Source organism: Cupressus sempervirens, chromosome 9 (genome assembly GCF_028749045.1).
Source record: "Cupressus sempervirens isolate cs-2001-9-10 chromosome 9, ASM2874904v1, whole genome shotgun sequence".
Taxonomy (NCBI): Eukaryota; Viridiplantae; Streptophyta; class Pinopsida; order Cupressales; family Cupressaceae; genus Cupressus; species Cupressus sempervirens.
Genome location: NC_143126.1, coordinates 789777382 through 789849470, shown reverse-complemented (window position 1 = coordinate 789849470; position 72089 = coordinate 789777382). Strand labels below are relative to the sequence as shown.

The 72089-nt window shown below is 35.0% G+C and overlaps 1 long non-coding RNA gene across 2 annotated transcripts; it reads left to right on the top strand.

The window, feature by feature from the left end:
- The first annotated feature begins 24844 nt into the window (after positions 1 to 24844).
- On the top strand, positions 24845 to 27470 carry LOC149541086 (uncharacterized). 2 transcript variants are annotated; one of them, XR_016356065.1, is made up of 4 exons: positions 24845 to 24928; positions 25070 to 25131; positions 25468 to 25698; positions 26787 to 27470. It is a non-coding gene; the product is annotated as an uncharacterized LOC149541086 (long non-coding RNA). The 2 variants fall into 2 exon arrangements; XR_016356064.1 differs by having other exon boundaries at positions 25468 to 27470.
- Positions 27471 to 72089: the final 44619 nt, after the last annotated feature.

The following is a 72089-nucleotide window of genomic DNA, read 5'->3' as shown; positions in this document are numbered from 1 at the left end:
AGTTCATATGATTTGAAATCACACTTCAAAATATTTGGGCCAAGAGTAAGATAATATTCTATAACAAATTCAAAATACCTAGAACTTCTTTTCATTATTTTTTATGTTGTTCATTGCAACTCCTGCCGATCCTTGTTATAGACATTTACTTGATATTGAATTATTCCTTTGGTGTTGATTGAGAAGAATAATAGAATCTATTACTTAACTTTTGATTCCTTGTTATAGACATTTACTTGATATTGAATTATTCCTTTGGTGTTGATTGAGAAGAATAATAGAATCTATTACCTAACTTTTGATTTATAATTATTGCATGTCTTCTTTCTTATATATCTTATTCTTTTTTCTGCAATACAATATGTTCACAATAATTATAAGCTTCATATTAGAAATATATTGCAATAAATTAAATGGAGCATATATGAATATTTTTATAATAACTAATGACTTAATATATGATTACAAATTTAAATATTCATAAAATTTACAAGCAATAGTTTATCTTACTTTTAGTTTCTAATTGAGTGAAAATTTTTTTAAATTTATTGATATTTAGATTGATAATATTTATGCAAAGATTTAAATAGGTATTCAAGTCCTAGAAGATTTCTTTTAGGTTTAACTTAGTGTGAGAAAAAGATGCATTGAATCATTCCTAAAAATAGATCAATTATAGTGATATTCAAAAACTTATAAAAATTCTTTATGATTTGGGATATAAAATATTAGTAAAAAGAAAAATGATTTCCAAAATTTTGCAGGGTTTGACAAATGGACATTGGGACCAACAAGGATTGTCCAAACCCTTTGCCTCGAGAACTTGCACAACAAGAGAGTCGAGATTATTATGCACGTCATAAAGATGAAATAGCATTTTGTAAGCACACGAGGAAGATAAACCAAGAACAAATCCCCCTAGACAAAGTACAAGCACAATTATTACAATAATGCAAGGCGAACCAAAATTGTCATGCTTGACGTAAGGAATAGGAAAATATGCAAATGAAGATTTCGTGTGGCATACATCATTTCTCATTGTTGAATAATATGGATCTGAGAGAGTAGTATGCAATGTTGCGGAGACTAACTCAGGTGGAAGAGATGCTCATTGCAAAAGTAAATCTAGTAGTACAAGTAACAATTTTTTTTAGGCCAATATAAATATTTGGAAGACATCCATGGTTATGATATTACATCTACAATCTCATGATGTGACATTGAAATCAAAGTCTCGTCATAGTATTCATCAAGAGGAATGTAGAGGATAACATGCCAGTTACTATTGGAAATTTTTGTTTGCACCTTAGAGACGTCCCAGACACACAACTTGTTGAAGAGCTCATGCACTATGGATCTATAATTAGACCTTATTGGAAAAAATGTCCATCACATCCAATAAACATGATCAATCAACTGGGATCTCCCACACTATTCTTCACATTAAGTGCAATAGATACAAAGTGGACAGATTTACAATGCTTATTTGGAAAAGATGTAAATGTTAATATGTAATCAAGCAAACAATGATTAGATAATATTATTAACAACCCCAACATTACAAAATTATATCTAAAATTAGCCATTGGCTTAGTTAACACAAAAATAAACTATTTGAACTAGTTAAACTTACAAAGCTCATGATAATAATAGACAATTAAAAAGAACTAAATTCTAAATAGATGAAGTCTAGACACATGAGGCATACCTTATTGATCAAAATTGAATCAGTATCAAGCCCTTTAACCACTCTTGTAATAGCATGCCATACACTATAGTTAAATTCTGAAAAAGAAAAAGTTTGGATTTTCAGCTGAACAATAAATCAGAACAACCCACAAATGCGATGCAAATGATGCAAAATGTACAAAAAGTGCCAATCAACATTCAAAGAAAGCATAAAAATAGTTTACTTCAAACACTTTTTAATCTAATACTCTGTCAATGATTAGTCTAGCTGGCAAAACCATAAAAACATTTGGATGATATCCAGCAAATTTCTTCACCCTAGGTACATATCTACCTGTGGGTTGTTCACTATTTGATGGACCAATAAGAAGAACAACAAAAAATAATAAATGGTGTGTAAGAGACAAAGACATCAACTATTTTATAGCTGGAAAACCAAATCCATGCCCACTATGTGTGCAATATACCTATTAACCCAAAAAAAACTCAACCTTCCATTACCAAAAAAATGTATAACTATAGGCTTAACAAAGAATTAAAATCAGGGACTAAAGAATTTCTTATCCTACTGCTAGAATTAGAAGCTATATTGTTTTATCAATGGAAACATCATTCCATATCCACTGTTGAGAAATCTTCTTTGTAAGAATGGATTCTGGCTTCTTCAAGTACCTCAACCTTTCTTTAGGAGCCTGGAAAAATTGAGGACACCCCAAAACCAAAACAGTTTGGATAATGTCTAAAAAATCAGTTTATCCATGTACACGTCTACTTGTGCATGAATGTAGGTAATATAGTTGGAACAAAGAAAACATTAAGAGACAAGGTATAGCATATAAACTTATAACTATTACATCTATCAAGGGAATTAAAATTTTACCAGTTATTCCTCTAGCTTCGATGTAATAACATAGGGCAGTTTCATAATAACATAGGACAATTTCATACAACTTTGAGGTAATTTGTATGGATAGAGTATATTAATTGTAAAACCAAAGACACACTTCACAATTCGAACAAAATTCTAGAATTTTTTTAGAAAATCAATGATGCAAACAAAATTGATTTCAAATCATCGAGTTAAGAATTTCTTATCTCCTAGACTCCTTCAATTAGATTTCAAATCATCGTGTTAAGAATTTCTTATCCTCCCTCGATTAGAAGTTGCACTATTTTATAACTGAAAACACCAGATACATAAATCATCGAGTTAAGAATTTCTTATCTTCCTCCCTCAATTAGAAGTTGCACTATTTTATAGCTGGAAACATCAAATGCATGACTATGTCGTGTATCCTCTTTGCCTTGTCAATATAAATATCAACAGAAAAACTCAACTCTCTCATAAGAACCTAGGAGTATCCAGTATTCAAACAGAGCCTCCAAAATGTTTGGATAGTATCTATTGAATAATTGCTTTCTTTCTGTACAAATCTAATTGTGCATTGTTCACTGTAGCGACTTCAACAAGTGCAAAGGTAAACAAAATACCCTTTAATCTACCACAATACCCCACGATAAATGATTTCTGCAAGTTGACCAATATATAGTGGAGAAAATAAGTCATATAAATATTCTAGAGATCAAGTATCATTGAAAATAGGTTACTCAAAGATCAGACATTGCACCACAATATATTTATAGCACGTGAATAAAAATTATACTGCCTATTCCCACAATGCCTATTCACGCCCAGTTTATGTTGCCTACTCAATATTTGTAAATAAAGAGTAGATCGTTTTGCAGAAATATTGATGATTCTCACAAAAATATGATCAAATCAGTTAAATCGGACTTTATTCCTCCGTATACTTCACTCACAAAACTAAGACCATATCAGTAATTTTAAAAACACAACGCTCAATACAAATAAAGGAAATAGAAAGTTGCATCCTCTTTCCTCTTTGAAGGTCAAAAGAAAGATGTCTTGGAATTCTCTTTTGTTTAAATCTATGAGAAATGAAAGTATCTCTTGTGAGCGCGCTTCCTTTGTATGCTCATCTGCTCTGCCTTGTTCCCAAGCTTTTCTCCCTAAATTTGGAAAGAGATAGATGCAGTGAAATCTTGCTTGAATTGGGTATTTGAATGCCATCAACAGTGTCTTTTCTTAGTGATGTGTGTCCAAAGGTTAAGGGATCTTTGGTAGAATATTTCCTGTCATTGGTTGATTTAACAACTCCACTTTTCCCTATCTTGCAGATTTTAATTTTTTTAATATTTGATTATTTATAGTTAAAGGTACATACTAATTAATTTACTTCATTTAAAAAAGTAATAACTATGTGTCAAAGTTAGGGTCAGTGTTACGATTTGCGTTCAAGATTATGAGTATGGTGAAAGTTTATATAATGGATATAATTATGATCATGAGTGGAGATATAGGTAAACCTCATAGCCAGAGTTAGAATTGGATTTAGAGTTTAGGCAAACTAATATCTTGTTGATTACCTTTTACCATTAAACCCCAGGATCATTCTTTTACATAAGAGATCGTGTATCATAAAACTAGATTTCCAGTGCAGTGTATTGTACCATTTAGCATTCTAGATGCCTCTTAATCTAGACCTTGAGCAATTAAAGACCTTTAGTTGCTTATTAGAATTTCTCTATTTTAGATGCCCTTTAATCTAGATCTTGCACAAGTATAGACCTTTAGTAATTACAGTGCTAGCACTACTACCAAACCCTCCAATACTCCTAATCCAATCTTCTCATATTATATCTTAGCATGGCAAGGCTCTATATAGTATATCTCCAATTTCAATTGTAATAAATGTTGATATCTTAGAAGCCACTTCACTAAGAACATGGTATACCACAAAAGCCCTTGACAATGCTCCAAGACCCTTGTCTAGTGTCATCTCAACCACTTTGAACTTTCACCATCTAGTCTGTATCTCATCTTTGTTCCATAAAACAATTTTCCAAGAGGAAGTCACATGTATCAAAGAAACTGTAACATAATTACATCTCGACAACTTCTATTGCCTCTCATACCCGTGCGTTGTGGAGAATAAAAAATGTAAGAGGGTAAAACCACAAACCTATGTCACCCTTTGTAAAGGAAAAGACTAACAAAAGTATAGTTGTTCACCTTCAATGACATAAAATTGGTATCATTATTTAAAATTTGAAAATGAAGTAAACTAATAAAATGTGTATAAATAGATTAAGTTTAATGTTATAATTTTTAATAATAATTTTGAATAAGAATTGATATATTTTCCTAATTTTCATAGATGATTTTTTAGTTGTTGAAAAACACTAAAAATTAAGGGTTTAGTTCCCACCACAAAACTATATGGAAATAAACTTATTTCCATTTCAACTCAGATTATGTTATAGATACCATATATACCTAGAATTTTTTTAATAAAAAAAAAGACTTTAGACCTATATTTTCTCTTTTATAATGGTTCAAATTTCAACTCACCTAAAATTGATAATTTCGAGTGTTAAAATACATGTTTGTAGAATTTTATAATTGCAATATACTATATGTAATTAAAACACTATGAACTTTATATGAGAATATTCTTAACTTTGAGCTCTATAAAATGGTGTTTATATGATACTAAAAAAATATCATAAAAAATAGCAAGAGTTATTGAAACATCAATTTTTTGAAATGATTTTATTTCTTTAGTAATTGGATACAAACTAGTATAAACCATGCATTTAACAGACATTTCCAATTGAAAAAGTGTGAGACCATATATAACATATCTAGAATGAATTTATCTAGATCATATGTTTGCAGAAAAATGATATTTGGATAAAAATACTCAAATTTAGTCATTTTGATAAGTCATCCTGAAAGGTGACACAACTTTGTACTTTTACCCAAGAAAGAGGTTATGCAGACCTCTCCAACTATATTTGAATGTCCAAAGTGTGCTCTGAATGTTCTCAATTATGATTTTAGCTGCATGCTAAAAATGGACTTAAAAGACGCATTAGGCAAGCTTGAAAAGGCCATAGCATTCGACAACCCTACAAATGTCTTGTTGGGTATGTCTATAGAAGACCTCCAACTGCTAGTTGCAGAACCTAATGCTGGTAAGGAAATTTTGACCATAATTGTAAACCAAACGTTTCTATTTCAGGTCAACATTAAAGTAACGACATGTGATGGACATGAAAGACAAAGCATCATTATGATAACCTTTAAGACCATTTTTTCGATCGTATGGGCCCCAAAAAGTTAGTTTTCTACAAATCCATGAAAATGGCCTGCAAAAAGCATGATTCTCGGGTCTGTAGTGATAGGGAATATGTTGGAAAAATCATGTCAGTATTATCGGGTATCCAATATGAAATTGGGTACCCAAAATTGATTCCCAAATTTTGGAGGGAAGTGAACAAATTTTATGGGCAATGTAAACAAATTTGATTATTATATATGATTAATATATATGATTATTATTTATGATTATTATTATATATGATTATTATATTATAGTATAATTAAATACAATATAGTAATATATGTTATTATTATTATTATGACCTATAAATATAATATATTAATATATATATGCTCATTATATTATATTATTATGATTTCTACTATAATTATTAAATATAGTATAGTAATATATATTATTATTGTTATTATTATTATTATTATGACCTATGATCTATTTGGTTAGTTTGACCCCTCTCGACGCATTCAAAACAACTAGATGTGTCACTAGGGGTCCTAAGGCCCCTAGGGACATACATTGTCATGAAATGTGTCAAGAGACCTATGACCCCTCTCGATGCATTTTATGAAAAAGTATGTGGGACATACATTTTGTTGTCATAAAATGCATCAAGAGGGGTCATAGGTTACACCTTTGACCCCTCTCGACACATTTCATGACAATGTATGTCCCTAGGGGCCCTAGGACCCCTAGTGACACATCTAAGGGACATATGTTGTCATCAAATGCGTCAAGAGGACCCCTCTCGATGCATTTAATGACAATGTATGTCCCTAGGGGCCTTAGGACCCCTAGTGACACATCTAGTTGGTTTGAATGTGTCAAGAGGGGTCATATGGCATTTCATGACAACGTATGTCCCTAGGGCCCCTAGGGCCCCTAGGGATGCATTTGGTTAGTTTGAATGCATCAAGATGCATTTCATGACAATGTATGTCCCTAGGAGCCTTAGGACCCCTAGGGACCCATTTAGTTAGTTCAAACATGTCGAAAGGGGTCACAAGTTAACTTATGACTCCTCTTGATGCATTTCATAATAACATATGTCCCTAGGGGCCCTAGGACCCCTAAGGACTCATTTGGTTGGTTTGAATGCGTCAAGAAGGGTCATAGGTTAACCTATGAATCCTCTTGATGCATTTCATGACAACGTATGTCCCTAGGGGCCCTAAGACCCCTAGGGATGCATTTGGTTGGTTTGAATGCATTGAGAGGGGTCATAGATTAACCTATGACCCCTCTTGACGCATTTCATGACAATGTATGTCCCTAGGGGACCTAGGGCCCCTAGGGACACATTTGGTTGGTTCAAATGCATCGAGAGGGGTCATAGGTTGATCTACAACCCCTCTTGACACATTTCATGACAATATATGTCCCTAGGGATCGATTTGGTTGGTTCCAATTATTCAAAAGGGGTCATAGGTTCGATGCATTTCATGACAATGTATGTCATTAGGGGCCCTATGGCCCCTAGGGATCCATTTGGTTGGTTCGAATACATCAAGAACCTATGACCCCTCTTGACACATTTCATAACAAAATATGTCCCTAAGGGCCATGTGGCCCCTAGGGACACATATGGTTGGTTCGAATGCATCAAGAGGGGCCATAGGTTAACCTATGACCCCTCTTGATGCATTTCATGACAACGTATGTCCCTAGGGGTCCTAGGGCCCCTAGGGACATACGTTGTCATGAAATGCATTGAGAGGGGTCATAGGTTACATACGTTGTCATGAAATGCATTGAGAGGGGTCATAGGTTAACCTATGACTCCTCTCAACGCATTTCATGACAACATATGTCCCTAGGGGCCCTAGGACCCCTAGGTACACATTTGGTTAGTTCAAATGCATCAAGAGGAGTCATAGATTAACCTATTACCCCTCTCAATGCATTTCATTACAACGTATGTCCCTAGGGGTCATAGGGACCCATTTAGTTGGTTCCAATGCGTTGAGAGGGGTCATAGGTTAACCTATGACCCCTTTTGATGCATTTCATGACAACATATGTCCCTAGGGGCCCTAGGACCCCTAGGGATGCATTTGGTTAGTTTGAATGCATTGAGAGGGGTCATAAACTATGACCCCTCTTGATGTATTTCATGACAACATGTGTTAACCTATGACCCCTCTCAACACATTTCATGACAAAAAATGTCCCTAGGGACCCTAGAGCCCCTAGGGATGCATTTGATTAGTTCAATGCCTCAAGAGGGGTGATAGGTTAACCTATGACCCTTCTCGATGTATTTCATGACAATGTATGTCCCTATGGGCCCTAAGACTCCTAGGAATGCATTTGGTTGGTTCAAATGTATCGAGAGGGGTCATAGGTTAACCTATGACCCCTCTTGACACATTTTATGACAATGTATGACACATTTGGTTGGTTTGAATGCATTGAGAGGGGTCATAGATTAACCTATAACTCCTCTCGATGCATTTCATGACAACATATGTCCCTAGGGGCCATAGGGACCCATTGGGAATGCATCAAAAGGGGTCACTAGGGGCCCTAGGGACATATGTTGTCATGAAATGTGTCAAGAGGCCTATGACCCCTTTTGATGCATTTTATGACAATATCATATTTAATAATAATAATATAATATTGTATATTTTAATATAATAATAAGATATTACTAGATTATATAACAATAATAATCATATATATTACTAGATATTATATTTAATAATAATAATAACCATATATTATTATATATAATAATAATTATAATCATATATAATAATAATAGTTAGTAATAATAGTCATAATCATATCTAATAACAATAATGCCCACACTTCCCAAATTTTTGTTTCCCTCTAATATGGGTCATTTCCCTCCAAAATTTTCCATGTGGGTGGTTTCTCTCCAAATTTTTGGCAATTGGAAAATTTGGACTTTTTGGGTACCCGACTTCATATCAGGTATCCAATCTGTAATTGGATACTGAATTTGAAATCAGGTACCTGATTAGGCTTGGTATTTACCAAACCTATTTGGTCAATTCAAAAATTGTGTTTGAGAAGGGTTTCACTGACACTCATACTTCAAGTAGCCATTTGACAATATTATTTTCATCAAAATTCAATGAATCGAAAAGAGTTTTTTTATAACACTCTCAAGATTCCATTGATATCATTGCTATCAAATTCTAAGTTCAATAAGTATTTATTAGTTAATTTTCAATGAGGATGATTGTATTTGAGTGTTGATTGACATACTGATTGAAAAATAGCTATAACTTTCAAACGTTATAACATTTTTGAAATTCAAAAGTTGCATCACATTCTATGCTTTGCCAAGTATAAGGGAAAAAATTATAATAATCTGGTAAAGTTTTCAATTAGTTAAGGTGTTTAGACACGAGAGTTTTTTATTCTAAAAAAGTTATAGTAGAAAATTGATATTTAATTATTTATTTGGAATAAAAATACCCAAAAATATGTGTCACATCCAGGCATGAGTCTACTTTTTATATCTATAATTATATTAAAAAATATTATCGTTTGATTTTGATTAAGGTTGTTAGACATACACCTACTTTTTATTTTTTCCTTGAAGTTTTCGTAGTACTGCATTAAAATCCAAACTTTTGATTGATTAAATATTTTTTTCTTCAGATAAAGCCTAGTAGTTTAGAAACTACATTCAATTTCTTACAGATTATTTTCTTACAACTTTTTGATATAAAGTCCAGAACCACTTTAAAATTATATGTCAAGTTGACATAACACTAATTTGTTAGTTTTTCACTACCACTTAAGGCCATAGTTTGGTTGACCATGATCTTGCACATACCCTCTATATTTATATTATAAATTACAAATTGTTTTTAATGATAATCAAATAAATTTTTAAAACTTTTGAATTTTAATCAAATAAAACACAATATCAATAGATAAGATATATCATTATATTTATATTATAAATTATAAATCAATTTTCATGATGAATCATTTTATATTAAGAAATATTTTATTTTTAAAATATTAAATATGAAATTATTTTTAAAAATAGAATGATGATTTTTTAAACTTAGAAATTGAATATTACTATTTTTATATCTACGATTTTATGAAAAAAATTAAAATTAAAATTCAATTACATTACAATAAATATTATCATTAGAATCAAATAAATTGATTCTTTTATAATTGTTAATTATAGTTCTATCTAATTAAATGATTAAACTATTTTAAGTTCAATAAACTAGTCTATTTTATTAAACTATTTTAAGTTTAATATACTATTCTATTTTATTAAACTATTATAGCTTATGGCAAATACAAGCCACTATGTGACACTTGTTAATATTTCATTTCATTCTATGATTTTATAATATAATTAGAGTTATCATTTTTATACTTTGCATCATTATAAATTTTTGTCTTAAACAAACCTACACTTATATTTTTCCTATTTTTTGTTAAATTGTCCACTTTTTATTTGAAGTGAGTAAAGTGCTATATTTAGTTATATAGTTAAATTACAATTTATAAAAAATGATTTAATTTTTTTCTTAAATAATCTCTATTTGATTGTTCAAGATTAGTTGAAATCACAATTGCCAAAGTTGATTATATAGATTTTATTCAAGAAATCATCTCTTTTTGATGACAAAAATCAATTATATGTACAAGTGTCACATAGTGCTAGTATTTGCCTAATAGTTTATTGTAGTTCTAATATAAATTAATTTAGTAAAAAATAATAGAATAAATTTATAAATAATAAGTTAAATTAAAGTAATTAATTTATATATATTTTTTTAAAATATTATATTTTATAAATAATGATTATTTAACATAATATATATAATTATAATGTGAACTTATGAAAGATTGAAATTTAAAATTATATATTTATACATATTATTATATTTATAATATAGTGAGATAATTATTTATTAAACGAATCGATGTCAAAGTAAAATTGATAATTCTAGACTAAGTAAAAGAATTAAAAGAGAAAAATACAATATACGATGTTTTTGAATTAAAAAGTAGCCAAACAAGGGGGTTGGCCCTTACAATAGACAAAACGAACAACTACCATTAGAACACTAGCAGTCAAAAATACCCCCTAATGCTTATAATACCAAAAACATCACCGAAAAGATTAGGAAAAGATTTTTAGTAGGCATCAAACTACTATTACCTATACCATAACAACATAAACTATAAAAGGCACAATTGCCTTAAAACTATCAGAGTTCTTGAACCAATAAACTAAAAGCATAGAAAACAAAGAAGAAACAACTCTAATTGGGCTTCTTCTCATCTTTCTCTTTGAGGAGGACATTAGCCCAATCCTCAGCCAGAAAGTTGAACAACATTTTGGCATCTTCGTTGGTTATATCTCCTTCTTAGTTATCCTTCAATAGGTGCAAGGTAGTAGCTGCAACATGTGCCACTTTAATTGTGAATTTGGCCAAAAGTCTCATTCTTTCCTCCAAGGCATAAAATTTCTTCCTTAGGTCTTTGCTAGCTAGTTTTTGAGCCTCCTTAGGGTCCTCCACTTTACCATGCTGATTACCATCCACCAAATCCTTAGTGACTTCCTGCAAGATTGGAGGGTTAGAGATAACATTGTATATGGTTAAAACCTTAGCAAGTGAGGACATTGTCATGGGGGAGGGTGCTCTTTCCACTATGTTAGGGAACTGGTCCTATGTGAGATCCATGCATCCTACCTCAATGGAAGCTGAAACATGAGTCATCTCTTTCCCTCCTTTAGTCACACCTCCCAAGGTAGACATTGAGGAGTCTAAAACCTCCACCTCCTCCTCCTCCATATTCTCCCTCCATATTTTGAAGTCTTTTCCTATAACCCTTTTTTAGGGTCGGTCATCTTCTTTGAATTAGAATCCTCCTCCTGCAAGACCCTAGACTTCAACTTCCTTTTAGCATTGGACTTAGTGATTCTCCTAGACCTCCTCCTACTTCCTCTCTCCTCGTCCTCCAAATCCTATGGCTCTTTCTCCTTACCTTTCCATAGGGGATCCACTAGGCCCAGTGATTTTGAGCAGGATTTGGTGGGGGTGGGGGTTAGGGTTAGTTGGGATGTCAACCTTCACAATCTTGGGGGGTAATAGAGCTAGGTGAAATTGATATAGGAAAAACATCAACCCTTGATGGAGAATAGTATAATTAACCCCTTCCTCATTTTCTCTTTAACATCAACAATTGTTTCAACCAAATTGTGTAACAAAAAAAATGGAATAGAAATGTGATCATAGTATTGAAAATTGTTAATGATAATAGTAGCAAACACCATACCTCCCTTCTAGCATTAGATACTTCATTAGCACTAGGCAAACCTCATTCCACCACTCCAAAAGCTTCTCCCTCATAAACCCTCCCCTATGTTGAATGGGTTCTTCACCATCCAGGAAAAACTGATTTAGGCTTGCCTCGTCAGCTACCCTTGTCATCTTCTACCACTTCCTCCCCTACATTTCAAGGCCCGTAGCCAAGGAGATAATTTCTTCTAAAATATGGAATGAAATCCCATTAACAGTAACATTTCTATCCTCCCAAGAGTTAATGAATTGTAGAGAACAACTTTTGTCATCTCCATTCAACACCTCCATGAATGGGATAAACCCTCCCTCTTTAAGCATATACCAAACTAGCGGGTTTGCAAGCACTATCCTCAACCATTGAAGGCTTAATGTGCATAAGATCACCACCCATCTCAACAACTTTCACTAGAGAAAACTTTCCTTTATGAAAACTAGAGACAATTACTAACAATGAGATCACACTTAGGCAAAAAAAATGGTGGCTTTAAGTATTCATAAAGGCCTTTATTATTATGAATAGTTGCATGAGATCTTTGCTGAGTTGTCACATGTTGACTGTCGTTGCCCAAACTCCAATCTTTTCCATCATTCCCAATAAACCCAAACCTTTTAAAATTTGAACTTTTACTCAACACAAAGTATGGGGACATGTACAATAAAATTATTAAAAATACACCCATATCATACTTCGATATCCTTTCCCTTTCAAACCATGCAAAATAATTATTACACGTACTCCTTTCTTCATTTCCTACCATCTGTCCATAATGACCCCTCCACTTCAGCCCACTCAGCAATGAGTTGTCATTATTAATAAAAAAAACTCCCCAACTAAACTTAGTCATGATTTAAAGTATTTGTTCACTAAGATTCTTACCAAGTTTGGTAGTATTCTAAATTCTCTCCAACACTATAGGCTCTGCACATTCATTCCTATCACCGCCATCCCATCTAGCACCTTGTTTCCCTCCCTAAAAATATGGCACAACTCAAATCTTTTCAAAATGATCAATAAATGACTGATATCTTCTATGACCCTTTTGATTCCCCAACCTTCATTCATGATGCCTTTAATAGTATCAATTATAATTTTTGAGTCACCTTTAATCTCCGCATTCTCCCATCCAACATTGATAACCATTTTCAAACCCTAGAACAAAGTCATAGCTTCCACAACATTATTCGAGACATTCCCTAGCTGTCCAGCATAGGCCAAAAGCACTCTTCCCTCTCTCTCTCTAACTATACCTCCTCTAGTTGATCCCTCCTTCCTCACAACTCCATCAAAATTAAGTTTAACCCAGTTCTCCATAGGGGGTCTCTATCTTGTCCTTTTTCTAGCAAGTTTCTTGGAATTATCTATCTTGAAGAACCCTTCTTCAATGTTCTAGTTTCTAGCAATCTTTTATTCCATCTAATTGAGGGGCGCCAGTTTCTTCCACTTGTAGCTCTTCATGTTTTCCACTAGAAGCTTGCATATAATATCTATTAGCCAATCATTGCTAAGATAAATGATTTTGATCATTTAATAATTTAAAAAAATGGCATGTTAACTTTACAATATTTTTTTAAAAAAGTAGAAAAGAAAAAAATCTAAATAATAATTGGTGGAAATAAATTTTTTTAATAAGGAGTTAAGAGAAACTCATTACAATAGTATGTAGCCTTTTGGTAGTAGCACCCTAATCTATCACTTCTTATGAGATATAGTAAAATTATATATTACTATTTCAATCTTACAATTCTAATTTGAAGATAATGAGGTCTTTAGACCATCTAAATTTAAAGTTCTCAGAAAAAAATGATAAAATCTAATATTAGAACATCAATTGGATGTTAAAGATGTTAAATCTATTAGCCAATCTATTAGCCAAACATTGCTAAGATAAATGATTTTGATCATTTAATAATTTTTAAAATTGGCATGTTAACTTTAGAATATTTTTCAAAAAAAATAGAAAAGAAAAAATCTGAATAGTAGTTGGTGGAAATAAAGTTTTTTAATAATAAGAGAAACTCATTACAATAGTATGTAGCACCCAAATCTATCACTTCTAATGAGAAATAATAAAATTATATATTACTATTTCAATCTATCTTACAATTTTGATTTGAAGATAATGAGGTCTTTACACCATCTAAATTTAAAGTTGTAAGAAAAAATGATAAAATATAATATTAGAATATCAATTGGAAAAACCATGACTTTATTTTTTCACTACAAATATACAAAAGAATACAAGATGTAGATATGTAGATTGTATTGGACATATTCTCATCAATATTCCATACACCATTTTTATGTATCTATTCCTCTACTTATGCCAGCTAGGTTAACAAATATTTATTTCTTATTACGTCGAAGGTGTCCCTTTACCGAAGTTCACAACTTTAGTTTTTCAATCTATGGTTCATATTGTACTAGAAGAAGGCAAGACAATCAAAGTCATCATGATCGTTGATGTTGAGATTGATGGGGAAGGCTAGGATAGACTAGCTAGTCTATGCTTCTCATCCAACAATAGGATCTTTGTGTTTTCACTACACCTATATGGTCTATAGGATTTCTTGGAACTTAGAACATCCCCTGACCTTCCCTAACCTTCCCACTAGGTGAAATAATCAAATCTTACTCCATGACTCACTTATCCTCCTAGGAGTGCAATTCTTCCAAAATGCATATGTAGGTCTACCAGGGTTCCACGGTAATACCTAGTCCAACTAAGGTTTTTATGAGTTTTAAGGTGCTATTGGAACAATTTTAGTATGCTTGAATAGATGGTAATAATGGGTTCATACCCGATTTCTTGGTTTCTTCACAAAAAAGCTACTGGAAGAGCCCCAAATTAGGCCTCCACCCGGATTTGTAGGGCTAGTAACTTATTACCCTTAAGGATTCATCAGACCTGGCCTTAATAACATTTTTTTCATACATCACATACTCAAATATTTTTGAGGTTTTAAGCCACCAAAAAGCCGTACAACAATAATGGTAAAAATGAGGGTTTTGAAGGGTTTTGAGGGCTGCTTGTTGTCCTTAACTTTCAAACAACTTATTCAACTCATATAAACTTCTCCTCTACAAAAAATAACCTTCTTATATCCCTCTTGAATCCCTCCAAAGGGAAAGTCTTGAATCTTTATGCTTTGCTCTTGAGAACAAATTCTTTGATGCTTGCTCCTAGCCGGGCATTGCCTAGCTCGCCTAGGGCTTTGTCAAACAAATGCTTGCACACATTTTCTGGGCCCTTGCTTGAAATATGTTACACATTAGGGTTTGTAGTCTTGGAATCCAAATGGCCATGGAAATACCATGGTGGAAACAAGAGCTATAGCCCGTTCATTGTTGACAACTCAAAACTGGACAGCAAACTCTTACTTTTAAAGAAATTTAACAAAACCTTCCAAAACATGTTTAGAAATCTAATCTAATGCATGGATAATGGAGAATATACAAGATACTAACTAGAACATGCAAAAAAATGACAGTAAAAATGTGATTTGCTGCCAAACAACACCAAAAACCAGTCAAAACGTATTAAAAACCAATTCCTAAAAATCTAATTTATCCTCATCCTAAGAAGTTCTAGACTCTTCTAGAAAGTCTTCATCCTCATCCTAGGAAATTCTAGACTATTCTAGAAAGTCTTTATCTGATAGAGGGCCACACCACCCTTACCCACTCACAATCAAGAAAGCAACAATATAGAGACCAAGAGAAATAAAAAAAAAATGCTTCACAAGAAATTGTATTATACTTGAAGATCCTTACAACACCCACAAGATGATATCAAGCTTCTCCTTGAGCTTCTCCTTCCACAACTTCTACTTCTCAAGCTTCTACTCCTCGAGCTTCTATTTCTTGAACTTCTAGACTCTTCTAGAAAGTCTTCATCCTCATCCTAGGAAATTCTAGACTATTCTAGAAAGTCTTTATCTGATAGAGGGCCACACCACCCTTACCCACTCACAATCAAGAAAGCAACAATATAGAGACCAAGAGAAATAAAATAAAAAATGCTTCACAAGAAATTGTATTATACTTGAAGATCCTTACAACACCCACAAGATGATATCAAGCTTCTCCTTGAGCTTCTCCTTCCACAACTTCTACTTCTCAAGCTTCTACTCCTCGAGCTTCTATTTCTTGAACTTCTACTCCTCAAGCTCCTCCTTCTCGAGCTTGATTTAGAAACGCTCATATGCCTTGCTTAAATAGGCACTTCTAACCCAAGACATTACAAACACAACCAATGTGGGATACAACTATCTTTAAATAAATATTAAATTCCCACCCAAATACAACTAAGCACCTAACAAATATTAAATACATGATTTATCCAAAACCTTCTAGAATTTCCACCTACACACCTCGATTAATGGAATGACAACTATTTTTCTATTTTATGCCACCTATGCACCTTGAAAATAGAAATTCCTTTTTTTTTTTTTTTTTCTTTTTCTTATTTTAATTTTTATTATTATTTCTCCTCTAATTTTCGTCACTTTCTCTCTTTTCCATTTTTTTTTTTTTTAAAAAATTTTTTAAATTTTTTTTTTTCAATAATTTTCCAATGCAAGATGCTCCTGCATCAGACTCCCTCGGTAGATAGAAAAGTGTGTCCCACACTTGGACGCCGAAAAAAAAATCTACAACCATCTTCATCTTCACCAAAGGTTTCCACCTCAATAGGGACAACAAAACCACCATGCAAATCTTCCACACCAACATCTCAACCATCCAATCAACAAGCTCATGCACAAGAACAAATTGAACATAATGCTTCATTAGCAAACTCCCATTCACATCAACAACTAGTGAATCCACACTAGCAGCAACAAACCCTGCGTCAGCAACAACAAACTTCATATCAGCACCAACATGTAGATCTCCATCAATACATGCTAAACTCTCAACACCAACAACCTCATTGCTCACAACAAGATGCTCTGCAATACATAACTCACCCCCAACAAATGGATCATCCACCTCCAAGTGCTCCATAATCTCCATGTCAGATTCAACCAATTGATCATGAAAACCAACCTCCATCCCAACATTAGCAAGGTTAGGAATATCCTCAGCAACAACCTCTATTTGCTCTACAGGTTCTACATCAGACTCCACAGACTGATCAGCAAAACCAACCTCTTCCACCTCAACCTTGTGATGCCATCTTCTCTCATGAACCTCCTTAACTTGATCAGCCAATCTATCATCCAACCGAGAAATCATCTTAGAAAAATTCCTCTCCACTATATCATGGATTTTCGCAATCATCTTAGGGTCCAATCCTCTTGGAGCCATCTCCCAAGATCTTTGTAAACCCTCTGCAACAAATCCTTCCCACGCTCCTTGTGACAACCAAATTGTTTGCAAGTCAAATCGCAACCTGCCACCTCGCACAAACAATCAGGAACCACATCACAAGTCTAGGACAACAGATTTGCAGTCCACCAACTCTGATAAACTTTGCCCAACCAAGGTCCTGGTACAAATTGCCTCACACTTTGGCGATCTGTTTGTACACTCAAGATCTCCCGCTCTGATACCACTTGATAGAGGGCCACACCACCCTTACCCACTCACAATCAAGAAAGCAACAATATAGAGACCAAGAGAAATAAAATAAAAAATGCTTCACAAGAAATTGTATTATACTTGAAGATCCTTACAACACCCACAAGATGATATCAAGCTTCTCCTTGAGCTTCTCCTTCCACAACTTCTACTTCTCAAGCTTCTACTCCTCGAGCTTCTATTTCTTGAACTTCTACTCCTCAAGCTCCTCCTTCTCGAGCTTGATTTAGAAACGCTCATATGCCTTGCTTAAATAGGCACTTCTAACCCAAGACATTACAAACACAACCAATGTGGGATACAACTATCTTTAAATAAATATTAAATTCCCACCCAAATACAACTAAGCACCTAACAAATATTAAATACATGATTTATCCAAAACCTTCTAGAATTTCCACCTACACACCTCGATTAATGGAATGACAACTATTTTTCTATTTTATGCCACCTATGCACCTCGAAAATAGAAATTCCTTTTTTTTTTCTTTTTTTCTTTTTCTCATTTTAATTTTTATTATTATTTCTCCTCTAATTTTCGTCACTTTCTCTCTTTTCCATTTTTTTTTTTTTAAAAAAAATTTTTTAATTTTTTTTTTTTCAATAATTTTCCAATGCAAGATGCTCCTGCATCATTATCCTCATCCAAAGTCTAGACTCTTCTAGAAGATGTCTTTAAACCTAATCCTAATCCCCTCCTAACCTTGTCACATTCTCTAAACATGGGTTAAGACTTACTAACCCAAGCCAAAGTTAACAAATATCTCCTTCTTCACCCACCCTCATTAAATTCCATCCACTTGCCTATCCCTAAGCTAATCCTAAACCATCCTAATCCATCCTCTAATCATTTGCACAAGCTAAGAAAGCTTAAAACCTTCCTAATCGAGCCCAAGTCAAAATTTCTCTCATCTCCCTCAAAATATCCCAACCATAAAACTTTATGAAGCCCACTAGGCCATAAATGACTCTTCCAAGCCCTTTTATTGCTCTTACAAGCCATTATGAGGGTCTTTATGAAGATTTTATCCCTTGAGCCTCCTTTGTTGACTCATCCTTCCCCTTTCCTCCATCCTCTCACCCTGTGACATGTGTCACTCCTTGATTGGCTGTAAGGAAGCACAATCCATGTGCTCTCCTCTCATGCAATCTGAGCCCTCCATGAGCTTTTCCCCATCCTTGCATCTTAGCCTTCAAACCCTCAAGCCTCTTGCCTATAAATTGGATCCTTCCCCTTTGCAAAATAACACAATCCATGAAGTAAAGTCATAATGCCATTTTAAGAAGCCATTTTACATCAAAACCATACACTCACACCCAAATTCCAATTCCATTTGAAGCCCTTTTTGAAGCATAAGCTTGAGCATACATCCTATCTATTTAGACAAAACCACTCAACAAGAGAGCTTCTTATTGAGAGAGCCCATTAATGGCTCATATTCTCAATTGAGAGCTCATCTTAGTCTATCTTGAAGTTTATGAATTTTGTTTAGTTTGTAGAAGCTTTATTTAAATTTGGGTTTCTATTAGCATACTAACATTGCTCATATACATTCTCAAGGAACTCTTGGGCTTCAAACTTCCCCAAATACACCATTCCAATGTTTTAGGAACACCCTATGCACTAGAAATCAAGACATCACAACATGACAATACATTGTCAATCACTTAGACCAAGAGCCTAAACTAGAGCAAAACACACCAAATGAGATAGAAACTCTTATTCTATCTACATACTTCTTAGAAGAAGTTCATCACACCAAAATTTGATATGGTGGGAGCCTTGAAAGGGTGCTCCTACACCAGAGATTCACTGGTATCCTAGTCATAACAGCCCATCACTAGTTGGCTTGCTTCAATGAGGATCTCTTAACAAAAGCAACACCTCATGTGAGTACGTATTGAGCACGTGGACACTAGATCCATCCATATCTTGGACGTAGTCATAGATCAATTCATATTAGGAGTGCTTTGCCGTCGTCAATCCACAACAGAGTCGCAATTCAATTCATATTGTGAGTGCTTTGTCACTGTCAGTCAATAAAATGTTACTCACCTTTCCTTCTTTTAACATTTGTTCTATCTTTTAGCGTGGCTATGTGACGTTTGTACTTCCACATATTTTCAGTAGCATGTCTGCTTCCCAACATATTCTCCATCCGTATGTGACCTAAGGTCTCTTGATTACCACTTCTATTGCATGGTGTAGTTGATTCCTACTTGCATATGCTTTTATGGTGGACTCTATAATTATCTTTGTAAACAATTGCAAAGAAGGGAAGACTAAAACCTACTCCTTCCATTTTTTGAGAGTCTACAATGCACTTTTGCTTCAAGGTACCATTCATGTAAATATTGGTAGTTTTGGAAGATGTCTTCAACTATTTTTTACTTACTTCCTTTTTTGTATTGTTTGCATATCTATTCTCTATCATAGAGGTATACATTCAAGTGTTAATCTTGCATAAAGATGCACACATGTGTTTATAGAATTGACAAATATGATGTGCGTGTAATTTATACCAAGACGCTTAGTGTATGGTTAGATTGCAATTCCTCAATTGTTATCTATTGATGGACTATATGCTCTTGTCCAATTTGATCTATTAGTACTCAATGGTATGCTAATAGTTCAAATGCTTTGGCAATGATAAATGTTTAAAGGTTGTTATTTGTTGATCCAACATGTATATTTCTATAGATTCTATATGATGCTTATATCTTCTGAAGATGTTTTTGCTAATTGCTTCTGATGATACAAATATCTGAAAATATATTAGATTCATTGCTGATGATTGAGATTGATATCTGAAAATGTGTTTTTATGAATGCTTCTACATTATGATCAGTGACCTTTATGTCTTACTACTACTAACACTTCCTGGTCTTACCTGTAGATAATATTAAATCTACAGTACGTGAAATTCAGAAATTGTTATTTAATTATTTGGAAGACACAAATAATTAGTTATTTAGTTTAATGTGTTAATTTCTTCTTCTATTAATATTGCTTTTAAGTTGATAATTATTTCCATTGAATTTTGTTCTAATTTCATCTCTCATATTGAAAAGAAACTTATACTAATTTCCCTTGTGAGGGTTTCTATCACTATTAAAATATCTCACAAAAAAAAAAAAAAAGGTTTCCTAGGTCTAATCCAGAGCTTAGTATTTCTATGATTATTTATTTGTAATAGTTGTGACCATGCATTTTAAATACCATTCAAGACAATAATAATTGTTATACCCTTTGATATTATTTCCAAATGAACGTTCTTGAAGCAATAAATCCTTTCATTATTATCATTATTTACCTCTCCTTTAAAAACTTGAACATTCCTCCCAACAATATTAGTAAAACCATTGCAACCACGTACAATAATAAACCATTATTTATCATATTAAACTTATAGCTGTAATATAAATAATGATAATATTTGGCAATTTTCTTTTCAAAATAGAAAGATGATTTAGTATTAAAATTATTTAAAAATATTAAGAACAGAATAAATTTTACTAGTTAAAATTATATATATAGATAGATTGATTAGTATAATTTTTTTTTATAATCTTAGTGCACATACCCTTTAATAGTCAAATGTTAATCGTTGAATAATTTTAATCTTAAAATAGAATATCATTAGTAATTTAATTATAAAATCTAATTTATATTTACAAGTTTTAAAATTTATTGATTTATAACTATTTATCATATATATAACAAACTAAATTTCAAGCACTATTTTCTTTCTTTTAATTTGAGAACTAATGCAAGATAATTGAATTCGGATAAGTGATTATATTATGGTTAGTGTTATGGTTTTTATGGTTAGGAGAAATTAATTTAGTTTTATTTCACCATTAGGTTTAGGGTTGTGTTGAGAGACTAAATTAGTTTTAATAATATAATATGAAAGTTACATCTTTTTAATTATAATATTTTATGAAAGCTACATTATAGTCAGTATTATGTTTAAGGTTTGAGATTAAAGATCATTATGCATTTTAGACTAATATATCACATTCGTTTTGTTGTACTTTTTATGGTACTTGTAAGTACTTTGATTGTTTTTTCTTTAAAAAAAATAAATTGTTATCTCAAAATAACCTTACCTATCGCATTTTTAATTGAAAGTTTGTGATTTTCAAACTATTGTACTGAGCAATGATTCTGAGTTTTCTTACTGATTCTTTCCCATGTTGAGCTTATGAATCAAGCTAATATATTTAAATGATATATCCACTTTTACTATTAAAAAACATATTGTTTATTGATTTACAAAAAATAAAATCACCATCTAAGATATCTAATTTAAGAAAAAAATCACCATCTAACATATCTAATTTAAGATCCATAAATTGATTAGTTCTCTTCACAAATGTTAATTGTTTCTTCCTTAATTTAAATTCTTCATTGTCGAATGAGAACTCATCATTTCTATTTAGTAATATGCTAACTTTATGTTGTTTTTCAATTTTGCCCCCTTACTACTACTCCTTTAAAGTTTCTTATGAAAGATGCAATTTACCTAAAACATTTAATTAACCAGGGCCCACATCATGCTCTAAACACCTCCTATTTATGCCATTCTCATATTACATAATGAAGAAATTCTCCATTATTTTTCTAAATATTTGTTACCTTCCCTAAAAGTGCTTCTAACCTACAAAAATATGGCAGATAATACATATGTTCACGTACAAATCACACTTTGTTTCTTTCAAATAATTCTTTAAAAAAAATAAAAAATTCTTCCATATGTTATTACCCTCTTTATCAAGAACTAGGCAATAATGACCATGATTTCAGTGGGCCCATTCAAAGTTATGAATATGCTACATTGACTTTTCTACTAGGCAATACCGATCATAATTTCAGTGGGTCCATTCAAAGCTATCTATATGCTACATAGACTTTTCTACTTATATTAGGTCAAATATATGGACTCAATTTTATTTTTTAAAAGTCATTTCTTACCAAAATTAAAACATTACATATTTATCTTGGGCGTCCTTATTGTAACCTTAGGTGCAATCGCTAGTTTGTATTATATTCTCATTTTGGAAAGTTGTTGTAAAGAGTTCTATATTTAAAGCCAAACCACTTGAAAAGTTGACAATTTTTATTTGTACTTTATATAGATAAAAGCTAGACATATGACCTTTATATTTTGTAACATTTATTTTATTTTTAACCAACTCGTTATTCTATGTTTCCTACAAATAGTTCCCTCTCAACATTAATTAAGCTCATTAAACTAATTAAGTAATGTAAGTAAGGATAAGACATGTACATTCCTTGAATTGAATTTAAAATTTACATTCTTCAGCGTATCGTTCAATTGCTAATAGGATAGAAAACCTATGCTAATAGGATTTTAGGGCTAAGATTGTAACCAGTTGTTCATCATCTACAAACAAACTATTTGGAAAGGTAAATCAAGAATTGTTCATCGTCTACAAACAAACTCCTCTTGCCAAGATTCAAGGTGCTAGTGCTCTACATTTTTTCAAACATGGCATCTAAACTCCTAAGGATCTCTTTTCAAGAGTCACCATGAGTTTCAAGTCATGAGAAGATATGCAAGTTTAGTACTGCCTTGTCAGTACGAATCAATAGACTTTTGACCTTCTACTATCTTCCATCCCTGTGCATCTAGTTCATAAGGTGGGGATTCAGTCTGTTCGCCCTTGGTGGCATGATTGGAAGTGGTATCTTGCCACTCCATTTGCCAATTATAAGCTCAATATGGCGTACAGATGGCTCTCGCTCCATCTTCTAATGGTTGACATGCTTAACCAGCGGTGGCATTTGCAATCTTCACTTTCTCAATGGAGAAAACGTTTTGACACCACTTGGAGTGCTATTACAGAACCTAAGATTGCCCACTTTGCTTGGTGTCTTGCCTTCCAAGGTCTTCTCCTGGGGCCTCGGCTCAAGCAGATTGGGGTTCCTGATCCCAGATGCCCCTTCTGTGGTCAACCTAAGTCCTTTTTGCATATTTTCTGGTTTTGTAAGCATGCTCAAAATTATTGGCACTGGATTCATGATTTTTTCAAGCCTTTTAGGCTCGAACCATTTTCATGGCACATGATCCTGTTGGATGATTCCCCCAAAATTTCGCAGAAATTCACTCAAATCTGGCATACCTTCAGGATGGAAATTTTGTTTTCTCTGTAGAAAGATAGGAATGCAATTCTGTTCACTCACAGTTTTTTGGATGTTAACATTACTATGTACACTAAGGCATGCATTTGTAACAATGTGATTAAGCAAATCCAGGTGCAAACTAATAAAGTTGCTCTAAAAGTTGCTCACTTATAAGAATTGTTAAATCATTAGGGCAATGCTCCTTGAACCATTGCCAGAGTTCCTCCAGATGCCTCGGCTGCTGCCTCTATGCCTCGTGGCCGTCGTTCTCGCTGTCAGTCCTCAAGCCGCTACTCGCACATGTCGCAGTCCCAAGCTTCCCGCCACCGCTCTCCTAGTGGTGGTGATGGCGGATGGAGGCATCACTCTGCTTCCCCACCCCGCAGTGGTTTTGGCTAGTCCCTGGCTCCTCCTCCTGGGCCTCTGCCGGCGCAATCTGGGAAATTTCCTCGCCTGGCTGTGACGATTTCTCCTTTGCGGCCAGAGGTTAAGGATGCGGAGGCTGCCCTTGATCCTACTACTGCTGATGACGGTTGGATTGTTCCCAGTCCGCCCCACAATCCCACTGATACGTGAGGATTTCCTGATAAAGATGATCCTCCTCCCTCGGATAGCACTGCCTTGGCAGTCTGAGGTTGCTTATTCTTTTTTTTTTTGATGAATAGTTGTTGTTTCCGGTCGAGGTCATGTTTTAAGTCCGGCTTCAACTATGTGAACTCTTTCGAGGGATGATCTTTTATCCCCGAGCCCCTTTTTTGTGAATTGTGTTCTTAGCATATTTTATTAATAAAAAAAGACTATTCATAAAAAAAAATCGTTGGAGGTAAATCAAGAATCGTTGGAGAGGTGAATCGTGAAGAGAGTTTCGGCCGCTACCTGTCAGCTCATAAACATTTGGATCTGGGTGGACAAGAAACGAGAATTATAAGTAGCCTTTCCACCTTGCAATTGTTCTTTAGTGTTATCCGTTGGCGGCCCCAAGGTAATGAGTTCGATTCTGGTGCCCTTCCCTGTTAATTTTGTTTTCTTTTCATTTTCACTGCAATTAGGAGGAAGTTTAGGGTAAAGTTTGGGTTTCCTATGTTTGCAATCCAACATGAGAAACTAATGTCTCAATTTGCAGGCAGTTGATTTTGAGCAGACAGGGAAATATGAGGAATTTGTGTTCTTTCCTGCTTCCTCAGGGTAATGATTTCGATTCTCTATCCCTCGGCGCTATTATTCATGTTTACAGCTTATTATTTCTATTTTCGCTGTGAATGTAGGAACAGCTTATAGATTTTGGATTTGGGCGGACAAAGATGAGAAACAACCTCAAATTGGATTCCATTATTTCCTGCTTTCTGAGGAGGGAAGAATGGAAGCCATTCTTAAATTCTTACTTATGGATGTTTCTCATTTCTTTCTTTGTGCAAATCCAAATATACATAAGCTGTTCCTGCATTTGCCCCATTTCAAATCGGCTTCCACTTTTTCTTGCTTTCTGTTCCTCTAAGGCGCCTGTTTCCGCTGCAAATGCAGGATCAGCACCTACGTTGAGAACGGGGTTTAGAATTCAGTGTTTGGGGTTTAGAATTTGTCTTGACGTTTGCTCTGCTCATGTTGATGAAACCTGATGGTTACAACACCCCCACGCCCTATTCATGTCCTGAGGCCGATCATGATTTTTCTTTTCTCAAAACCAGGATTCATGAGACGTCCAGTAATTAGTCAGGCATCGCGCCAGCCATCCTCCGTGACTATTTCGATGAGGTAATAATAACAAAGCTCATCCCTTGCAAGAAAGTATTTCTGGATTCGCCTCTCTGTAAATCTTGTGAAATCCAATGAGTTTAAAAGATGATCATATCTTGTAAATTAAGCTTGGGCATACTAATATGCAGGGATGTGATCCATCTATATGTTGATGGTGTGAAAAATCAATTATTGCAGTCACTGATTATTAATCTCTTATTGTAAACGATTATTAAACTGCTGAAAACAAATTTTCAACTAATATTGAAAAATAACACAACTGCAACTTCACTTATATAATACGGAAGAAATGAACAACACAATGAACACAATATTTTCAGACAAATTGTCCTTGCAAAAACCCGTAGGGAAAACCAGTTTTACAGATAAGGAATTATATTAAACTTCAGCAAATTAAGAGATACAAAATTTTTTGCTTTTCACTGGCAGAACTCCGACAACCTCCTAATTTCTCCCGCTGATATTCCCCACTGCTATCTCCATGCTAACACTGCGCCCTTGCTAACACTGCAAGACAATTTGCTATCACTGCAAAATGCTTCTCCAAAATTTGTATTTTCAAATGACCCAGTGACTCATTTTTATACTACCCTATTGGAAAAATTAATGACCGAAATTAAATCAAACTAACGAATGAGATAAAAACAACTCGACAGCCAATAATAGAATTGGTTGCAATGTGTCCAAAAAAGAATCACTAAAATTAGTAAATAATTATCCTTGCAATAACCACTTACTAATTCTTGGCAAGTGGACAAATAGTTGTCCAAACTACCCATAACTAATGCTGCTATACATAGATAAGGACAAACAGCTGTCCAAGTTACCCGTAAATACTATTGCTATTTTCGAGTCAGAAATAACAGCTGTCCAACTAACAATAATTAACAGATGAATTCGGTCCAAGGCTCTAAATATGATGAAATTGAGCGAAAATTGGAAGTTTTTAGTGCAGACATCATTGCGCTAATTAGTGCAAGACATGGCTTGGTCGTGGTATGTACTATCCTTTGTTGATCTTCGCTTTCCTTCGCTAAATGACCTTCGCTCTCAGAATCTTTACTTCTATTTGATTTGTATGGCAGGGGAAAGGGCCCTTCATTCCTGTGAAAAATCTACCCACGCCCAACGATAACATTTACACCATGATCAACAGATTGAGGACAAAAGGGTTTACAGAAAAGGAAATGGCCAGTCTGCTGGAGACTCACTCCAATATTACAAAGGATAGTACATACCGTGACCACGCCATGTCTTGCACTAATTGGCACAATGATGTCTCCGCTAGAAACTTCTAATCTAGGCTCAATTTCATTAGATCTAGAGCCTTGGACCGAATTCATCAACATAGATGGATCACATCCCTGCATATTAGTATGCCCAAGCTTATGGGGCTTTTCCGATGGAGTGAGTCTGCTGCAGCTTTGTCGAGGAAAGATCCCAAATTTCAACAGCAACGTCTGCAATGCCGTGGCCTTCGAATTTCAAATTTCACTGACACAGAGCCTATGCCCCTTTCCCATTAATGCATTTCTTTTTTCATTGAAGCTCATTCATTCTTTGACGATGCACAACTCTGCAATGATGGCTTCCGACTCAATTGACTGTTCCAGATATTATGGTTTTTGAGTCATTGATTGTCACACAGTTCGAAGAACCATAATTTGTTTTTCTATGAGATGCAAACATACAAACTTATTTGTTATTATTTTCTATGAAACACAGACATACCAGCTTAAATAGAGATTATATCAAATGTGATTCTTCTATGCTTTTCATGACATTTAATGTGATTCTTATCTGCAGCTACTTTGTTTTTGTTCTTTCTTTTCTGTGGTTCATCAAATTATGTTATGCTTATTTTATTCAGCTAATTGACAGTAATTAAGAATATCTTTAGATGGATTTGAGATCATTTATTGGACATGGTCAAATAGATCTTCTTCAAAATAGGATTAAAACTTGAGAATTGTAATCTTCAAATCTGTGAGTGTGATGCAAAATTAAATCAGTTTTAAGTGTTTCAATTTCTATGTTTCTAACTTGTTCTTTCTTACATGTGAATGATTTTTAATATTTACACCGTGATCAAAAGCATGACTTCAAATCGTTAAACGTTTTTCAATGATTTCTGACATGTCATGCTGAAAGCTTTCAATCTGAATGGAAACAGTGTTAGTGTCCCTCGCAGCAGCAGGGGCTCAATTAACAGAACTCCTAATTCATTTCCTGCGTGTTTTAAAACTTCATAACTTCATTTGTTCTTAAAATGCAAGAACTTAAAAATTACACCTCTCCAATTCCATGCGCATCATGCCTACTTTAAGGATTTCAGTCATAGTTATGTGATAGTTAACTTTAATTTTATGGGTTTCAGTCATAGTTTATGGAATCATTAACTTCTATATTAAATTTGCTCCAATATTCTTAACAAAATAAATAGATAAATAGGGAAATAGTGTGTTTGTGTAGTTGTCTTAACTTGTATAATTGGCTAAAAAATGTTTAATTTTTTTTTTCCTATTGTACAATGCAAAAACCTCAAGAAAGTTTATAATTATTGTTCTCATAATTTTTAAAGGAAAAATAATAGCAAAGCAAAAGAAATCTCTTGGCTAAGACATCTTTGAAAAGCTGTAAGAAAATAGAATACCATAGAAGTCACACTTAAACATAAACTTCTAAATTATATAAGTCTTTCCTATAAGGCGTAGACCTTTTGTTGCTTTATGACTACTTATAATCTATCAATTGTCATCTTATCATCCTATGTTATTATAGGGGTTCATCTCTATTCGAAATACACAATTGATTATCAATTAGAGATATAACTATTCAAATTGTGAGTTTCTTCAACAACCCCTTAAAGTTGAGTCTAATATTAATGGTTCCCAATGTGAGGAAAGCTCAAAATTAAGGCCTCCTAAGACTACAACTCAATCTAATTTTGTTACCACTAGGTTACTAGACTTTTATGTAATTTGGAAAGTAAATAAGTAGACCCTATCCAAACAAATATAAACAAGTCAAAATAAACTTGATCAAATCAAACATGGACTAGTGATTCAATTTGTGAGAGCATTCAAGACAATCAATTTAAATCTCATCTTATTGTACTGGATAAAAAGGGGCGAATGACTTCTAAGTGAGGTCTGTTTGTTATTCTGATGATTCTAAAACTATATTCAATTTAAAAAATGAGCTCCATATGTGAAAGTTACAATCGGTCAAAGTTTCCAAAAAGATGATTAACCAAATGGCATTAGCACATTGACAGTGGCAAAGCATAGTGACATGGTAGAATATACAATTGGTCCAATATAGACATGACACATGTCTACAAAATAATCATCTTTCATATGGTTTATTCTTCTCCATTAACTTAAAATATGAAATGAGGTGTTTTGCTTGCCTTTACAATTTTATTTTCAGGATTATCTATCGTTTAATGGAATGGGAGAGTTGTAAGTAATTGCAAGTTTACTAAGAGCAGAGAGAATGCAAATATTTATTACTTTGCAACATACTTCATCTCAGAAGTATTAGATGAGTGAAGGACAAATAGTTTATACACACATACATATACATAGACATTGATTGGTTACTGAAACCTCTACTAAAACTTCAAAATAGTATGTTTGGATACTGTGTTAAATTTAATAATTGGATAAAATTCAAATTATAATTAAGATGATGATGGAGGACTTTCTTCTTGGATAGGTGGTAACATAGAATAATTGGCTATAATTCAATCACTAATAATAGGTAGGAGATGGTAGATTTAGTTAAAAAGTACATAACACTAAATGTTGGTAGTAGAAAATGTTGGTAGATTAGCACAAAAATATGTGAGTGACTAGGCGGAAGGGTTGAATGGATGACGCCAAGTTGACTATCCAAATTTATATGGCGGTGTGACTATATGGTCATGTAGCATCTTGTCTCTTTAAATTGTTTCTCAATCAACACAACTTTCAAGAATTGTTAGTAAGAGATATTGAATTTAATTATAAGTATTAATATGTAGATATTCACTTGTTTCTGCATCGTCTTTAAGGGTTTCTTCAAAGTATACTTCCAAATCCTCTTGGAGGATCCCCTATGTTCTAGAGAATAGCCCTTGATTATTCCACCATCTTCCCTAAAATTGTTATTCATGACACACTTCATAACCCTTTGAAAGGGCCCCCTATGTTCTCCAAAATGACTATTGATTAATTAGCCATCTTCTTTTAAGGGTATTTGATCTTATTTAGGATCTATTAGTTTATCAACTTAATCTTATTAATCAGATTTAAATTCCTGATCCCGACAGTAAATGCGTGGCTATGTATCTTTAACCATTGAAATTACAAGAAGATTTATGCATTAAACACTCAAGTTTAACAATGTGTTTAATAACATAAAATAAAGAAAATAACTAAAAAAATGAGAGAAATAAGAAAGAGATAGAAGAGACGCAAACAATTTGATAACGGAGTTCGTCTGGTTTAGACTACGTCTTCGGGTCCGCTTCTCAATTTGGGGACTGCTTTATTAATGTCACCAGGTAAAACACACCTTCTTACAACATCCAAGCTTCAGCCTTTACAGTTTCTCTCTTTCGCACTTGAAGATAATAACTTCGTGCCTAGAATAATCTCTCACCTACAAGCTCTCTCAAGAATTACAAAACTTCTCCAAATTCTCCCAAGAGCAAATTTTTCCTTCCAAGATGATTGCCCATCTCTTCTAAATTCTCCTCCTTTTATACAAAAAAATTTCCCTTATTTGGTCTAAAACCAAATAACAAAATTTACAACCATATCCCCATTTTAAAATAACAAGTAACTTCATTTTTGGCTTTTATAATTATAAGCCTTACAAAAAAAACTATAATAAGGCTAACACCTCCATAATTTTAGGGAACATAATGACAAAATATTTTAAGAGGGAGTTTGTATAAAACAACTTCCCATGCAAATTCGAAATTATATTTGGACTTGTTTCCCTAATAAAATTTAAAATTCCTTCAAAATTTCTAATGACATAATGATGACATCATCAATACTTTTTTTTTTTTGAAACTTTGAACAATGATAATTTTCACATACGTACTCCGATTTTGATGAAACGAAGACCATTGGAAAGCTCTCATCGGGCTCTTCATTTTGAAATCCATTGTTGGCCACTTTCGAGATGGTCTAATTTTGCCCCTTATCTAGCCCTCTAGTTTGCTTGTTGACCTAAACTTTGACCAAGCGTAACTTTTGCATATGAGCTCATTTTTAATCCGTTCAAGTTACATCAGGTTCCATTCTCTGAGCTCTTTGTAGTGATGCTGAATTTGAGAGATTATGAGACTATTGAATTTATGGCCTTTTGGATCCACCTGGATCAGTATCTATTAGCTAATTTCACCCTCTCGCTAGAATGGAAAGATTTGACTTTAAACAGAATAATGTTCACATATTTGAAAATTCAAATATTAGGGCATGATAAAAATAAATCTTTTATGATCTTGGGTTATATCTTTTCCTAAGTGTTTCGCACATTTTAATATTTCCATGGGGCCATATTTTATCCACTATAAGATGCAAGAAGATCCACGATTGTCACTTTGTTGATGTCAGAATTTATAGAACCTTTTGTCATAGTGACAAAGTGATGGATTGCCATGTAACACCATGGGCCCATCCCTCTCCAAGTCAGATGAACAAAACATCTCCATGCAACAGTATGCTTGTCATACTTGTTGGTTCACTTGACTATCCTTATGCATAAAACAAGAAATCAAATCGTAAGGAAAGACAACTACTTCAACAAGCCGCTCAATGGCTTTGTTTGAATTTTTGCATTATAAATACTTGTATATAGTAGGATAGTTTATTTTCATTTTTTTTTTTTCTTTCCAAGAAGTGCAGGGTGCACATGGTGTTGTTCCTCTAAAAATGACATTTTTGAGGAAGTTTTATAGAGAGTCACAGTTCTTTAGTGTTCTAGTTTTTTGCAGAGTGAATTTTCACATTTTTTATGACTCTATAGTCCAATGGATGCTGAAGGCCACTGGTTGCATAGCAAGCTCGCATCCCACCCTGAGTTGCCAGGATTGTTGGCTAATTTCACCCTCCCGCTAGAATGGAAAGATTTGAATTTAAACAGAATAACATTCACATATTTGAAAATTCAAATATTAGGGCACAATTAAAATAAATCTTTTATGACCTTGGGTTATATCTTTTCCTAAGTGTTTTGCACATTTTAATATTTCCACAGGCCAATATTTTATCCATTGTCAGATGTAAGAAGATCTATGGTTGTTGCTTGGTCGCTATCAGAATTTGTAGAACCTTTTGTCATAGCAAAAAAGTGATGAATTGCCATGCTACACCATGGGCCCATCACTCTCCAAGTCAGCGTGGTTGTATGTGGGACCTTTTGTTCATTATTAGATCTTTCATGATCTACAACCATCGCTTTGTCACTTTGTAGAAGTGCTTGTTCTTTATTTCATGCGACAAAGTGACTTGTGCCGCATGTCCAAGGTGGGCCTTTCTTCTGGCTGCTGATGGAGTTGTTAAAGAAGAGTTCATTCATTTTTTCTTCATGGGCCACTATTTCTTTAGTGTTTCCCATTCACTATTAGATCTCAATCATCTAAGGGTTGTTGCTTTCTCAATTTCTCAAGATGTGAGGACTTTAAATTATGTGAGAAAGCAAGCATGCAACATGTGGCATGTGGGTCCTATTCTCTTGTGGACCACAAGTGAGGTGGATTAGTTGTCAGATGAGCTAGCATGGGGTTGTGTTTTCTATTGGTTGATACGTTGTCAAGATGGAGAGGGGCAAGCAATCTGATCTTTTTGGTTGATCCCAACCAATCTAGAGTTATTGTTGTGCTAGAAACGATGCAGAGGCATTCCTTCCACTGCCTGATTGTCCATTCGAGGGGTTCTCATATTGATTGGTTTCATTTCTTTCATTTTCAAGGTCCTTCCAATTAGTGTTTGATGATTTCTTTACATCTAGATGTGTACTATGATCAGATATTTTCCAAATTTGCAATAATGGTTGGGTGTGGTGGTTGAGCTTGGCTTCTGGGGGAAGATATTTCAATTATGCATGAGCTATAAAGGTAGATTTTGTAATTTTTGAAAAAGTCGAATCTTCTCTTTTTTCTCTGATATTTCTTTGCAAGTTCACTATAAATTCCCTTTGTCTTTGGACCTAATGACATTTCACCTTATCTCTTTCAATCATTGATGCACTATGCAAGATTTATTTTCCTCTCTTCAATGTTTTGTATCTATTTGCAACTTGCATGATTGTATATCTTTTGGCTTATGGATGATATATAAGTGAACTCTCTCCTTCTTTGTGTTATTCATTTTGCTTTTCTGATCTGCATGTGATTGTTGGATTTAAATAGGTCTGAAAATGTATATCTTTGATGTTATAATAGTTCAAGTGTGCATGTATGGGCAGAGATTGGTTTGAACACTCTATTTTGGTGCATCACCTCCCTAGGATAGTATCTTATGCATGCCTTCTCCCCTTTCCCCTCCAAGAGTAGTTAGGTGTATCCTGATAGCAAAGGAATCTGACCTTCTCTGGAGGCTCAACCTCATAGTTCAAGTCCCACAACTTGGAAGTTGTTTCCATGTTTCACAAGGTTGTCCTTAGGTAAAAACTTTGGACAAGGGTGCAAGCTTTTGTGACACCAGTATCCTTTAAGATTTACAAGATTTGTTTATTCAATCCCCTACACTTCACTTGAATGGGAACGCTAGAATCCATGTCCTTACATCATCATGATCATCACCATTTTTCTTATAAGAATTACAAATTCTTGGTGTAGAAGCACCTATGTTTTGGGTTTTGGGTTTTTCCTCCTTAAGAAGACCTAGATGACTTAGGGTTAGGTATGAATCAATAGCAGTGATTCACCCATCTAGCATCTTAATCCGTACCTTTTTTTGATTGGATGCATGTAATGCATAGGGATTCACAATTAGGATTCATCCTTATCATCAAAGATCATAAAATAATCCTTAAGGGTATGTGCAAGATCATGGTCAACCAAACTATGGCCTTAAGTGGTAGTGAAAAACCAACAAATCAGGATTATGTCAACTTGACACATAATTTTAAAGTGGTTATGTACTTTATATCAAAAAGTTGTAAGAAAATAATCTATAGGAAATTGAATGTAGTTTCTAAACTACTAGGCCTTATCAGGAGAAAAAAATAATTGATTGGTCAAAAGTTTGAATTTTAATGCAGTACTACGAAAATTTCATGGCAAAAATAAAAAGTAGGTATATGTCTGACCACCTTAATCAAAATCAAATGATAATATTTTTTTAATATACTTATAGATATGAAAATTAGACTCATGCCCGGATGTGACGCATATTTTTCAATATTTTTATTCTAAATAAATAATTAAATATGAATTTCCTACCAAAACTTTTTCGAAAAAAAAAAGTCCCGTGTCTGACCACCTTAACTAATAGAAAATTATACCAAATTTTATTTTATTTTTTCTTATACAAGGCGAAGCATAGAATGTGACACAACTTTTAGATTTAAAAAATGTTATACCATTTGAAAGTTATAGCTATTTTTCAATCAGTATGTCAATCGGCACTTTACAATAATCTTCATTGATAATTAACTAATAAATACTTATCGATCTCAGAATTTGACAGAAATTATATTGATGGAATTTTGAGAGCGATATTAAAAAACCCTTTTCATTTCATTCAATTTCGATCAAAATAACATTGTCAGATAGCTACCCGAAGTCTGAGTATCACTAAAACCATCTTCAAACATGTCTTTTGGGTTGACCGGGTAGGCTTGGTAAATACTAAGCCTAATTGGATATCAGATATGCTTCGACAGAATTTGGGTGGAAAATTTCAAATCCCAACCCATTTTGGAGAAAAAATTGCGTTTAAAAGTTATAGCTTATGATTTATAAATTATTTCACTTATATTACTACGTAAAGACGTATATATATATAAAACGTAATGTAAAGATATAAGATATAATCTATTAATATAAAATAATATATTATGTTAATCTTATTACAATCTATAAATATAATTTATATTATTATTATTTTTACTAAATATAATAACGTAATATATATATATATATATATTATATTATTATATTAATATGTATGTTATTAATATATATATATATAATAACTTAATATTTTCAATAAATATAATATGTATTATATATTATTATATTAATATGTATAATAATATAATATATGTATAATAACGTAATATATTATATATGAATATATAATATGTATTATATATGAATATATAATATGTATTATATATTATTATATTGATATCTATGTTATTAATATATAATAACGTAATACATATATATATATATATATGTTATTAATATATATGTATATTATTAATATATATGAGTCAAAGGGGGTCATAGGTCAACCATTGACCCCCTTTAACGCATTAAATGATGACATATGTCCCTAGGGGTCCTAAGACCCCTAGCGACATATTACAATCGTTAATATGGGTCAAAGGTGGTCATAGGGTGACCTATGACCCCTTTTGACCCATTAAATGATGACATATGTCCCTAGGGGTCATAGGACCCCTAGGGACATATTAGAATCGTTCATATTAAAGGGGGTCATAGGTCACCCTTTGACCCATTAAATGATGATATATGTCACTAAGGGTCTTAGGACCTCTAGGAAAATATTAGAATGGTTAGTATGGGTCAAAGGGAGTCATAGGGTGACCTATGACCCCCTTTGACCCATTAAATGATGACATATGTCCCTAGGAGTCTTAGGACCCCTAGGGACATATTAGAATTGTTCATATAGGTCAAAGGGGGTCATAGGTCAATGACCTCCTTTGACACCCTATGAACCCCTTTGACACATTAAATGACAACATATGTCCATAGAGGTCCTAGGACCCCTAGGGACATATTAGAATGGTTAATATGTGTCAAAAGGGGTCATAGGTTGACCTATGACCCCCTTCACCTATTAAATGACGAGATATGTCCCTAGGGATCCTAGGACCCCTAGGGACATATTAGAATCGTTCATATGGGTAAAAGGGGGTCATAGGGTGACTTATGACTCCCTTTGACCTATTAAATAATGAGATATGTCCGTAGGGGTCCTAAGACACCTAAAGACATATTAGAATCGTTCATATAGGTCAAAGGGGGTCATAGGGTCCTTTGACCCATTAAATGACGACATATGTATTAGAATGGTTAATATGGGTCAAAGGGGGTCATAGGGTGACCTATGACACCCTTTGACCATTGGACATATTAGAATGATTAATATGGGTCAAAGGGGGTCATAGGGTGACCTATGACCCTCTTTGACCCATTAAATGACGACATATGTCCCTAAGGGTCCTAGGACCCCTAGGGACATATTATAATAGTTAATATGTGTGAAAGGGGCTCATAGGTTGACATATGACCCCCCACGGCCCATTAAATGACGAGATATGGCTCTAGGGATCCTAGGACCCCTAGGGACACATTAGAAATGTATATATGGGTCAAAGGGGGTCATAGGGTGAACTATGACCCCGTTTGACCCATTAAATGACGAGATATGTCCCTAGGTGTCCTAGGACCCCTAGGGACATATTAGAATGGTTAATATCTGTGAAAGGGGGTCTTAGGTTGATCTATGAACCCCCACGACCCATTAAATGATGAGATATGTTCCTCGGGGTCCTAAGACCCCCAAGGACATATTATAATGGTTAATATGGGTCAAAAGGGTTCATAGGTTCACCTATGACACCCCATTACCCGTTAAATGATGACATATATCCCTAAGGGTCCGAAGACCCCTAGGGACATATTAGAATGGTTAATATGGGTCAAAGGGGGTCATAGATTGACCTATGACTCCCTTTGAAGAATTAAATGATGACATATGTCCTTAAGGGTCCCTAGGGGTCTTAGGACCCCTAAGGACATCTTATAAAGGTTAATATGTGTGAAAGGGGGTCATAGGGTGACCTATGAACCCCCACAACCCATTAAATGATGACATATTTCCCTAGGGGTCTTAGCACCCCTAGGGACATATTAGAATGGTTAATATGGGTCAAAAGGGATCATAGGATGACCTATGACACCATTTGACCCATTAAATGATGACATATGTCCCTAGGGGTCCTAAGACCCCTAGAGACATATTAGAATGGTATATATGGGTCAAAGGGGGTCATAGGGTGACCTATGACCCCTTTCGACCCATTAATTGATGACATATGTCCCTAGGGGTCCTAGAACCCCTAGGGACATATTAGAATGGTTAATATGTGTGAAAGGGGGTCATAAGTTGACCTATGACCCCCTTTGACCCATGAAATGACGAAATATGTCCCTAGGAGTCCTAAGACCCTTAGGGACATATTAGAATTGTTAATATGGGTCAAAGGGGGTCATAAGTTGACCTATGACCCCCCACAACCTAGTAAATGATGACATATGTCCCTAAGGGTCCTAGGACCCCTAAGAACATATTAGAATGGTTAATATGAGTGAAAGGAGGTCATAGGTTGACCTATGACCCCCTTTGACCCATTAAATGACAACATATGTCCTAAGACCCCTAGGGACATATTAGAATGGTTAATATGTGTGAAAGGGGGTCATAGGTTGACCTATGACCCCCCACGACCCATTAAATGATGAAATATGTCCCTAGGGGTCCTAGGACCCCTAGAGACATATTAGAATGGTATATATGGGTCAAAGGGGGTCATAGGGTGACCTATGACTCCTTATGACCCATTAAATGATGAGATATGTATTAGAATAGTTAATATGTGTGAGAGGAGGTCATAGGTTGATCTATGAAACTCCATGACCCATTAAATGTTGAGATATGTCCTTACGGGTCCTAGCCTATGACACCCCATGACCTGTTAAATGATGAGATATGTCCCTAGGGGTCCAAGGACCCCTAGGGACATATTAGAATGGTTAATATGGGTCAAAGGGGATCATATGTTGACCTATGATCCCCTTTGACCCATTAAATGATGACATATGTCCCTAGGGGTCTTAGGACCCTTTGGGACATATTATAATGGTTAATATGTGTGAAAGGGGGTCATAGGGTGACCTATGACACCCGACGACCCATTAAATTACGACATATGTCCCTAGGTGTCCTAAGACCCCTAGGGATATATTAGAATGGTTAATATGGGTCAAAGGGAGTCATAGAGTGACCTATGACCCCCTTTGACTCATTAAATGACAACATAGGAAAATATTAGAATGGTATATATGAGTCAAAGGGGGTCATAGGGTGATCTATGACCCTCTTCAACCCATTAATTGATGACATATGTCCTTAGGACCCCTAGGGACATATTCGAATAGTTAATATGTGTGAAAGGGGGTCATAGGTTGACCTATGATCCCCTTTGACCCATTAAATGATGACATATGTTCCTAGGGGTCTTAGGACCCTTAAGGACACATTATAATTGTTCATATAGGTCAAAGGGGGTCATAGGGTGACCTATGAACCCCTTTGACGAATTAAATGATGACATATGTCCCTAGGGGTCCTAGGACCCCTAAGGACATATTAGAATGGTAACTATGTGTCGAAGGGACTCATAGGTTGACCTATGACCCCCTTTGACCCATTAAATGATGAGATATGTCCCTAGGGATCCTAGGACCCCTAGGAACATATTAGAATTGTTCATATTGGTCAAAGGGTTTCATAGGGTGACCTATGACCCCCTTTGACCTATTAAATTACGAGATATGTCCCTAGGGGTCCTAGGACCCCTACAAACATATTAGAATTGTTCATAGAGGTCAAAGGGGGTCATAGGGTCTTTTGACCCATTAAATGATGACATATGTCCCTAACGGTCTTAGGAACCCTAGGGACATATTAAAATGGTTAATATGGGTCAAAGGTGGTCATAGGGTGACCTATGACACCCTTTGACCATTGGACATATTAGAATGGTTAATATGGGTCAAAGGGGGTCATAGGTCTTTGACCCATTAAATGATGACATATGTCCCTAGGGGTCCTAGGACCCCTAGGGAAATATTATAATGGTAATATGTGTGAAAGGGGGTGATAGGTTGACATATGACCCCTCACGACCTATTAAATGACGAGATATGTCCCTAGGGATCCTAGGACCCCTAGGGACATATTAGAATGGTATATATGGGTCAAAGGGGGTCATAGGATGACCTATGACCCCGTTTGACCCATTAAATGACGAGATATGTCCCTAGGGGTCCTAGAACCCCTAGGGACATATTAGAATGGTTAATATGTGTGAAAGGAGGTCTTATGTTGATCTATGAACCCCCACGACCCATTAAATGATGAGATATGTCCCTAGGGGTCTTAGGGGTCATATTAAAATGGTTAATATGGGTCAATGGGGTTCATAGGTTGACCTATGACACCCCATGAGCCGTTAAATGATGAGATATGTCTCTAAGTGTTTGAGGACCCGTAGGGACATATTAGAATGGTTAATATGGGTCAAAGGGGCTCATAGGTCTGACCTACGACCCCTTTTGACTAATTAAATGATGACATATGTCCCTAGGGTTCTTAGGACCCCTAGGGACATATTATAATGGTTAATATGTGTGAAAGGGGGTCATAGGGTGATCTATGACTCTCCATGATCTATTTAATGATGACATATGTCCATAGGGGTCCTAGCACCCCTAGAGACATATTAGAATGGTTAATTTGGGTCAAAGGGGGTCATAGGGTGACCTATGACCCCCTTTGACCCATTAAATGACGACATATGTCCCAGGGGTCCTAGGACCCCTAGAGACATATTAGAATGGTATATATGGGTCAAAAGATTTCATAGAGTGACCTATGACCTCCTTCGACCAATTAATTGATGACATATCCCCCTAGGGGTCCTAGGACCCCTAGGGACATATTAGAATGGTTAATATGTGTGAAAGGGGGTCATAGGTTGACCTATGACCCCCTTTGACCCATGGAATGATGACATATGTCCCTAGGAGTCCTAGGACCCTTAGAGACATATTAGAATGGTTAATATGGGTCAAAGTGGGCCATAGGTTGACCTATGACCCCCCACAACCTATTAAATGATGACATATGTCCCTAGGGGTCCTAGGACCCCAAGGGACATATTAGAATGGTTAATATGGGTGAAAGGGGGTCATAGGTTGACCTATGACCCCCTTTGACCCATTAAATGACGACATATGTCCCTAGCGGTCCTAGGACCCCTAAGGACATATTAGAATGGTTAATATGTGTGAAAGGAGGTCATAGGTTGACCTATGACCCCCCACGACCCATTAAATGACGAGATATGTCCCTAGGGGTCTTAAGACCCCTCAGGACATATTAGAATGGTATATATGGGTCAAAGGGGTTCATAGTGTGACCTATGACTCCCTTTGACCCATTAAATGATGAGATATGTCCCTAGGGGTCCTAGGACCCCTAAGGACATATTAGAATGGTTAATATGTGTGGAAGGGTGTCATAGATTGATCTATGAACCTTCACGATCCATTAAATGATGAGATATGTTCCTAAGGGTCCTAGGACTCTTAGCGACATATTAGAATGGTTAATATGGGTCAAAGGGGTTCATAGGTTGACCTATGACACCCTATGACTCATTAAAAGACGAGATATGTCCCTATGGATGCGAGGACCCCTATGAACATATTAGAATGGTTAATATGGGTCAAAGGGGGTCATACATTGACCTATGACCCCCTTTGACTCATTAAATGATAAAATATGTCCCTAGGGGTCTTAGGACCCCTAGGGAAATATTATAATGGTTAATATGTGTGAAATGGGGTCATAGGGTGATCTATGACACCCCACGACCCATTAAATGAGATGTTAGAATTGTTAATATGGGTCAAAGGGGGTCATAGGGTGACCTATGACCCCCTTTGACCCATTAAATGATGACATATGTCTCAAGGGGTCCTAAGACCCCTAGGGACAAATTAGAATGGTATATATGGGTCAAAGGGAGTCATAGGGTGACCTATGACCCCCTTCAACTCATTAATTGATGAAATATGTCCCTAGGGGTCGTAGGACCCCTAGTGACATATTAGAATGGTTAATATGTGTGAAAGGAGGTCATAGGTTGACCTCTAACCCCTTTTGACCCATGAAATTATGACATATGTCCCTAAGAGTCCTAAGACCCTTAAGGACATATTAGAATGGTTAATATGGGTCAAAGTGGGTCATAGGTTGACCTATGACCCCCCACGACCCATTAAATGAAGACATATGTCCCTAGGGGTCCTAGGACCCCTAGAAACATATGTCATCGTTTAATTGGTCAAAGGGGTTCATAGGTCAACCTATGACCCCCTTTGACCCATATATTAGAATGGTTAATATGGGTCAAAGATGACATCTGTCCTTAGGGGTCCTAAGACCCTTAGAAAAATATTAAAATGGTTAATATGTGTGAAAGGGGTTCATAGATTGACATATGACTCCACACGACCCATTAAATGATGACATATGTCCCTAAGTTTTCTAAGACCCCTAAGGATATATTATAATCGTTCATATGGGTCAAAGTGGGTCATAGGTTGACCTATGACCCCCTTTGACCTATTAAATGACAACATATGTCCCTAGGGGTCTTAGGACCCCTAGAAACATATTAGAATGGTTAATAGGTGTGAAATGGGGTTATAGGTTGACCTATGACCATCCACAACCCATTAAAAAATTACATATGTCCCTAGGAGTCCTAGGACCCTCAAGGACATATTAGAATGGTTAATATGGGTAAAAGGGGGTCATAGGCCCCCACGACCCATTAAATGACGACATATGTCCCTAGGGGTCCTAGGACTCGTAGGGACATATTAGAATGGTTAATATGGGTTAAAGGGGGTCATAGATTGACCTATGACCCCCTTTGACCCATTAAATGACGACATATGTCCCTAAGGGTCCTAGGATCTCTAGGGACATATTAGAATGGTTAATATAGGTCAAAGGAGGTCATAGGTTGACCTATGACCCCGTTTGACCTATTGAATGATGACATATGTCCCTAGGGGTCGTAGGACCCCTCGAGACATATTAGAATGGTTAATATGTATTAAAGGGTGTCATAGGTTGACCGATGACCCCCCATGACCCATTGAATGGTGAGATATGTCCCTAGGGGTCATAGGACCCCTAGGGACATATTAGAATGGTATATATGGGTTAAAGGTGGTCATTGTAACCCCCTTTGACCCATTAAATGACGAGATATGTCCTTAGGGGTCCTAGGACCCCTAGGGACATATTAGAATAGTTAATATGTGTAAAAAGGGGTCATAGGTTGACTTATGACCTCACACGACCCATTACATGACGACATATGTCCCTAGGGGACTTAAGACCCGTAGGGACATATTAGAACGGTTAATGTGGGTCAAAGGGGGTCAAAGGTTGACTTATGACCCCTTTTGACTCATTAAATGACCACATATGTCCTTAGGGGTCCTAGGACCCCTAGGGACATATTAGAATGGTTAATATCTGTCAAAGGGGGTCATAGGTTGACCTATGCCTCCCTTTGATCTATTAAATGACGAGATATGTCCTTAGGGATCCTACGACCCCTAGGAACATATTATAATCTTTTATATGGGTCAAAGGGGGTCATAGGGTGACCTATGACCCCCTTTGACCCATTAAATGACGAGATATGTCCCTAGGGGTCCTAGGACCCCTAAGGACATATTAGAATAATTCATATAGGTCAAAGGGGGTCATAGGGTCCTTTGACCCATTAAATGACGAAATATGTCCCTAGGGGTCCTCAGACCCCTAGGGACATATTAGAATGGTTAATATGGGTCAAAGGGAGTCATAGGATGACCTATGACCGTCTTTGACCCATGGACATATTAGAATGGTTAATATGGGTAACAAGGGGGTCATTGGGTGACCTATGGCCCCCTCTGATCTATTAAATGATGACATATGTCCCTAGGGGTCCTAGGACCCCTAGGGACATATTAGAATGGTTAATATGTGTGAAAGGGGGTCATAGGTTAACATATGACCCCCCATGACCCATTAAATGACGAGATATGTCCCTAGGGGTCCTAGGACTCCTAGGGACATATTAGAATGGTATATATTTGGGTCAAAGGGGGTCATAGGGTGACTTATGACCTCGTCTGACCCATTAAATGATGAGATATGTCCCTAGGTGTCCTAGGACCCTTAGGGATATATTAGAATGGTTAATGTGGGTCAAAGGGGTTCATAAGCTGACTTATGACACCCCATGACCCGTTAAATGATGAGATATGTCTCTAGGGGTCCAAGGAGCTCTAGGAAAATATTAGAATGGTTAATATGGGTGAAAGGAGGTCATAGGTTGACCTATGACCCCCTTTGACCCATTAAATGATGACATATGTCCGTAGGGGTCTTAGGACCCCTAGGGACATATTAGAATGGTTAATATGTGTGGAAGGGGGTCATAGGGTGACCTATGACCCCCCACGACCTATTAAATGAGGACATATGTCCCTAGGTGTCCTAGCACCCCTAGGGACATCTTAGAATGGTTAATATGGGTCAAATGGGGTCATAGGGTGACCTATGACCTCCTTTGACCCATTAAATGACGACATATGTCCCTAGGGTTCCTAGGACCCCTAGGGACATATTAGAATGATATATATGGATAAAAGGGGTTCATAGGTTGACCTATGACCCCTTTTGACCCATTAATTGATGACATATGTGCTTAGGGGTCCTAGGACCCCTAAGGACATATGAGAATTTTTAATATGTATAAAAGGGGGTCAATGGTTGACCTATGACCCCCTTTGACGAATAAAAATGATAACATATGTCCCTAGGAGTCTTAGGACCCTTAGGGACATATTATAATGGTTAATATGGGTCAAAGTGGCTCATAGGTTGACCTATGACCCCCCACAACCTATTAAATGATGACATATGTCCCTAGGGGTTCTAGGACCCCTAGGGACATATTAGAATGGTTAATATGAGTGAAAGGGGGTCATAAGTTGACCTATGACCCCTTTTGACCCATTAAATGATGACATATGTTCTTAAGGGTCCTAGGACCCCTAGGGACATATTAGAATGGTTAATATGTGTAAAAGGGGGTCATAGATTGACCTATGACCCCCCACGATCCATTAAATGACGAGATATGTCCCTAGGGGTCCTAAGACCCCTAGGGACATATTAGAATGGTATATATGTGTCAAAGGGGGTCATAGGACTCCTTTTGACCCATTAAATGACGAGATATGTCCTTAAGGGTCCAAGGACCCCTAGGGACATATTAGAATGGTTAATATGGGTCAAAGGGGGTCATAGGTCGACCTATGACCCCCTTTGACCCATTAAATTGTGACATATGTCCCTATGGGTCCTAGGACCCCTAGGGATATATTATAATGGTTAATATGTGTGAAAGGGGGTCTAGGGTGACCTATGACCCCCCACGACCCATTAAATGATAACATATGTCCCTAGGGGTCCTAAGACCCCTAGGGACATATTAGAATGGTTAATATGGGTCAAAGTGGGTCATAGGGTGACCTATGACCCCTTTTGACCTATTAAATATATTATAATGGTATATATGGGTCAAAGGATGCCATAGGGTGACCTATGACCTCCTTCGATCACATATTAGAATGGTTAATATGTGTGAAAGGGTCTCATAGGTTTACTTATGACCCCCTTTAACCCATTAAATTATGACATATGTCCCTAGGGGTCCTAGGACCCTTAGGGACATATTAGAATAGTTAATATGGGTCAAAGGGGGTCATAAGTTGACCTATGACCCCCACGACCCATTAAATGATGACATATGTCCCTAGGGGTCTTAGGACCTCTAGGGACATATTAGAATGGTTAATATGGGTCAAAAGGGGTCATAGGTTGACCTATGACCCCTTTTGACCCCTTAAATGATGACATATGTCCTTAGGGGTCCTAGGACCCCTAGGGACATATTAGAATGGTTAATATGTGTGAAAGGGGGTCATAGGTTGACCTATGACACCCCACGACACATTAAATGATGACATATGTCCCTAGAGTTCTTAGGACCCCTAGGGATATATTAGAATCGTTCATATGAGTCAAACCTATGACCCCCTTTGACCCATTAAATGACAACATATGTCCCTAGGGGTCCTATGACCCCTAAGGACATATTATAATGGTTAATATGTGTGAAAAAGGGTTATAGGTTGATCTATGACCCCCCATGACCCATTAAATAATGAAATATGTCCGTAGAGGTCCTAGTACCCTTAAGGACTTATTAGAATGGTTAATATGGGTCAAAATGGGTCATAGGTTGACCTATTACCCTCCACAACCCATTAAAAGATGACATATGTCCGTAGGGGTCCTAGGACCCATAGGGACATATTAGAATGGTTAATATGGGTCAAAGGGGGTCATAGGTTGACCTATGACCCCCTTTGACCCATTAAATGATGACATATGTCCCTAGGTGTCGGAGGACCCCTCGGGACATATTAGAATGGTTAATATGTGTGAAAGGGGGTCATAGGTTGATGTATGACCCCCTATGACCCATTGAATGATGAGATATGTCCCTAGGGGTCCTAGGACTCCTAGGGACATATTAGAATGGTATATATGGGTCAAAGGGGGTCATAGGGTGACCTATGACCCCCTTTGACCCATTAAATGACGAGATATGTCCTTAGGGGTCCTAGGACCCCTAGGGACATATTAGAATGGTTAATATGTGTGAACGGTGGTCATAGGTTGACCTATTACCGCCCACGACCCATTAAATGATGATATATGTCCCCAGGGGTCTTAGGACCCTTAGGAATATATTAGAATGCTTAATATGGGTCAAAGAGGGTCATAGGTTGACCTATGACGCCCTTTGACCCATTAAATGACGACATATGTCCCTAGGGGTCCTAGGACCCTTAGGGACATATTAGAATGGTTAATATGGGTCAAAAGGTCTTTGATCCATTAAATGATGACATATGTCCCTAGGGGTTTTAGGACTCCTCGGGACATATTAGACTTGTTAATATGTGTGAAAGAGGGTTATAAGTTGACCTATGACCCTCCACGACCCATTAAATGATACATTTTAGAATGGTATATATGAGTCAAAGGGAGTCATAGGGTGACCTATGATCCCTCACGACCCATTAAATGATGCCATATGTCCCTAGGTGTCCGTGGATTCTTAGGGACTTATTATAATGGTTAATATGGGTTAAAGGGGGTCATAGGTTGACCTTTGACCCCCTTTGACCCATTAAATGACAACATATGTTCCTAGGGGTCTTAAGACCCCTAGGGACATATTATAATGGTTAATATGTGTGAAAGGGGGTCATAGGGTGACCTATGACCTCCCATGACTCATTAAATGATGACATATGTCCCTAGGGGTCCTAGGACCCCTAGGGACATATTAGAATGTTTAATAATGGTCAAAAGGGGTCATAGGTCAGCCTATGAGCTCCTTTGACCCATTAAATGATGACATATGTCCCTAGGGATCTTAGGACCCCTAGGGACATATTAGAATGGTATATATGAGTCAAAGGGGGTCATAGGTCCTTCGTCCAATTAATTGATAACATATGTCCTTAGGGGTCCTAGGACCTCTAGGGACATATTAAAATGATTAATATGTGTAAAAGGGGGTCATAGGTTGACCTATGAGCCCCTATGACCCATTAAATGATGACATATGTTCCTAGGGGTCCTATGACCCTTAGGGACATTAGAATGGTTAATATGGGTCAAAGGGAGTACATAGGTTGACCTATGACCCCCTTTGACCCATTAAATGACGACATATGTCCCTAGGGGTCCTAAGACCCCTAAGGACATATTAGAATGGTTAATATGGGTCAAAGGGGGTGATAGGTTGACCTATGACCCTCGTTGACCCATTAAATGATGACATATCATTCTAATATGTCCCTAGGGGTCTTAGGACCCCTCGGGACATATTAGAATGGTTAATATGTGTGAAAGGCCACGACCCATTAAATGAGAAGATTTTTTTTGGGGGTCTTAAGATCCCTAGAGACATATTAGAATGGTATATATGGGTCAAAGGGGGTCATAGGGTGACCTATGACCGCTCATGACCCATTAAATGACGACATATGTCATTAGAATGGTTCATATGGGTCAAAGGGGGTCATAGGTTGACCTATGACCCCCTTTGACCCATTAAATGATGACATATTTATATACTATTAATACTATTGTAGCATAATAATAATAATAATAATAAAAATAAACACTAAATATTAATACTATTATATTTATAGTAATAATAATAATACTATTATAGCTATAATATATATATATATATATATATATATATATATTAATACTATTGTAGCATAATAATAATAATAATATAAATAAACAGTAAATATTAATAGTATTATATCTATAATAATATCAAGAATACTATTATAGGTATAATAATTATATTGATACTATATATTAACACTAATAAACCAAAGTCGGTTTCCCTCCAATAATTATTGTAATATTAATAATAGTATAACAAAGGTTGTTTTCCCTCCAAATGTCATTGGAGAAAATCGGATATCCTGGCACCAGTTTTCAACATATGCCTATCCCTGCAAACCCGACAACATCAATTTTTTAGTTTTTTTCACAAGTTTTGCAAAAAAGTGCATTTTGGGGCCCAACCAATCGAAAAAAATTAAAAAATATAACCTTAGGTGTTTGAATTTGTCATCTCAATGGGGAGCAACAGTCGTCGAAAGGATAAACGCAAAAGGAAGATATCCAATGAAGACATTGCGACATATAGGGAAAGAGACAAAATGGAACACCGAAGAAAAAGATAAGGTATGCTAAATAGCAGTGAAGTTGACGATGAATTAGTCGAAGGTGAAATCATAAAGTCAGATAATGAATATGTACAATTAGGGAATGAAAATGTACCTATTGAAAATGATAATGTCCAAATTGAAAATTTAGAGAATGAAAATTTTGAAGATGAAATGCTACCAAGTCATAATCCAAATTGCATAATTGACCATGTCGAACATGACAATGCACAGGAACCTAATGCATAAGAATGTTACATATCTCCTAATTATAATTGACATGAAGGTTCTAAAACACCAAAATGGATAATTGAAATTGATGAAATGATTATTACTAGTTTGGAAGGGAAAAAATTAGAAAGAACCATTCGGTTATGGGCTTCAAGACTATACCAAATATTTTTCGGCAACAAGACAGTGGTAGAGCAATGTCAGCTTTTCATGCACTTATTAAAGATGCAAAAGATGAGACCTATGCTTTCCAAATTGAAGATTCACATCAATAAAAAGTTGGAAAGAAATGCCATTGTTGTGAAGAATCTTTTCAGTGCTCTCAATAGCATTGGAAAAAATAACAAGGAGAAGGATAACAGAGCTGCTCGAAGGGTTATTACAACCTCTTTGGTAAGTCATCATTTGAGAAAGGGTAGATATATGAGACAAACTTCTATTTATTTGAATCTAAATCATACTACTTTGAGAGGAGCACTTAGTTGACGAGAGAAAATTGATGATGCTCTTCAAAATGAAACATGGGCATTTGGTGGGGGACTTCCACGTTTTGATAAGAAGCTATCTGATGATGTGAAGGAAGAAATTACACAATTTTGGCACTCTAACTCACGAGTATCACCCAATGCTAAAGGCGTGTTAAAGTTGAGAATTGACATTAGAGACCGCACGCCACATCCTAAACACTGTTTGGAGGTAAGTCAAACTATGTTGTTCAAAAAATTTAGAGAGAGTCATCAAAGTCTTCATATATCACAAAGGGCTTTTGAATCTTTGAAGCCATTTTATTGTGTGCCACTCAAAATTTGAAATACATGTTGTTGCAAATATCATGTTGAGTTTTCTATGCACTATGAACTATTACGCTCCATCCGTTCTACTTTGCATAGTAAAGAAATGTTGGAGGATTGTGGTGCTAGTGAGCTTCCAAAATCATCAAGAGACTTGCTAGATCAACTTTTATGTCGTAGAGTTGATGGTTGTTTCTTTTATAGAAATTCTTGCTTAAATGAGAAGTGTTCAGAATGTGGTGGCTTAACCAAGTTTGACACATGTTCCCATGAGGGGTACAAACAAGATTTTGGAAAGACAATAGTGAAAAAAAAAGTATATGAAATGGTGAAATACACATTGAAGAGTGGAGGTGAGAGCTCTAGATGTGAATTGGTTGGAAAAGATATCAGTGTGGCTAGTTTTATTTCAAATTTCAAGGAAAATCTTTTTTACAAGTATGCAAGACATAGTCACAGGTCTCAGTGGTTGGATGAACAATTTAGAATGTGCAAGGAGACTTTTCCCATTGGCACTATTATATCAGTTGTTGATTTTGCTGATAACTACACATTGCGACCTCAAAATGAGACACAATCTCAGTATTAAAACTCTATTTAGATTGCTATTTTTGTTCACATAACATATAGACATGCCCCTGATAGTGCGGAAGATAATTGAAAGATTATTAGAGAGTATCATTTTTATATGAGTGATGATAGATCTCACTCTCACGAGTTTGTGCAACATTGTTTCAAGAATTTATTTGATTTCTTACATGAGCATGCAATTGCTATGGATAGACATATCATTTGGTCAGATAACTATACAGGTCAATTTAAGAATGCTCGCATGTTTTATTGGTTGTGTAGGATGCACATAGAGAGAGGGATGCCTCATATTTGGAGTTTTTTTGAGTTCGGCCATGGAAAAGGGGAACATTATGGAGCAGGGGCATGTGTGAAGAGAGCTCTAGTCAAGGAGCAACTAAATATTTCAATAGCAGAGCTTCTTGATGCTCGTAGCATTGTTGATTGGTGTAGTTTAGCATTATCACAGGGGGGGACTCTTGATTCAGTGGTACGCAGGTTCTTTTGGTTGGTTGAGGAAGGGTCCATAGCTGATAGATTAGATTGTGCTATAGTGAGAGACTCATTAAAAATGCATTCATTCCGAAGCTATGATTCTAGTACATGGACCATTTGGACACGATAGCTAGCTTGCTTTTGTCCTGTTGTTTTCAGTGTGATTAGGATCACTGTGAGTCAAGTGAGTGGGTGGACACATGGGCTCCACATTATCTTACTCCATTGTCTATCATATCCTCTATCAGAAATGATGACATGGAAAGTTCACTTGAGCATAACCATCTATCATATCTATTTCAACCAGGACATGTATTTGCATTGGTTGCACCACAAGGGAATGATGAAAAATTTGATTTTTGGTTAGCATATTGTGTAAGAGGTAAAAAAAACTTGCACAACCAATCACAGATGATGATGGATTCACATATCCTACTAGTTCAGTGGTTGTCGTTGGAACATGGCTGCAAACATACATGCTTAGAAGGAACAGAATTCTTGCATTCGAAGTCTATCAAAAGCACAAAATAATTCTCATATATTCACATCTTATTATAGAAACAAATGTAAAGTTGTTGAAGCATAAAGGAAGACCAAAAGTAAAAGAACTTTTTACTATTGCTAATGTTGATCATGAAGCCCTGTTGGAGACTCTAAAACAGAGAGAGAACCCTATTGGAACACTCGACTAGGTATATTTACTTCTTATGTTATTTTCTTCATAATGATTCAATGAACTGATGATTATCTTGTTTAATACAATAAGTTACTAATTTTTTTATGATATTGGAATGTAGGTACATCATGAAGAGTTGGGGGGGGGGGGGGGGGGGGGTGGGTGGTATTTGGGAGAATTCCTAAGATTTATGATGTAAAATGTGAACTTTTTTGTATATGGTTTTTGTAATAATGAAAAAGACAGGTTAAATTAGTTCCACATTCTAATTTGTATTTTGGTAGGTTCTTTGTAAGGAATTATAAGAGGAAGATATTGAACAAGTTCTTGCAAATCATATTTGCATGTGATACAAGGCTATAAGGACAATTTTAAGAGAATTTATAACTATATGAAAGATAATTGCTTGCAGATATCTTATTACAAATTTGGTTTTTTCCTTATTTGACATAAAGCTAATATTGTGATTATTAAAACTATTTTTATCAAACTAATAAAATAAGAAAAATCTAGAAAGTATGGATGAACAATTAGAATACTTGATTTCTTCCATTTTGCAACCAATCATGGCATTTGAAAGCATAAAGGGTCATAATATTGTAGAATGTTTTGAAAGACTTTCATATTGAAAAGTTGTAAAGGACCACGAGATTTGAACTTTAGTAATGTATAGGTTTTCATAGGGCAAGTGAGTCATTACATAGGTCCTAATAAGGTCTCATAATAATCTCAAGTCATTTCATAAGTTGAAACATTCAATAAGTCACTTAAAGTTTAGCTTATTGCTTTAGAAAATTCAAATCTTGAATGTAACGACTACATGAGCATTTTGGAAGGAAACTCTATAGTTTAAATTTTATGAAATACAGGGGACACTAGTGCAAAGCACCTAATCATTTTTCTTTTCTTGATGTAATAAGGTCTAGGGATAGATCTAATGATCTCCCTGTGACCATCCACATTTGTAATGGACACAAGATGCCATGGTGCAACTATAAGCCTTGGCCATCAATTGGTCCAATAAAGTGAATTTTTGGTAAATTCCATGTTTTTTAGGTAAGTCTAGATGTTTAGAACATTATTAGGGTCCCTAGGAGTTTGTAGAGTCTATTTGCAATCAAATTTTCAATAAAACTTGTCTTAGCGCAAAAATTGCAAAAAGTTGCTTAGCAACTTTTGCAATTTTCTTGAAAACTTTTCAAAATCTAACTCCTAATGGCTAGAACTGTTTGAATTGTCAGTGCCATTAGCTCCAGGTGGGTGGGTGAACCCTAGTGACACCCTTGTTCCAACCATAGAGACCCTCTATCGTCCATGGCCACTCTGTACCGAGGAGTCCCCAAGGTTCTCTAAGTGCATTTTGAGGTTGATCTTCTGAGGGTCATAACTCAGAGCTCGTGAGGGCTATTGATAAGCTATCAAATGCTACAGGACAGTGATGTTGAGGCTTAAAATAAGCTATCTCATTTTTGAGAGATCACATTCTGTTTGGATTCGGCACCGCGATCTTGCTCAATGCCAAAACTCATAGTGTGCCTCAGTTCATAGGTGCACCACAGCGTAACTTTGAAACCGCTGATCGTGGCATCGAATCGTCAGTGCCATTAGCTCTGAATGGGTGGGTGAACCCTAGTCACACCCTTGTTTTGACCACGGAGACCATCCATCATTTGCGGCCACCCCGTACTGAGGAGTCTCCAAGGTGCTCTAAGTGCATTTCAAGGTCGATCTTTTGAGGGTCATAACTCAAAGCTCGTGAGGGCTATCAATGAATTGTCAAATGCTACAGGACGGTGATGTTGAGGCCTAAAATAACCTATCTCATTTTTGAAAGATCATATTTCGTTTGGATTTGGCACAACAATCTTGATTGATGCCAAAACTCGTAGTGTGCCTCAATTCATAGGTGCACCACAGCGTAACTTTGAAATCGCTGATCTTGGCATCGAATCGTTAGCGCCATTAGCTTCCAATGGGCACATGAGCCCTAGTCACACCTTTGTTCCATCCACGAAGACCATCCATCATTTGCGGCCACCCCGTACTGAGGAGTCCCCAAGGTGCTCTAAGTGCATTTCGAGGTTGATCTTTCAAGGTTCATAACTCGAAGCTCGCGAGGGCTATCGATGAACTATCAAATGCTACAAGGTAGTGATATTGAGGCCTAAAATAATCTATCTCATTTTCAAGAGATCACATTCTGTTTGGATTCAGCACAACGATCTTGCTCGATGTCAAAACTTGTAGTGTGCCTCAGTTCATAGGTGCACCATAGCATAACTTTGAAACCACTGATCTTGGCATCGAATTGTCAATGCCATTAGCTCCAGATGGGTGGGTGAACCCTAGTCACACCCTTTTTCTAGCCACAAAGACCATCCATCATTTGCAGCCACCTTGTACCGAGGAGTCTCCAAGGTCCTCTAAGTGCATTTCGAGGTTGATCTTTCGAGGGTCATAACTCAAAGCTCGTGAGGGCTATCGATGAACTGTCAAATGCTATAGGACAGTGATACTGAGGCCTAAAATAATCTATCTCATTTTTGAGAGATCAAATTTCATTTGGATTCAACACAGCGATCTTTCTCGATGCCAAAACTCGCAGTGTGCCTTAGTTCATAGGTGCACCACAACGTAACTTTGAAACCACTGATCTTTGCACCGAATTGTCAGTGCCATTAGCTTTGGGTGGGTGGGTGAACCTTAGTGAAACCCTTTTTTTGGCCATGGAGACCATCCATCATCTGTGACCACCCCATATTGAGGAGTCTCCAAGGTGCTCTAAGTGCATTTTGAGGTCGATATTTTGAGGGTCATAACTCATAGCTCGTGAGGGCTATCAATGAACCATTAGAGGAGACAAGTTTGTAAAAAGTAGTGGCTTAGTATTTTTGCTAAAATAAGTTAGTGGGAAGGCTTTAGTAGAGGGTCTTGGCCAAACTAGTGGGGTGTCTACCCACTCTCTAATTTTAGAGATAGTTAAGTTTTGGAGGGAGATTAGGAGGGCTATACTACAACTATCCTTACCCTAGCTTGGACCAAGGTTGGTATCTCAAACTTGCTTCTTTTCCATTTCTTTCTTTTAACATGTTTAAGAAAATATGCAAGTGTGGAGTTTATCAATGGAGTATGAATTGCATTGCATTGTGGAGTAGCATTCATGTGAGTGCTTGAATGGTGTTCATTCCATGTAGATTAGTGTGACACCATTGTGAATCTTGTTGTATTGTGTGGAGTATTTTGAGTATGAGGTTTGGATTTCCTCTATTTCCTTGTTGTATTATGGGTGTTGATATTGTGTTGTAAAAATGTGATGTGCTCTTGAAAATTTCTTGTTTTATTTCTACTTGGTTTTGTCTTCTTGTTTTGTGCTTGAGTGTTGTTATGGGTGTGGAACTTACACTCACCCTTGTGGGAAGGGAAGAGAAGTCCAGGGTGAAGGGCTTAAGTTGGGTTCAAAAAATGTATTGAGAACCTTGGAGTATGGGCTCCATTGTATGCCATAACCATTCATATCTTGCTAGGGGTGATAAGGAAAGTATGGTGTAGAAAGGAAGTTTGAGGAGTTACAGCTGATGGTAGTGGGTTTGGAGGAGGAAATGTGGATGCCTCGGAGGACATTAAATTGTTGATTTATGATAGCCCCGAGAGGGCATGAAATTTTTTGAATTATGATAGCCCCAAGAAGGCATGAGAATTGTTTATTGTAGATATGGTATCGTATGGCAAGTCTCCATTTTAGAACACACCTTCACCCTATGTTTATGGTTCCATCTGTGAAGCCATTGTGAAATAGCCTTGGGGGGAAATTGTTCAAGTTTGAAATGTAATGTTTATGCATTGAAAGATTGTATGTGTATCCCAGTTTGAGCCTTGTTCCTTAGCGCAGGGGTGGTCTCTTTAACGCCTATGGTTGGGTGGAAAGCACCCATGGTCCTTGTTATTTTGTTGTATTGCATATGCAGATTTGTGTCCAAGGGAGCAATAGAAATGGCTTGCAATGATCATCTTGCAGATTGATGTTGGATGAGAAAAAATGACATTATGCCCTCATTTGTGAAGGAGGATTCACCAGCTTGTTCATGTTCTCAACTATCATGTTGGACAATATTCATGCTACTCATGGTCCATATCTTCCAATGTTCATGTTCCTTATGATTTTGAAATGTCCCTTATGTTGCCCCATTGTGATGGAAGGAGATTGTATCATTGTTACCTAATGTACGTGTAGAGGAAATAATTGATAAGGTTGTATATGCATGTTTCATTTGGAGTTTATATTGTTATGAAAGCATTGGTATGAGTCACAGATTTACTTTGACATCATTGTTATCATTTGAAAATGTGAAAGAAAGTTTTCTCCTTGTGGTATTGTAAATGACTAGTTGATAATAACAATCCATAGATGTTATGTGATACCATTGATTGTATAAATTTAAAACTTAGTAGATTGCTTACAATCTTGTTATGCACTCAATAATTTGGAAGGAAAATTTTATGTTCATATCACATGCATGGATAACATTGATTTTAATTACCAAGGTTAATGCAATTCTAAGCAAGGAAATCATCAAATTAATTTCATGATATAACAAAGTAGTTTGTTGTAAGAGAAGACATAATAAAATCTATGAGATACATTGCTGTAGACATGCATTTTCCTCTCTGGAAAATGTATGGTAAAGGCAAATAAATCCCTTCCTTAATACAGAGAAATAACATATTAAAGAATATTCCCAGACTCTAGACTGCTATCCAATAATAATAATGATAATAGCATATAGAGACTAATGAGTGTCCTAGACTAATATATTTTCTAAGTGACAGAATGGTACACATTACAATCTTGTGACCTCTAAGTCACATCCAACACTCAAATAATAAATTAGTAATTAAATAAATAAAGGCATATTAGTGTCCATGTTAGAGAATATGACAAATTTAAATATTTAACTCAAAAATAAAATAAAAGCCAAGATTGATCTTGACCACCCTTCTAGAGTAGCCCCCAACATTTCCTAAGCCATCATAATGCAAAAAGTTTTCTCCACTCCCCAAGGCGTATTGTTAAATTTGACATTCATTCTAACATGTCATGTCAAAACTTTTATCCTTGAGCTTGCCTCCTTGAAAAGGGATTTCATCCCCATTAATATACTTGGGTGCATAGGAGAAAGGGTTTATGTCACATACTTGTCTTATGCACTAGTCATCCCCTCCTTGCAGCAGTGGTCATGTGTTCCCAAGCATAGGTAGTTGACTTGAAATTTCTTGCAGCAGTGGTCATGTGTTCTCAAGCATAGGTAGTCGACTTGAAATTAAGGGGGAGTGGGATAGAAATCCCAAGGGATTTTTAGTTAGGAGAATGTCAAGTTGACATTTAATATGACTTGTTCACATTAGGATTGCTGATTGGAGGGATGGGAAAAAGATGTCTTAAGGCTTGGATTAGTCAAAATTTTGCACATGATCCATGTGGGACCTTGTGGGGACCACGTGTAGGAAGAAATGTGGCCTTGGTAAGAGTTAGGGAATGATGAGGATTTAAGATAGATAGGAGATTCACCCTTTAGATTTATTTTTATTTTTATCAGATAATTATTTAATCATTTCAAGTCTTGAGTAGAGGATAATGACACTTAGTGTATTTGATCTTAGTTTAAGGGTAATGTTTATATCAAGGGGCTCATTTAGAAACATGTAAAAATTAAACCATCTGGTAATGGAAAAGCTCAATATAGGAAAATAAATTAAATGAAATAAATAAGCTTACAAGAATGCATATATAATTGAAAATGATGTTAAGTACAGAGGGTTTAATTAAATTAGTGTTAAGACTGTAAATTAGGATAGTTGGATGTAGATATAATAGGGTTAATATGAAGTAAGTTTGTTGGGATGATGGGATTGGAGAATCAAGGATAAGGATGGATGGTGGATTAAAATAATAACTCAAATCTAGTTTTATCTAGTCAATAAAGCACATCGATAGATAAGAGTTACTAGATAGAATTGAATTCATGACAAACCTATGTAGATGTTGGATTTAATGTCAAGTGAATTTTATATTTGGCTTGAGGGAATGTTAGTTAGATAATGAATGTTGTGGATTGGATTGAAGATATTAGTAGAATATCAGAGTCGATAGAATATATATACCAATTTGAAAATGTAGCACTAGGAATAAAGCATTAGTTAGCTAGTATGTAATAAGGGTCAATAGGCATGTCATTAGAGGTAGCTCGTCAGCTCATGTACCCTATGTATAATTAATGATAATATGATTCATGTACACCACCTTTTACTATGTTAGTTGCATGAAATGATGAATACATATATGTCAGAACGACAAGGTATGTTATATAAAAACCTTATTTATACGCTTGCACCTAATCCTTGCATAAACAATTCATCTAACAAATTTGAATTGACACACTCAATACAATGATGTAGTAGGATGTGTTTAAATACTGATCGTGAATTATTATTGAGTTAAGTACTTTGAATTGACCCTTAGACTTACTAAGAGTTCCTCATTTTATGTGCTTACTAATTCGTACTATGAAACTACTTTGAATCTTAACATGCTTTGATAATAATAATATTGATAGTGAGAAAGTAAGCTTATGGTGAATAATTAGATGTAATAATGTAAAAAGTAAATGTAATAGTATATTAATTATAGTAATTAAAATAGTAAATGTAAAAGCATGGAAATGTAACTAGATTAGTTAGTAGTTAATGAGCTAGATAGTTAGTAATTATCTTTTGTTAGAGTGAGTTTAATTTATGTATTGAAATAGTAATTTTTGTGTTTAGGAAACTGTAGTGAGTGCTAGTTTGATGAGGAAGCAACATTGATAGAATGCATAAGGATGACTAAATAGAGTAAAGAGGGAGAAAATGACTCAGTATTGGTCCAATCTTCCAGAGGACCTATAACCACTAAGATATGGATGCAAGCACATGATACACGTTTGGCACATCAAACAAATTGTTTATTCCATAAGTTGTTTATAGTATGTGTTTAATGATGGATACTATCAATACAAGTGGCCCCTTCTCCATCATGTAGACTTTGAAGCTACCTTTGGGGCATATCTTTTCTAATTTCCAATGGTTAGATCCGATATAGTGTGGTAGATAAGTGTACATTTTCTTATTTGACTAAGGGTGCTCATGTGATGAGTACTAAATCTAAATTCTCTAGATACATGTATTTAATCGATTAAGATATACTACACTTCCACACCATATAATAATTGTCACATTAATATATATTGTAATGATTAATGAATGTGTGTACATTGGTAATGAGGATAATAAGTAATTCTGATCCCCTTCCCTTATATGCTAGAATCACGATCTAGTCCATATGATACAACCGACAGACCCTAATAGAATATTAGTATCAGAGGCTTGTTAGGATATGAATTACCTCACTAATTTATGAGTGTTGTATCTTGAACTTGCTCTTTTGACTCATAATGCTAACTTGAACTAGACTGTCATCCAATCTATTTGAAAACCACCTGTGATTAAAATGTTACAACCGGATGAAACTATCCACATGAGTCTTGAACTCCTATTCAATGATAACCTTGTTTTACAATATGTAATTTCTTATACGAATTCATAAGCTACCAAAAAAAAAAAAATGGTTGTCTTTTTACTAGTAAAATTTAGGGCATGACACATGATCCACGATAAATTGAACAATACTAGATACTAAATTAATATGTATATCATTGTGCATATAAATGACAAAAATATATATCAAAATACATGTATCCATAGAATTTTTTTTACACAAATATATATCAAAGATCATGTATCCATAGAAAAAGTACTCAAATATATATCAAAATACATAGATCCATATACAAAATGTGGCTTATCATGCCATTAGAATGTGTATAATATCAATGTTTCTGTATACAATGTGGCATATGCCATCTCAAAATGTCTCATGATGCATCCTACGACAACTATACTATCCTAGGGTGCTGGTGGATGATCAAAATGTAGCCTCTTCACTGCACTAGGTGGATCAGATGCCTCCTACATAAACAAAAAAGGAAAACCCAAAGTTAGACTACTAAATTTATATGATTCTACATATCTAACATTGAATTACTCAAATGCATAATGATATTTTTTGTAATGGAGATTAATAATATCAAAATTTCACAATAAATACCTCTCTCATCGACCTCCTGCACTGGTCAAGAGTCCTCTCGTATGCCCTCGGCAATGCTGGTACCTCTCTGATTGTGGGCTGTATATGTTCAAATACCTTTGTTAGATGAATCTACAATTTAAACTATAAAATTATAATTCATAGCATGCTAAATTTATAATATATTTGATCATGAATTCAAACTACAACTTACTATTGTAGGCTCCTCCTCAGGAGTGAGTGGCCGCGTCATCAAATCTACATAACTCTCCCATCGGACCTCATGTGCAGTAGGAGTCTCCTATGAGATACAAAATAGTAGTTGTTAATATCACAAAAATGAGTTTTGGATTTATTTATGAAGATAAGGATAATAAAAAATAATTGATACTATACATACAATGGGGCTCTTAGTGCAAATGGAAATCCTTGATGGTCTACGATGCCGAATCTGTATAGGCTCATCACCAGTAGCGATGCCCTATATACAATAAAGAATGTAATTAAATGGGATTAACACAAACATTTTACAAGAATGCATCGATATTTAATCAAATAGAAAGCGCCTAATTACCTTTCCTTTGTCAATACGTGCTGGCTCACCCTCCGCACTTTGTCCCTTTGGGACAGGTGCTACCTGCAAGATAAAAGAAAGATTAGCAACCATATATGCTACAATATCAAATAGAAAAAAAAATGTGAACACAACATAATGTACCATAGATGTCTCAAGGCCAAATGAAATGGTCGAGAGCATGGCATCATCAATCTTTCTGAGCTCCTCCTCGGTCATCAACTAAACATGAATGAAGATCACATACATATAAAAGTCAATATGGTTTTAAAATTAAAATTACTCTATTATAAAAATTAACTTTAAATCACATATGTCATAACAAAAAATAATATACACATACCAACACCGAAGGAGTCCATGCCTCTGCATTTCCCTCCTCTCTCACATCAGGGTCTGTAGCCTATGCGTGTGTGTTTGGTGTATCATTGTCTAATACAAAATGATACTCAGGAAGATCACCTATGGGACCTAGGCAAATATTCTTGCACGTAATGCAAGTGTGAGGCACACAAACATGTGATGAGCTAGCCGATGATGAACTGGCATGAGCATCATCAACATGAGGAGGCAGGATTGACCTAGCTTGAGATATCATTAGGCTACTCAGCCTATGAATGGCTTTGATAGTATGAGAGTTAGCCTCTATCATAATATCTGGATGCTGCACTTGAGGAGGAGGGGAGATATCAATGGGGGGGACAAAAGTGCTAGCTTTCTTCCACTGGGAAGAGGGTCTATCCTGAGGAGCTCCTAGTCCTAAGCCCATGTTGGGCTTCATGCTCCAATAGTTCACTTTAAGTTTCAACACAAATTCAGCATATAATTTTCTAAGGAAATAAAATGGTATGTCTAAATTGCCATGTGGAGGGATATCAAAGACCATCCACCAACGATCCCAAAAGTTTGCACGTATGGCGTCATTTGTGCACCATTTAATCGATAATTTGGATTTTTTTGGGTCAACTGGTAAACCCATTTTTGGGTTCGCAAAAAGGTTGGCCAAATCGTCTTTGCTTATGTTGAGGGCCACAACCTCATCATAATCCAAACCATCATCAAACATCTCGTGCATTTGATCACGCCAATGAAGAGTGAAATTTTTTTGGTTTGTAAGGGTTTCAATGTTATCCACTATGGTGTTTAACGTGGATAACATAGGAGCCAATGTGGGTACATTATTATATGTTCTATGCAAACCTCTCAACTCGTTGAGATTTTCATTTATCAGATCCTCGATTCGAGGAGGGTTTTGAGGGGGTAGAGGATCGTTTGGTGGATGATTTTGTGGGGGCACTGGATCGTTAGGTGGGGGGTTACGAGGAATATTATTCCCTACCTTAGTGTCATCATTCTGATTAGCCATTCCTATTGAATTGCAAAACGTAATATATATTAAAAAAAACCTTAATTTTTTTCAAAAAAACCCTAGATTCAACTAAAACAAACAAAATCATGCTAAAATCTATAGATTTTAAATTAAAAATTAGTTAAAAAAACAAAAAAAAAAAACCTTAATATCCGATATCCGGTCGCATGCTAATACTGGCCCCCAAAATGTGAGAAATAAGGGCCTGTGGGTCTACTTTTTTTTAAAAATGTAATGCTATAGGTATCAGATATTTGATCGCCCACATATCTTATATGTTATATATAAGATATATAACATATAACATATAGCTTTGAAATATTATATTATATTATATTTTATATATATTATATTACATTAATATATATTACAATATAAAATATTATATTATATTATTATAATGTATTATATTATATTATATTATTATAGTTTATAATATATTATACTTTATTATTATTATATTATATTATATATATATTATATTACATTACTATATATTATAATATTAAATGTTATATTATATTATTATAATATTAAATATTATATTATTATAATATTAAATATTATATTATATTATTATAATATAATACATTATAATATAATATAAAAATATTATTATAGTATAATATTATATGATTATAATATAATAATAATAATAATATTATATTATAGTATAATAATAATTATTATAATAATATTATATTATAATGTATTATACTGTTCTAATATAATGTTTTTATATTATTATAATATTATAATAATAATGTCATATGATTATTGGATATCTAATATATAATCAGATATCTGATAATATCGGATATCCGATATTAGATTGGATATCTGATAAGGCTTGGCCTTTCCTTCCAGGCTTGGTACCTGAATAGGTGAAAAAAAGTCAGAGCAGATTTTGAAGCACTTTTAGATGTGTTCAAACTCTATTTTTTTCACATCGCCACTTTTTGGCACACCATGATCTTGCACATACCCTTAAGTCGACCCAAAAATGGTTTACATAGAATTTTGTGCCATTACAAATAACTATGTCAAAACTATGTAACTCAACACTTGAAGTCCCTGATGCTTGACATCAACTATTATTTTAACGTTGTAACTCAGCCTCTAAATGACTCGACATCCACTGATCACTCAGCATCTGAATAGCTCGGTACATACTATATGCTTGGCACTTACTAGTTACTTGGCTCATACTAAATATCTGTAGCTCGACATATACTATCTGACAACTTATGCTTGACATGTATTACTTGTTCGACATGAACTAAGTAAATGACTTAAGTATATTGTCACTCATATGTCAAAACTAATATGAGATTAACACCATGAACAAGGTTATTTTCAAGGAAATCCCTGGTAGGGAGAAAGGCCCTAACATGCTCCGAAGATTTCCAAATAGATTTAAAAACAACATATCCATGAACCATCATAGGGAAATTCCCTTCTATAAGATCTCCAATAGGGAGATTCTTCCGAGTTTTGACATTTTTAGGGAAACTAATTCAGGGAGAACATGAGATAGCTAGGGCCAAAGGCACACCGAACTATCTAAGTTGTCTACAAGAGTAAACACATCAAAAAAGAACACAAAGAACAAAAACCAAAGGACATAGAAGAGTAAAAAATTATTTATAGATTCATTGAATCATCAATAGACATGCCCTACTATAAGGCCTTTTGGGTTATGACCAACATTACAATTTAGACTTCAATCTTCAATGATAAATTGCACATTCCAACTTTACTTCTACTCTTCCTAATCTATCTTCCCTCTCTAAGACTCTATCCAAGACCCCTTTAAATACTTGCATGGACACAAGTCGGCTTATTACAAATACCAACTAAATAAACCCTTACATTAAATCCAAATCAAGCGACAAGTAAGCTCTCAACAAATACACATTGCAAAATTAAATAAACAAGGTCAGCCCAAACTAGAACTAGACATAGACAACTCGGTCATAAAAGACATAAAACAATACTAGCACTTAGCAGGATCGACACATATACAAACTTGAAAATCCACAAAGGACTTGGCAACCAAAGAGAAATCAAAAACCAAAGAGAACTCAATATTAACCAAAGAGAACTTGATAACCAAAGAGAACTTGACAACTAAAGAGATCTTGGAAACCAAAGAGAACTCAACATCAACTATGAACTCAACAACCAAAGAGAACTCAGAAACAATTGCAAACTAGGCAACCATAAAGAACTCGACAATGCAAAGCATTGCAACTTGACAACAACTAAGGAACTTGAAAAACATGCATATGAGAAATGCAACCCAGGATGCTCTTGTATCAGACAACCAGTCCCGAAAGAAATTATTCTCTAGAATCGTTGAGATGTCATAGCCTGAGTTGAATCCAAGTTAGATTGGAAAATCCATGAAGCATCTTCAACTGGTCTATTTTTCCATTTCACCAAGTATTCATATTAATCCATTCCTCTTGTAGTATTACCAACTTTTTGATCTAATATCTATTCAACCTCTTCAATCTGTTTATTAGGATAATTATCTGATATAGCAACTTCGTCATATCAATCATGATACTTATACAAATTAGTAGTATTGAATATAGGAGATATATCCATGTCATCAGGTAACTCAACTTCTTAAGCATTACCATTGTGAAAAAATTTCAAGATCTTACAAGGTCTATTCTTCATCTTCAACTTATTGTATGTTCCAATAGGAAATCTTCCTTTCTTCAAATGAACCATCACCTCATCACCAACTTCAAAAACATGATGTCTTCTAGAATTATCAACATTCTCCTTATACTTCAGATTACTTTGTTCCAACCTCAACTTTACTTCCTTGTGGAAAGACTTCATAAAATCAGAAAATTGTTCTCCTGCAACACTTCTCTTCTCTTCACCAACAACAACCCTTAAATCTAATATCCCTTTAGGTTGCATTCAAGTAACAATCACAAAAGGTTTTTTCCCTATACTTCTATTCACAAAATTGTTATATGCAAACTTAGCTTGTGCCAATACTAGCTCCCAATTACTTGGCTTATCTCCAACTAAACATCTTGGCAAATTACCCAAGATTCTATTCACAACCCATGTTTGTCCATCTGTCTATGGATGGAATGTAGAACTAAACTTCAACTCAGTACCCATCTTCTTCAAAAAAAATTCTCCAAAAGTAACCAACAAAATTACTATCTTTATCAAAAATAACACTTCTTGGTAATCTATGCAATCTAACAATCTCTTTGAAGAAAATCTCAGCAACATGCTTGGCATCTGATGTCTTCTTACAAGGTATGAAATGATCCATCTTAGAAAATCTATCCACAACAGCAAATATAGAATCATACCCCTTCACTATCTTAGAAAATCCAAGAACAAAATCCATACTGATGTCACTCCAAGGTTTCTTAGGAACAGAAATAGGTGTATATAATCCAATATTCTGACTTATTCCTTTTGAAACTTGACAAAATCCACAAATTTATACAAACTTCTTAACATCCTTATACATCTGAGGCCAATAATACTTATCCTTTAGCAAACTCCATCTCTTATCAATTCAAAAATGTCCAGTCAATCCACCACTATTCTTTTCCTTAATCAAATTCAACCTCATAGAACTCTTAGGAATACACAATTGAATTCCCTTGAACAACATAACTTCTTGAATAAAATATTCATCAAACTTACTTGGTTTTTCTATCAAGCTAGGTGTTTGCACTCTCTCCATATCATAGAAAAATCAAGGTCAAATTCATACAACTCCATCTCATCAAAACCAAGAACTTCAACTTTCATCTCAGTCAATAAAGAATGTCTTCTACTCAATGCATTAGCAACTCAGTTAGTAACTCCACTCTTATGCTTAATCAAAAATGTGAAACTCTACAAGTACGCAACTTACTTCATATATCTTTGATTCAACTTATGTTGACTTCCCAAGTATTGTAAGGCTTTATAATCAATATACAACACAAACTCCTTAGAAATCAAATAACGTCTCCACTTCTTCAATGCTTGAACAATAGAATAAAACTCTTGATTATAGATAGAACACTTCCTTTTAGTATCATTCAAATTCTCACTAAAGAAAGCAACATGTTTACCTTCTTGAATTAATACAAAACCTATTGCACTACCCCTTGCATCATATTCAACTTGGAATGCTTAATTGAATCAAGAAAAGCCAATATAGGTAACTCAACAACCTTTTGTTTCAAAGTCTCAAAGTTGTTATTAGCTCCATGTGCCCACTTGAATTCCTTTGAGACTTCTATCACTTGGTTGCTACTGATTGGCACTAGTTAACACTATTTTTAAATACTCAATTTCTATTGCATAACTCAGTCTCCTAGGAATTAATGCAAAACAGATTTGTTTCTTCTTCATTTCTTTTTCAAATTGCTTTCCATTAACCATGCAAATTATCACAGTAGTAAAATTAACCTCATTTGGACCTTCAATCAAAGGCAACAATATTTTCTTTCTCCCATTCACCCGAAGATTATATTGATTGAATCTTCCATCATGTATAACACATCTATCATATTTCCAAGGTCTACCCAACAGAATATGACAACAATCCAAAGGCATAATATCACATAGAACTTCATCAAAATAATGTCCAATCTTGAACTTCACAATACATTGTTCACTTACTAATATCTTATGCTCATCTTTGATCCATTGAACATGATAGGGTTTAGGATGCTCCAACCTCTGCAATTGCAACTTTGTAACCAATTCTTCTAATGCTAAATTTTTAGAACTTCCACTATCAATGATCACCTTGTAGAATTTTCCAACCATCTTACATCTTGTCTTGAAAAGACTTCTCCTTAGGATAGGTTCCTCATCACTGCCCTTATTACATAAGGTTCTTTTCACCATAATATTTTCTCCAACCTCATCTCCACTTGGTGAACCCTCAGTCACTTCTTGAACCACAACATTTTTGTTACCTTGCCCACTTTTAGAGGATCTACACTCAATGGATATGTGCCCTTCTTTACCACATCTGAAACAATTACCACAAAAACCACCTCTAGAATAAGAATTACCTCTTCCTCAGTAATAATTAGTACCATCTAACGTAGGGAGGACATGAGATAACTAGCACCAAAGGCACATCCAACTATCTAAGTCATCTACAAGAGAAAACACAATAGAAAACAACATAAATAACATCAACCAAATGAGATAGAAGAGCCAAAAATGCTTTATAGATTCATCAAATCATCAACATACATGGCCAATTGTAAGGCCTTTTGGGTTAGACCAACATTACAATAAATAGGAACACATTCCTACTAATTCCCAAAAAAAATATTTGTAATAAATTAGGGCTAATAACTAACCCCAGCATAGAAGCATTCAAAAAATTAAGGTAAGCTAAAAACCTCACATATGTTTTATCATGCGACATATAAGTATCACTGTAGATCATAACCATGGTTCCAACTGTTGTAACTAAAACTAACATAATGGAAGTAAGTGGATCAATCAAATAGCCTAACTCTAATGAAAACTTATTATTAATAACCCAGGACCAGAAATACCGATAGATGAGACCACTGATAATTTGTTGCAAGAAAAAATTGAAAGAAAGAAACATAGCTACACTTAACAAAAAAATGCTAATAAGAGCCCATGTACAGTGAACACTCTTAGTTGCTCCTGGAAAAAAAAAAGGATCCTAATTCGATTGGTACAGAAGCTGAAAGCGGAAGGAAAGGCACTCAATCTTCAATGATATAATTTGCATTCCAACTTTACTTTTTCTCTTCCTAATCTAACTTCACTCTTTAAGACTCTACCCAAGACCCATTTAAATAATTACATGGCCACAAGTTAGCCTATTAAAAATACCAAATAAATAAACCCTTACATTAAATGCAAACCAAGCCACAAGTTGCCTCTCAAAAAATACACATCACAAAATTATATAAGGTTGGCCCAAACTGGAACTAGACACAAAAAACATGGTGAAAGAAGACCTAAAACAATATTTCCAGTTGGTAGGCTCGAAACATACATGAACTTGGAAATCCAAAAAGGACTTGGAAACCAAAGAGAACTTGACAACCACAGAGAACTCATCAATGCAAGGAATTGCAATTTGGCAACAACTAAGGAACTCGACAAATATGGAGGATAGTAATGCAACCCAGGATACTCCTGCATCAAAAAAATCTTTGAATATTACTCCTAACTAGGACATTCCATGGTTTAGAGCCTTCCAGAGAGTGAAATATCCAATTGGCAGCAAGGGCAATCCCTTGAATGTTAGGGACTTTAAGCCCTAGTCCCCTAGAGTGTTATCAGTGTGACACCAATCCCACTTGACATAATGCATCTTTTTATTACTCTTACCATCAGAACAAAGAAAATTTTTAATGGCCTTTTAAATCTCAAGAATCTAGTGGTTGCTAAACATCTAAGCAGAAGAATAGTATATGTGTAGGAAGAGAGAATCTTCTAGAAAACTTGCACTCTACCAGCCAGAGATAGAGACCTGCTGTGCCATTTTGATAGTTTTTAATTAATTTTCTCTATTATCCATAACCACATTTCCTTAAGTGATAGATCCATAAAGAATGGTATGCCAATGTAGCGTACAATTTTCAAAGGACTGTCCCATTGATACCAAATTTACCAATCTAGTCTAGAGGCCAGTTATGCTAGCCAAGGATGCCTGATTTGGACTTGAACAATTGGGCACCATAAATAGTGTAGAAGAGATTAAGTTCATTATGAAAATTTTAGAGTTGGTTTCATTAACCTCAAAGATCAAAGTAGTGTCATCAACAAATTGACATTGTAACAGGTCAGAACTGTCAGGTAAAGGGAAGCCCTTAACAAAAGGAGAGAGAGAACTATCTCTGAGAATGTATGAGAGAGCATTAGAGGCAATCAAAAATAGGGTTGGGTCAAGGGGGCATCCCTATCTAATATATCTACCAAGAAAAAATGGGGTTAAGAGGGAACCATTCACATCAATTTGTTCAAAGGCATCTTTAAGTAATAACATGACCAACTTGCAAAAGGGTAAAGTAAATTGAAATGCCTCAAGCATCACGAGGATAACGCCCCATTCAACTCTATTATAGGCCTTCTCAAAATCCATAAGAAACATGACATCATTTTGATTAGAATACTTGGCCCAATTCATGGCCTCCCAACTAGTGACAAGGTTCTCCAGGATATATGTAAGAAAAAGTGATTGAAAGTATAAAATATAATAAAATGAAATAGCATGAAATAATAGATTTAATCTAAGAGAGCAAGAAGAGTTTTACCACACAAATGATACAAGATCAATGGAGCAATACCAATGAGGAAGCAACACAAGAGACAAGGATTTGATAAGGGGAAAGCAAAGAAAACCCCTTGTGAGTATTATGAATGAGGCAAATGCTTAAGAATGAGAGAGAGAGAGAAGAAATGGAGCAAAATAGCTCATTTACAATAGCATCAAAAACTTGATGTGAATAATGGAGACTAGATTAAAATGAGAGAGAGAAGCACCTCTTTTAAAGAGATGAGAAAGGAGTTGCATGTGTTTGCATGTGTAACTCCCATTTCTATGAATGCCACATTCATAAAAGGTGTGTGCAAAGTGTCAAGTTCTTCTTAAGGAGGAATATCTATTTTCCTTATTAAAGGAAATATAAAAATGAGTTGTCCTCACAAGTGGACAATAGGACAAGAATGACATGTCCGTTACATGTGGACTAGATGAAAAATAAATAATACATAAGGGATACCTTGGTTTATCCCAATAAATAAATAATACAACCAAGAAAAGATCATTAATTCTAACACTCCCCTTTAATCTTTACTTGGAGAGATGTTGTCAAAGCCAATTTACAATATTACAACTTGATTTTTTGAAATATCTTCATTGTACAAGAGGTCTCTTATTATCATGGGTTCATCATTGGAGAGCTAAGAGAAGTGGATAATTCTTCAAGTGTGTTACATCTTCAAGTGGATTCATGTGGCATAGGATTTGTACAACAAATAATGATATCTTGTATGTACCTTGATAAATTACCTGAAACATAGAAACAAAGGCAACTATCCACAAAGATAATTTCATCTTATATTCAAGTTAGAAACTTTTTATGTATAAGTAAATTCACATAGAGTAAATATAAGTGTAACTTGGTATCACAAAGAAATCGAGATAAATCATATCCTGTAAAGAACAAATATGTTATCAAAACTTTCAAGAAAGGATCATAGAAAAGGCTAGCTAATGAATCCAACATAAACAATACTTCAATCACATGGATATAGAAAGTCCACTAATAAGTCATTTTACAACAGGTTAATGGGTGATCAATTCATAGCCTCCATGACTCACGATTGAAGCAATGAAGTATACATAACATTATATGACATATTTTCAAAGATGTCAAAGGGAATAAGTATGAGTATTAACAATAGATTGCCTTCAAATAATAGTAAAATGCTTTCAAGATAGGTCAAATTAACTGAAATTGGAGGAAAACTCCAATAATAAATGGTATAAATCATAAAGTGCCAATATGGCAATAGAATGATGCTAGAAAAACATAAACTGCACTTATGTGCCAATCAGTAGAACAAAATAAATGTTGAAGGCAATAGTGTATAATAACTCATAATCCCAAGGAATAAGAAAAATAAATAAAATAAATTTACTTATGTGAAATAAAGAATGCACTCATATTTGATAAGTCACAAGAGACACAATAATTTGTATATTTATCAGGATATATATGTAGGCCCCCATATATACACATGAATAAATATACCTAAACTATCATGGTATGAAATCATGCAAATAGAATTAAGATCATATATAGAACATAATTTCTAGGCAACATACTAAAGAGAAATGCTAAAGATGATGAAAGAGAATTATTAACATCAAACAATATTTGCAATAATTAATCCTCCTAGGTTGAAGTCCACCCATTCTAAAAATTGATCTCTTTTACTAAGTACTTTTTGAAACCATTTATATTTTCTCTTAACAAATTTATCACTAGAGGAAGAGTCATGATGTATGAATGCATCATTTGTTTCAACATTAGCATTATTACCATTATCATTATTAGCATTATTACCATGATCTATAAATGCATCATTACTATTACCATTGTAAGAAAGAATAGAAGGAATAAAGGTAGATATATGAGGAGTAGGGTTTAGAGAAGGAGGTTGATCCTCCACTAACACAATTTTACTTCCATGAACTTGTTCATTTTGAGCATTAGAAGAATCATGCACACCATTTCTTGCAAGAAAAACATTTCGTGCTATGTGCACTTTGTTGGTAATAGGATTATAAGCTTGATAACCTTTGGTATTTTGCATTTTTTCACTCATGCACTTTGTACATGCCATCTTAGATGAAGCAATAGGAGGTAAATTTTCAACTGTATTAGATGAGATATGCTCATTTTTCAAATGAGCAATCCTTTCATGCTCCATATTAAAAGTAATATCTTTGTGCAAAGAGTGTCTAGAAGAGGCGAACACAGAAAATTTAAATAAGTTATCATGGCCTAACTTAGCATTAGCAACAATTTCATTAGTGTTAGGATCAATAATAGAGCACATGTCCCTATGAAACTCAACTTTGTAATTTTGACTTGATTTTACAATAGAAAGAAGATTGTATTTCCACTCAGGAACATAAAGGACATCATGTAATTTTCCATTTGGAATACTAACATTACCAAATCCTTCAACTTTGCAACTATGATTATCAGCTAATTGAATTGGAATATCAGAAGGATCAAATTTTAAATAATCAAACACTTCTTTATGAAAAGTAACATGTTGAGATGCACCAGTATCAATAATCCATTCTAAATTTTTAGGAACATTGTAACTAACAGTAAAAGCATGACAAGATGGATGAAAGTTTTGATTATTGTTATTGATAGGTTGCTTATCTTTTTGTTTTTTAAAACAATTATTAGTTACATGACCATCTTTCTCACAATTAGTACAGTGGAGTTTTTTATTAGATTGATTAGGATGAGTATTATTACGATGTGTGTTTGGATTATTACTATTATTAAAATTATAATTATTATGATTATTATTATTATGAGTATTGGGAGAATCATTATTAGAAGATTTGAAATTTTGATTTTGACTTTTAGACACAAAAGCATGTTCATTACATCTAAGAGTACCAAATTGTAACAACTTAGCTTCCTCTTGACGTAACAAATTTTGAAAAATACTATAAGTTAATTGAGTAGACAAAGTAGGAATAGCAAGTTGAGAATGAACATTAGTAATAAATTGTTGAAATTTTCTAAGAAGATATTTCTTTAAAATAATGGTAATTAATCTAATATCAGTGAGAGTAACACCTAATCCAATTAGTTGACTTTTAATTGTTGAAATATTCAAATGGGAATAATGCTTCTAAGAGGGGGGGTGTGAATCAGAAGTAATGTATTAAAATCTTTTAACTGAAAGTAGATTGCATACAAACATATCAAATAATTATGAGAAACACATAAGAATCACCACATAACACTTTGAGATTTTGGTAACCCAGAAACCCTCCAGGAATAAGAAGGTAAAACTGGGGTGGGGATGATACCCACAAAATTTTTTGCAGCAGTAAGGTTTTAACCACTTCTAATGGTCCACCTTGTTAAAGGCCTACCCTATTAAAGGCTTTACACTGTATCAATAGTGACCTAATTAGAGGATTTACAAACACTTTACATGAAGTGTCACTCTATTAAAGGATTTAATCACCTATTTAAAGAATCTATGAAACAGTTGTTAAGCTAACCTATTACCATAGAATTTTCATTCTAATACAATTGCTAGAAAGTATTAAGTACAATAAACCTAATAGATTACAATCCTTGATTGCTGAATGCAGGCACTTGTTCTACTTTCTCTGATCTTGATCCTTTGTGATCTGATAGTCCTTACTCTGAAAGTAGTTTTCCTTACACACCCTTGTATATCCACTCATATATTTTACAATAAAATTTTGTCTTCCTTATAAAGACATTCGAGGATTTAGGGTTAGGTATGGATCTACAATCCATATTCAATCTTTATTTTCCGCTCATTGTTTGCACTTCTTCCATTGGTTGCATGCCTTCATCATTTTTCTTATTGGCTACATGTAGATTGCATAGGAAAAATAAAAGATTCGATCTTATCATTTAATCCTTCGAGATTTACCTTATGTCAGTCACAAAAATGGTTTACATCATAGTTTGTGCAATTACAAACTCTTATGTTGATATTCTAAGTTACTCGGCTCTTGAAGCATTACTGATGCTCGACACATGCTATTTCCTGGATAGCTTGACACCTAAACAAAACTGTCTTACTCGGCACTTGTTTCATTCCTGTATTGCTCGGCATCATCTATGACTTGGCACTTGAATATCACTCGGCACTTGTATCTACTCGACACTTTATTCTGCTTGGCACTTAAAGTCATTCGGCATTTGAACTTCACTCGGCACATGATCTTCACTTGGCACCTGAAGACTACTTGGTACAT